The sequence below is a fragment of the Pistacia vera genome, unplaced genomic scaffold (assembly GCF_008641045.1).
Source record: "Pistacia vera cultivar Batoury unplaced genomic scaffold, PisVer_v2 Contig67, whole genome shotgun sequence".
NCBI lineage: Eukaryota > Viridiplantae > Streptophyta > Magnoliopsida > Sapindales > Anacardiaceae > Pistacia > Pistacia vera.
The window spans coordinates 11405-72352 of record NW_022196523.1 but is presented as its reverse complement, the minus strand read 5'-3'; the positions used below and the strand labels follow the sequence as shown (position 1 = coordinate 72352).

The following is a 60948-nucleotide window of genomic DNA, read 5'->3' as shown; positions in this document are numbered from 1 at the left end:
AACCGGTTAAGATTCGCAATCTTTAATGAAAAAAAATGGAGTAATAAACGTGTAACCAATCATGTTCATTTGATGAGATTACACTTTTCCTTGGAAGACGATTCGATTACTATAATATCACATAGACCTCTGAGTCTGCGCCCTGTCCACATGCATGCAGAGGTGTAATATCTAACATACTGTCTATTTTGTAAGCCATAGCAGAAGAGAAGAGTTGTGTTGTTTGTTTGTTTTGGTTTTTGTTTGAAAATGGAGGGAGAAAAAAAAAGCAGTAAGGTGAAGAGAAAGAAGGGGTCTGTACTGTCCATTTTCATGCAATCAGACGGTGTGGATATGTTGTTGATGGGTTTGGGATTCATCGGAGCCGTTGGCGAAGGATTCTCTCCACCTTTAGTGCTGTTTGTGACGGGTAAAGTGATGAACAGTTTTGGCACTGCACCAACGCATAACATAGAGTCGTTCACCCATGAGATTAAGAAGGTTTCATGCTTTCCTTCTCTTCTAGTTACATATATATGTTTGTTTATTATTTCTCTTGGACCTGCAAACATAGAAGGCTAACTGGAGTTTCATACTGTGGTGGCAGAATTCAGTGCTTATGTTGTACATAGCTTGTGGAAGATTGCTTGCTGGTTTCCTAGGTGGGTTCCAAAAAATTTATCATTTATTTCTTTAATATTTCAATACATTGTTTTTCTTTCATAGATTGATGGTAATGTCCATACATTAATTAACTTTTGGGAAATGGTAGAGGGATATTGTTGGACAAGAACAGGTGAAAGGCAAGCCACAAGAATGAGAGCTAAATATTTGAAAGCAGTGTTAAGGCAAGATGTTGAATACTTTGATTTGCGTGTCACCAGCACGGCAGAAGTCATCACAAGCGTCTCTAATGATAGTTTTGTCATTCAAGATGTTATCAGTGAAAAGGTTTTGCTTTCTGATATGAGATTACTTTTTTGAATAATTGACCAATTAAGATTTTAACTCTCTGAGTATTAATGTGACAGCTCCCAAACTTTTTGGTCAATGCTGCTACATTTATTGGAGGCTATGTGATAGGATTCTTGTTGCTATGGAGGCTAACCATTGTTATATTTCCCTCCGTTCTGCTTCTGGTAATTCCTGGAATGATTTGTGGAAGGGCTGTGATGAATTTAGCAAGGAAGATGGCAGATGAGTACAACAAGGCTGGAACAATTGCGGAACAGGCAATCTCTTCTATAAGAACTGTTTATTCATTTGTTGGTGAAACCAAAACCATCAACGAATTCTCTTCGGCCCTGGAAGGCTTAGTCAAATTGGGGGTAAAACAAGGCTTGGCTACAGGATGGGCTGTTGGAAGCAACAGCATCGTTTATGCTATTTGGTCTTTCGTAGCATATTATGGTACTAGAATGGTTATGTACCATGGTGCTCAAGGAGGAACCGTGTTTGTCGTCGCTACCACCATCACCACTGGTGGCCAGTAAGTATTATCTTTTGACTTGGAAGAAAATACGAAATTACACAAAAAATTATCATCCGTATACATAACAAAATTCTTCACATATATTTATGGGGAAGGTTTAGGGACACCACATTTTTAACCTAAAAACATGATACAATTTATGAGTTATTGGATCAAAACATTTTATATGATCGAGATTCAATACAACTTGCATAATTAATACTTAACGTATTTATTTAAAATTGATATATAATAAGTTTTTCTTGATCAGGGTGTTGGGAAATGGTTTATCTAACTTGAAGTCCATAGCAGAAGCAATGGCAACAGCAGAGCGTATGATGGAGGTGATGAAAAGAGTACCCAAGATTGATTCAGATAATATGGAAGGCCAAATCCTGGAGAATGTTTTAGGAGAAGTTGAGTTTAGGCATGTGGAATTTGCATACCCATCAAGGCCTGAAAGCATAATATTAAAAGATTTTAGCATAAAAATGCCAGCAGGAAAGACAATGGCCTTAGTGGGAGGTAGTGGCTCAGGGAAATCCACAGTAATTTCACTATTACAAAGGTTTTATGACCCACTTGGAGGTGATATTCTTCTTGATGGAGTTTCTACTGATAGATTACAACTAAAGTGGCTAAGGTCACTAATGGGTTTGGTGAGCCAAGAGCCTGTACTATTTGCAACAACAATTAAAGAGAACATACTTTTTGGCAAAGAAGATGCCGCAATGGAAGAGATTATTGAATCAGCCAAAGCTTCCAATGCTCATAATTTCATCTGCCAGTTGCCTCAGCAGTATGATACTCAGGTTGGTTTTTGCTTGTCCAATATCTTGTAGTCTCAGGGCAAATAGTGTATCAATATTCTTCAAATGTATAACCGCTAGATGTAATTTTTTTATTTGATATATTTTTTTTCTTATTAAATTTGAATCACAACCATGATTTAATGAAAAGTTGATGTACGAAAATAATAATATGAACAGGTGGGAGAGAGAGGAGTTCAATTGTCAGGTGGGCAAAAACAAAGAATCGCCATTGCACGAGCGATAATCAAAGCACCCAGAATCCTTCTCTTAGACGAGGCAACAAGCGCACTCGACTCGAAATCTGAGCGAGTTGTTCAAGAAGCCCTTGACAACGCCGCTATTGGACGCACTACTATCATCATTGCTCATCGTCTCTCCACCATCCGCTACGCCGACGTGATTGCCGTCATAGAAAATGGCCATGTCATGGAAACAGGTTCCCATGATGAGCTTATGCAAGACGAAAATGGTCTATATACTTCACTTGTTCGTCTTCAACAAACTGAAAAAGAACAAAAAACAACCCCAGACGAGATGATGTTGACAAATCTCACTTCCTCAACCATGAATGACTCATCTTTCAGATCAAGTTTTGAAGTAAAGTCTAGAAGACTTGATGATGATGATCAAAGAAAGAAAAACGTAGATGATTACAAGGTCAAGTTGCCTTCTCCATCTTTTACGAGATTGTTAGCTTTGAATCTACCTGAGTGGAAGCAAGCAAGCTTTGGGTGTTTAAGCGCAATCTTTTCCGGTGCTGTGCAACCTGTTTTTGCCTTTATCAGAGCGTCTACGGTTGATGTTTTCTTCTTGAAAGATCATGATAAGATGAAAGAGAAGACGAAGATTTATGCTTTGTGTATGATTGGGTTAGGAGTGTTCTCTTTGTTGGTTAATTTAAGCCAATCTTACAATTTTTCTTACATGGGGGAACACTTAACCAAGAAGATCAGAGAGAGAGTGTTTTCAAAGATACTCACTTTTGAAGTTGGATGGTTTGATCAGGAAGACAACTCTAGTGGTGCTACTTTCTCCCGACTAGCTAAAGATGCAAATGTGGTAAGTATTAATTTATAGCTTTTAATTAATATGTTATAAAATTAGGAAAATTTGATTTACAGTTTGGACCTTGTTGTAGGGGAGATCTTTGGTGGGTGATCGTATGTCTCTTATTGTACAAACTGTATCGGCTGTAGCCATAGCTTTCACTATGGGTTTGGTCATTGCATGGAGGTTTGCTTTGGTGATGATGGCAGTCCAGCCACTCATGATAGTATGCTTTTATTCTAGGAAAGTTCTACTTAAAAATATGTCAAAGAAGGCTAAAAAAGCACAAGATGAGAGCAGCAAGCTGGCTGCGGAAGCTGTCTCCAACTTGAGAACCATCACGGCCTTCTCATCCCAAGATAGAATTCTGAAGAGGCTTGAAAAGGCCCAAGAAGGGCCACGAAGAGAGAATGTTCGACAATCATGGTATGCAGGTATAGGCCTCGCCTTCTCCCAGAGCCTGTCATCTTGCACCTGGGCTTGGTATTTCTGGTACGGTGGCAAGCTCATGAGAGAGGGCTACATCACTTCCAGGGCCTTTTTGCAGACCACCTTAATCCTTGTGAGCACAGGAATTCTCATTGCTACTGCTGGTAGTACCACCACAGATCTTGCAAAAGGCTCAGATGCTATAAGATCAATCTTTGCTGTATTAGATCGGCATACAAGAATTAACCCTGAAGATTCTGAAGGCTACCAACCTGAAAAAATGACAGGCCATATAGAATTCCAAGATGTATGTTTTGCATACCCTGCTAGACCTGATGTGATGATTTTCAAAGGCTTTTCTATCAACATTGAAGCTGGAAAATCAATTGCATTAGTCGGACAAAGTGGATCAGGAAAATCAACGATTATCAGTTTAATCGAACGGTTTTATGATCCTCTTAGAGGTATAGTAAAAATTGATGGTCGAGATATTAGATCGTACGATCTTAAATCATTGAGAAGACACATTGCACTTGTTAGTCAAGAGCCTACATTACTTGCTGGTACTATTAGAGAAAACATTATCTATGGTGCAGCTGACAACATAGATGAATTTGAGATAATTGAGGCAGCTAGGGCCGCCAATGCTCATGATTTCATAGCTGGATTGAATGACGGATATGACACATGGTGTGGGGAAAGAGGAGTACAATTATCAGGAGGTCAAAAGCAGCGTATTGCATTAGCTCGAGCAATATTGAAAAATGCTACAGTATTGCTATTAGATGAAGCAACTAGCGCGCTTGACAGTCAATCTGAGAAACTGGTACAAGATGCACTTGAGCAGATGATGATTGGAAGAACTAGCGTTGTGGTAGCACATAGATTAAGTACCATACAAACTTGTGATCTCATCGTTGTATTAGATAAAGGGCATATCGTGGAGAAAGGGAACCACCATTCTTTGTTGGCCAAAGGACGCATGGGAGCTTACTACTCATTAGTTAGCCTGCAAAGGACACCAAATAGTAACACTCACTTAACAATCGATTAAATTTTATGAACAAGTGAAATTAGAATTCTCCTTTTTAGCCCCCTCTGGAGCAGCTGCTCATTTAAGAAGATTACACTTTCGATTTTACATGTAAGGAGAAGGATTTATCTTCATTATTTGTATAGTCCTTTGTTAAATTTGAAAAAGAAAAAAACTGCAAATGATTGCTATTGACCTGCGCAAAATTTCCATTTTGATCAGCTTATGAGAGGAAGCTTTCCTCAATTTCTTCAATGTTTCTTACTAATCCAGCAAACCTAGATATTCTTACTAATTATATGATCACTCAAAAAGATTTGTTACAGCCAAAGGGTGTCGATCAGTCGATGGATTTTGTTGGCAGAGTCCCTTTAATACTTAAATCAGATATTAAGATCGAAAAACCTGAAGCCCATATCACAACATGGTGGGGTTAAAGGATATGTTAATTGGACATAATATTATTAACTGTTAATCTTATTCATGATCCACTATAGATAATAGTATTGGTGGGTTGCTCTTTTTCAACTTTATAAGAGCTCCGATGCCAAAGTTTTAGTCAATATATGTTTAATTGGTATATATATAGGAAGAACTTTGTTTATTCTCGTATTTCTTTCTAGAATCCAAAATCATATCGAATTGACGGTATGTTGTTCAGTCAACCTTCAGAGCACGGATTTATGTCACACGCCGTTTTATTTAGAGTTAACTTTATTTATAAGTTTGTCATTATAACATATATAAGCTTACTTTTTACTCAAATTAGAGATCATTTTCATTAACACTTTTGTAAGTCACACTTGTACGTGAAAAGGAAAACAAACTTAGAAAGCAATACAAAAACAGTGGACATATGCAAACATTGGATGTAGCCAAGATTTATAGTGAGCGGACTCAAAACATTTAAGTTGATAAAATTACAATAAAATTTTATGGGGTCAATATGAATTTAAGTAGAGTCAAAATTATAAATGCCATAAAATACAATCTTTTTTTATTTTTATTTTTTAAGCTTGAGTGAATTTAATATGAATTTAAGTAAGATCAAAATTATAAAATCCTATAATATATAGAATCTTTTTTCATTTTTTCAAAGTTTGAGTAGGTTCAATTGAATCCATATGTTATAGTGTGACTACGCCTGTTGACATAGGGTTTGCATCAAACATCCGAACCATTTTAAAAATTTATTATCATTTATGCTTGCAATTTATTTATTGATTCAATATGGCATCATGGATTTTATACAATCCTTTGCATAGATTTCACCAATTTACGTAGATCTCGTCGGTTGGTGGGAATCTTAGCATTAACATTGTATAATCCCTTAACTACACAAATATTAATATAATTTTACTATGATCTTACACAGCGTACTGATCAAGGAAAAGCACATGAAGTTAATTACTTACTTTATTGTTATTTAATTACTTGTTAGTGGATGACTAATGAGAAATGAAGAAATTAAAGGAGGATTAGACAGAAAGAAACAAGCAATAATGGAGTTTCCTTGAAAGATGAACATAAACAATAGGTTTACTTCAACTCATTATCGTTAAATAACATGACCATCGTACATAATTAAAAAATCGATGAAGATACGCAATCTTTGATGGAGAAAAAATGGAGAAGTTATAAACCTGTAACCAATCAAATTCATTTGTGATTAAAGTATTTCCTTGGAAGATGTTCAAGTACTACAATATATGTATCACCTAGACCTCTGAGTCTGCGCCCTGTCCACGTGCATGCGGAAGTGTATTATAAAATCTAACATAGTGTTGATTTTGTAAGCTGAAGAAGAAGAGAAGAGTTTTGTCTTGTTTGTTTTGGTTTTTGTGTGAAAATGTGTGGAGAAAGAAAAGGCGGCGAGGTGAAGAGAAAGAAGGGGTCTGTTCTATCGATTTTCATGCAAGCAGACGGTGTGGATATGTTGTTGATGGTTCTGGGATTCATCGGAGCCGTTTGCGATGGCTTCACTACTCCTGTACTGGTGTTTGTAATGGGTAAATTGATGAACAGTTTTGGCTCTGTGTCAACTGATAATCTAAAGTCGTTCACCCATGACATTAACAAGGTTTCATACTTTCCTTCTTTTAAAATTACATATGTTTAAACGTACGTAAAAGCCTGACTTGAGTTTCATTCTGTGGTGGCAGAATGCAGTGATTATGTTGTACATATCTGGTGCCAGATGGCTTGTTTGTTTCCTAGGTGGGTTTTAAAAACTTGATAAATTAATGATTTCTTTATTGATTATTGTTGGTAGTTTCCTTATTTCATTATGTTTTGGGAAATGGTAGAGGCATATTGCTGGACAAGAACAGGAGAAAGGCAAGCCACAAGAATGAGAGCTAAATATTTGAAAGCAGTGTTAAGGCAGGATGTGGAATACTTTGATTTGCATGTCACCAGCACAGCAGAGGTTATCACAAGCGTCGCTAATGATAGTCTTGTGATTCAAGATGTTATCAGTGAAAAGGTTTTCATCATCAATCTCATACTTTGTTCTAGTAAAGAAAGAAACTGTTTTATTATTATTATTATTATTAAGTCTCTAAACACTCTGTGACAGTTTCCGAACTTTTTGGTGAATGTTGCCACATTTATCGGGAGCTATGTGGTAGGATTCTTGATACTATGGAGGCTAACCATTGTTATATTTCCCACTGTTCTGCTTCTGGTAATTCCTGGAATGATTTGTGGAAGGGCTGTGATGAATTTAGCAAGGAAAATGGCAGAAGAGTACAACAAGGCTGGAACAATTGCGGAACAGGCAATCTCTTCTATAAGAACTGTTTATTCATTTGTTGGTGAAACCAAAACCATCAACGAGTTCTCTTCGGCCCTTGAAGGTTTAGTCAATTTGGGGGTAAAGCAAGGCTTGGCTAAAGGATGGGCTATTGGAAGCAGCAACATTAATTATGCTATTTGGTCTTTCATAGCTTATTATGGTAGTAGAATGGTCATGTACCATGGTGCTCAAGGAGGAAACGTGTATGCCGTTGGCACTGCCATTGCTCTTGGAGGCCAGTAAGTATTACCTTCTCACTTAAAAGAAAATACGGAATTTTACAAAAATTATCATCTATATACATATGAAAAAATAAGTTGTTCTTGATCAGGGCGTTAGCAACTGGATTATCAAACCTGAAGTCCATATCAGAAGCACTATCAGCTGGAGAGCGTATAATGGAGGTTATAAAAAGAATTCCTAAGATTGATTCGTACAACATGGAAGGTCAAATTCTGGGTTCCGTTTCAGGGGAAGTTGAGTTTAGACACGTAGAATTTGCATACCCATCAAGGCCAGAAAGCATAATCTTCAAAGACTTGTGCCTAAAAATTCCCGCTGGAAAGACAGTGGCCTTAGTGGGTGGTAGTGGCTCGGGAAAATCCACAGTAATTTCACTTTTACAGAGGTTTTATGACCCACTTGGAGGTGATATTCTTCTTGATGGAGTTGCTACTGATAAATTACAACTGAAGTGGCTGAGGTCACAAATGGGTCTTGTGAGCCAAGAGCCTGCACTATTTGCCACCACAATTAAAGAAAACATACTTTTTGGCAAGGAAGATGCCACAATGGAAGAGATTGTTCAAGCAGCGAAAGCTTCTAATGTTCATCGTTTTATCTCGCAGTTACCTCAGCAGTATGATACCCAGGTTAGTTTGTCTTATCCCTACCTTCTATCTTTACAAAAAAATAAAAAAAATGGGGGTGTTTTACGTAGGATTATTGGAATTATGTCATCTTGTATTACTTGATTACTATATTTGATTGTCAAGTAATATAAGATTTCGTTAATTTTCAAATACTAATAGTAGTTATGTCATAAACCAGATCTGTCGATCTGACCATTTCCGATAGATCTCTAACCGAAAATAGCTATATGGTGCACGAAAGGTAGGAAATGCCTTTCGTACGCCGTTAGGTTGTCGACTGCTTGTTGGTTATTAAGGGTCAAATTAGAACAAAAATAGGATTACAGTGGTAATCTTAACACACCTCTCTCTTAATCGATAATAACGTAACCTCTTATATGATCTCTCTCATATTACTTATTCTGAAACAGACAAGGTAATAGCTGGATTAAAAAATAAATAATTGGAGTAATCTTCCAAGGCCTTATACAAAGGCAGCCTAAAATTTGATGAATCTTTACATGCAAAATAATTAAAAAAAAGTAAAAAAATGTTAGAACGGATATCTTTATAAAACTTATTTGTAAGTGTAATATTACTCATTAGGTATAGGTAATATTTGGTATTAGAAGGATGTTTAATTTTCTGATTTGACGAGAGGTTAGCTGAAGCTCTGTGATGTGAATTATAGATTGAGTTAACATATTCCAGTAAATCAGAACCATGATTTAATCAAATTTTACATGTGACAATATGAACAGGTGGGGGAGAGAGGAGTTCAAATGTCAGGCGGGCAAAAACAAAGAATTGCCATTGCACGAGCAGTAATCAAAGCACCCAGAATTCTTCTCTTGGATGAGGCAACAAGCGCCCTCGACTCTGAATCTGAGCGTGTGGTGCAGGAAGCCTTAGACAACGCCGCTGTTGGACGCACCACTATCATCATCGCTCACCGTCTCTCAACCATCCGCTACGCCGATGTGATTGCTGTCATCCAAAATGGCCATGTCATGGAAACAGGTTCCCATGACGAGCTTATCCAAGATGAAAATGGTCATTATACTTCACTTGTTCATCTTCAACAAACTGAAAAAGAACAATCAGCAACCCCAGACGAGACGATGTTGACAAACCTCACTTCTTCATCGATGAGTGACCCATCTTTCAGATTAAGCTTGGATGTAAACCCAAGAAGAGGTGATGATGATGATGAAGATGATGATCGAAGAAATAGTAATATAGAAGATTACAAGAAAAAGTTGCCTGCGCCATCGTTTAGAAGATTGTTAGCTTTGAATCTACCTGAGTGGAAGCAAGCAAGCTTAGGGTGTTTAAGTGCAATCTTGTACGGTGCTGTGCAACCTGTTTATTCCTTTATCATAGGGTCTATGGTAAATGTTTTTTTCTTGAAAGATCACAATGAGATTAAAGAGAAGACGAAGTTCTATGCTTTGTGTTTGATTGGGTTAGCATTGTTCTCTTTACTGGTTAATTTAAGCCAACATTACAAATTCGCGTACAAGGGAGAGTGCTTAACCAAGAGGATCAGAGAGAGGATGCTTTCAAAGATGCTCACTTTTGAAGTTGGATGGTTTGATCAAGATGAAAACTCAAGTGGTGCTATTTGCTCCCGACTAGCAAAAGATGCAAATGTGGTACGTATTAATCTAAAGTTTTTAACTAATATGTTATAAGACAAGTAAGAATCAACACTGAAAAATATAAATTTATTTGATTGGCTGCAGGGGAGATCTTTAGTGGGTGATCGTATGTCTCTCCTTGTACAAATTGTATCGGCTGTTTCCATAGCTTTCGCTTTGGGATTAGTCATTGCATGGAGGCTTGCTTTAGTAATGATAGCAGTCCAGCCGCTTTTGATAGTATGCTTTTATAGTAAGAAAGCTCTACTAAAAAATATGTCAAACAAGGCCATAAAAGCACAAGAAGAAAGTAGCAAGCTTGCTGCGGAAGCTGTTACCAACTTGAGAACCATCACAGCTTTCTCCTCCCAAGACAGAATCCTGAAAATGCTAGAAAAAGCTCAGGAAGGTCCACGAAGAGAGAGTGTCAGACAATCATGGTATGCAGGAATCGGCCTTGCCTTCTCCCAAAGCTTAACATCTTGCACTTTGGCTTTGGATTTTTGGTATGGTGGCAAGCTTTTGACAGAGGGCTTCATCACTTCCCAGGGCTTTTTGTTGACCTTTTTGATCCTAGTGAGCACAGGCTATCTCATAGCTACTGCTGGTAGCATGACAACAGATCTTGTTAGAGGTTCAGATGCTGTAAGGTTAGTCTTTTCTGTATTAGATCGGTATACAAGAATTAAGCCAGACGATTCTGAGAGCTATCAACCTGAAAATATAACAGGTTATATAGAACTTCAAGATGTACATTTTGCATATCCCACTAGACCTGATGTGATAATTTTCAAAGGCTTTTCTATCAACATTGAAGCTGGAAAATCAATCGCATTGGTCGGACAAAGTGGATCTGGAAAATCAACGATTATCAGTTTAATCGAACGATTTTACGATCCTCTAAAAGGTGTGGTCAAAATTGATGGTCAAGATATTAGATCATACAACCTTAAGTCATTGAGAAGGCATATTGCACTTGTTAGTCAAGAGCCTACTTTGTTTTCTGGTACTATCAGAGAAAACATTATATATGGTGTACATAACGACATTGATGAATCACAGATCATTGAGGCAGCTAAAGCAGCCAATGCTCATACTTTCATAGCAGGATTGAATCACGGATATGATACCTGGTGTGGAGAAAGGGGGTTACAATTATCAGGAGGCCAAAAACAACGTATTGCGCTAGCTCGAGCTATATTGAAAAATGCTACAGTATTGCTATTAGATGAGGCAACCAGCGCTCTTGACAGTCAATCTGAGAAACTAGTGCAAGAGGCCCTTGAACACATGATGATTGGAAGAACTAGTGTGGTGGTAGCACATAGATTAAGTACCATACAAAATTGTGATCTCATCACTGTGTTAGATAAGGGACAAGTGGTCGAGAAAGGAAACCACCAGTCCTTATTGGCCAAAGGTCCCACGGGAGCTTATTACACATTAGTTAGCCTCCAAAGGACACCGAATAGCTGTTCTGCAGCGTCGCAAGTGTAGCGGTTCTCCATCTCACTAACCAGCATCCGGCAGCCATAAATCCTTATGTTTTATTTCAATGTTTTCTCATTCAACCATTGAAATTTAGTTTGCACTGATAGGCCATAACGTACCTGTGAAATGAGACCAGTGTTCCAATTTCTACAAAAGTTACTATCCGATAAAATTTAACTTGAATGATACTAAAGTAGTATTACAATAAAAAGTAAATAAGATCCAAAGACCCCAATTACATACAGATTGGAAAATCCAAATTAAAAGTGAAGTTTGGATGAAGTGTTTTGTTTGAACAACATCCCAATATATATTTTTTTTTTATTCTGAAAAAATTTCTTTATGAACTTACAAATGAAGAAATTAATAGGAGAATTAGACGGAAAACAGAAAGCAATAATAGAGTTTCCTTGAAAGATGAGCATAAACAACAGGTTTAATTCAATACATTATCCTTACTTAACATGAGCATCGTGCTTAATTAATGAATGGATGAAGATTCTTTAATAAAGAAAAATGAAGGATAACATATACCTCTGAGTTTGCGCCATGTCCACATGCATGCAGAAGTGTAATATCTAACTCTTAATGTTGAAGATGATGATATCTTGCTGGAAATGATGAAGTCAACACACGGTGGAAGTTGCAAGTTTTTGGCGCCACGGTTTGAAATGGTGTTGTGCGTGAAGTTGCAGTTTTTTGGTCATTGTTTTAGAAAATATTTCAGTGATGTGTTTAGGTGGATTAGGTTGATAAAATGATGTATTTTGATATGTTTGTACGTGCATTAGTTGGAGTGTTTGGTATAAATTTTAAATTTGTAACTTTAGGTGGAGCAGTAGCAAGTTCTTGTATAAAAGCTACCCCTGTTTTTTGAATGAAAAACAGAGCAAAATTTCAGTTCAGATTTTCTCTCTTTACAGCTCTCTCTCACGTTTCTCTAGCTCTAAAAACCAACACTTAACATAGTATAGATTTTGTAAGCCATAGCAGAAGAGAAGAGAGCTGTCTTGTTTCTTTGTTTGTTTTGGTTTTTGTGTGAAAATGGGAGGAGAAAGAAAAGGTGGCGAGGGGAAGAGAAAGAAGAGGTCTGTACTGTCCATTTTCATGCAAGCAGACGGTGTGGATATGTTGTTGATGGCTCTGAGGTTCATCGGAGCCGTTTGTGACGGCTTCACTGCTCCTATAGTGGTGCTTGTGATGGGTAAGTTGATGAACAGTTTTGGCACTGCGTTAACTGATAAACCTAAAGTCGTTCAGCCATGACATTAGCAAAATGTTCATGCTTTCCTTCTCTTCTAATTACATATGTTTGAACATAAAAGGCTAACTGAAGTTTCATTCTGTTGTGGCAGAATTCAGTGATAATGTTTTACACATCTGGTGCCAGCTGGTTTGTTTGTTTCCATGGTGGCTTTTAAAAACTTGATAAATTAATGATTTCTTTATTGATTGTTGTTGGTAGTTTCCTTATTTCATTAACTTTTGGGAAATGTTTAGAGGGATATTGTACAACGAGGCTGGAACAACTGCGGAACAGGCAATCTCTTTTATAAGAACTGTTTATTCATTTGTTGGTGAAACCAAAACCATCAACGAGTTCTCTTCGGCCCTTGAAAGCATAGTCAATTTGGGGCCTGGAGCCTGGAGGTAAAGCAAAGCTGGGCTAAAGGATGGGCTATTGGAAGCAGCAACATTATTTATGCTATATGGTATTTTATTGCTTATTATGGTACTAGATTGGTCATGTACCATGGTGCTCAAGGAGGAACCGTGTATGCGGTCGGCGCCGCCATTGCCATTGGAGTTTGGAGGCCAGTAAGAATTACCTTTTGGCTTACAAGAAAATACGAAATTACACAAAAATTATCATCCATATTGATGAAGTCATGATGCCTTGCTGGAAATGCAATGTTCAAGGACTGAAGTTTGAAGTTAATTTTCGGCACCAATAAAGAGGAGTGCATTGTGCTATGCTGGAAGCAGTAGCTGAGGGGCAGCTGGATAACCTTTTTGTGTTATGATGTATTGAGGTGAATGCAGCTGAATGTGAGGCTTTATGTCTCTTAATTGTATTACATTTGTTCAAATTGTGTGGTTTAGCTTTAATCATGTAAAAAGTTCACTGCTATAGTAGCTGTAATAGTGAGCTGGTGAAGTATTATATTATGTATTTGGTTTGCTTAATGGAATGTATGCAGTTAGCACTCTTCTGGTTTTTTCTTTCTTTGCACAATTCCACACTCCAAACCAACAAAATGGTATCAGAGCCGTCTCACCAGACCTCCATATAAACTCAAAAAATTGACCTTGAATCATCATCAACCTCCAGCCTCCTTAAAGAACAACTCTGTCCCAAACCATAACATGTGTTCATGGCAACTCAGTCAACCTCCCTTTCACTGCCAGTGTTCAATGGTGAGCAATACCATATTTGGGCTGTTAGAATGAAAGCCTATCTAAAAGGGCAGGGCCTCTGGCAGTATGTTGAGGAAGAGAAACAACCTCCACAGTTGGGTCCAAACCCCACTCTGAATCAAACGAGGTTGTATGAAGAAGAAATGTCAAAGGCTCCAAGGGCTCTATCTCACATACATTCGGCAGTGACAAACCTTGTGTTTACAAGGATAATAACCTGTGAAACAGCAAAAAGAAGCATGGGATAAGCTGAGAGAGGAGTTCATGGAAAGTGATACAACAAGGAACATGCAAGTGATGAACTTGAGGAGAGAATTTGAGATGTTGAGAATGCAGGAAGTTGAGAAAGTGAAAGAATATGTGGATAGACTTATGAGTGTGGTTAATAAGATCACGTTACTTGGAGTAGAAATGAGTGATAAGATGATTGTTGAGAAGGTGCTAGTAAGCTTACCCGAGAGGTTTGAATCCAAGATTTCCTCTCTAGAAGACTCAAGAACCTGTCACAAATCAGCCTCACTAAGTTAGTCCATGCACTGCAGGCTCAAGAACAAAGAAGATTAATGAGACAGGAGGATATTAATGAAGGTGCTATGATATCAGCTCAAAAAGGAAGGAATGTGCAGGGGAATAATAGAAGGTATGCTGGAGACAAGAAAGGGAAAGAAAAAACCAGTGGACAGTGGGAAAAACCAAGTGAAACAAGGAGCTATCCACTATGTCCTCACTGCAAGAAGAAGGGTCACTAAGAGAACAGGTGCTGGTTTAGGCTTGTGATCTAATTTAGGGCCTGCAAAAAATTTGGCTACATTGAGAAGGTGTGCAAGAACAAAGGTACACAGCCACCACAGCAAGCTCAATCTACAGAGGATCAACAGCATGGCAGTGAGTCTGAACAATTGTTTGTAGCTTCATGTTACACAGTTCAGACCAACAGTGAAGTGTGGCTGATAGACAGTGGCTGCACCAACCACATGGTAGCCAATTTGTAGAATTTCATTAGGCTGGACAAGACTTACACCTTCAAAGTCAAAATTGGGAATGGAGAATATTTGGAGGCCAAAGGAATTGGAGATGTTGCTGTCCTAACACAATCAATACCAAAGTTATCTCAAGTGTTTTATATGAACCACAAATTACACAAAACTTATTGAGTGTAGAACAAATGCTAGAAAAGAATTATACCTTGCATTTTCAAAACCAATAATGCATCATACTAGATAGTGAGGGAAATAAGTTGATGAATGCGAGAATGCTGGGAAAGAGCTTCCCACTAGAGTGGAAAAAGTCTGAAAATTATGCACTGACCAGTAGGTTTGAAGAGTCTGAACTTTGGCACAAAAGACTTGGCCATTTCCAGTACTTAGGTCTTAAAAAACTTAGGAGTTGTCGAGTTGAGACATGGTCCTAGACTTACCTAAAATAAAAGAGAAGAAGAATCTTTGCATAGCCTTCCAGCTTGGCAAACTCAGCAGACCATCCTTTCCATCAGACCAGGCTTGGAGAGCCAGTGACAAATTGCAGTGGATCCACACAAATGTGTGCGGTCTTATGAAGACTGAATCTCTGAATGGAAGTAGGTACTTTATACTATTTATTGATGACTTCTCTAGGATGGCCTGGGTATATTTCCTGAAGTAGAAAAATGAAGTAGCTGTTGTATTTAGAAAATTCAAACTGCTGGTGGAGAATCAAGCTGGGACAATGATCAAAGCCGTAAGGAGTGATAATGGGACAGAATACACATCAAGTGAATTTTGTTCAATCTACCAAGAAGCTGGAATTCAGCACCAGTTTACTACTCCTTACACCCCACAGCAGAATGGGGTTAGTGAAAGTAGAAACATAACCATCATGGAGATGCAAGATGTATGATGGCAGAGAAGAAGCTCCCCAAGAAGTTCTGGGCTGAGGCTATCAATATAAAAGTGTATCTCCTGAACAGACAGCCAACCAAAGTACTCAAGAACCAACCTCTAGTTGAAGCCTGGGGTGGAATTAAACCCGCAATGGGCAACCTGAGGATATTTGGAAGTATATGCTATGCCATGTTCTAGTAAGCAGGAGAACTAAGCTGGATGACAAGGCTGAGGTAGATATTTTCATAGGATACAGCAGCCAATCCAAAGGTTACAGAGTTTACATCCCTGAGTCTAAGAAAATTGTGATTACAAGGGATGTAAAGTGGATGAAATTGCAGTTTGGAATTGGGAAGAGGAGAGAATAGATGAGGGAAGTAAGCAAAGGTAAGAAGAGACAAGATGGGAGCTAACCCGAGAGGCAGATTTTGATGAAGAGGAAGAACCTTCAGTGAGAGGGACCAGATCCTTAGCTGAAGTGTATGAAAGATGTAATATGGCTATGGTTGAACCCCGAAATTATAATGAAGCTACAAAGTCAAAAGTATAGAAGACTGCAATGTAGCAGGAGCTTTCTATGATAGAGAAGAACAACACCTAAAAATTGGTTGACAGACCAGAAAAAAGGAAGGTGATCCAAGTGAAATGGATGTACAAGCCGAAGGTTAACCCTGATGGATCAATCCATAAACATAAGGCAAGACTTGTGGTTAAAGGTTTTGCACAGCAAAAAGGGATTGATTTTTCTGACACTTTTGCTCCTGTTGCCAAGCATGACACCATCAGACTATTACTTGCACATGCAACTCAGTTTGATTGGAAAATTTTCCAGTTGGATGTTAAATCAACATTCTTGAATGGTTAGATTACAGAGGAGATATATGTGGAGCAGCTGGAAGGCTATAAGGTTAAAGGAAAGGAGAACCAAGTGTATCTGCTGAGAAAGGCTTTGTATGGCCTAAAGCAGGCTCCTAGAGCTTGGTACAGCCGGATAAATGACCACTTATGCAACCTAGGATACACTAGGAGTCCTAATGGACACATACTCTATGTTAAAAAGACTGAAAATGGATTGACTATGGTCTCTCTATATGTTGATGACTTGCTGATTACTGGAAGCAATTCTGAAGAACTGAATCAGTTCAAGACAGCCATGCAAAATGAGTTTGAAATGATTGACTTGGGGCTGATGACTTACTTTCTTGGCATGGAGATAAGTCAGTTTCCAAATAGAATTTTTGTGTGCCAGCAGAGGTTTGCAACTGAGATATTGATGAAATTTGGCATGGAAAGTTGTAAACCAGTAGATACCCCACTGGTTCCCAACCTGAAACTGAGTAAAGAAGACGGTGCAGAGAGAGTGGATGAGAGGAAATATAGAAGTTTGGCTGTTTGTTGTATCTCACAGCCACTAGGCCTGATCTCATGTTCACTGCAAGCTACCTTTCCAGGTTCATGAGTAACCCAAGTAAGCTGCATTTTAAAGTAGCCAAGAGAGTCTTGAGGTACGTGAGAGGAAACACCATGTCGGGCATCTGGTTTAAGAAATCAGAAAAATTGAAGCTGCTGGGGTATACTGACAGTGACTGGGGTGGTTCCTTGGATGACTCTAAGAGCACCTCTGGTTATGTGTTTTACATAAACACAAGCGCAGTTTGTTGGCTGTTAAAGAAGCAAGAGACTGTGGCTCAGTCTACTGCTGAAGCAGAGTACATCTCTGCAGCAGCAGCAGTGAACCAAGCTGTATGGCTAAGGAAAATTCTGAATGATTTGCAGCAAGTTCTGGGAAGTCCAACACTGATTTTGTGTGATAATCAGTCTAGTATAGCCATGGCCAAAAATCCTGTGCTCCACGGTAGAACCAAGTACATTAAGTTTAAGTATCATGCCGTGAGAGAAGCTGAACAATTTGGGGAAGTTAGTTTGGTGTACTACACAGGAGAAAATCAAGTTGCAGACATTATGAGTAAAGCCTTGTCCAACGCCCAGTTTGAAGACTTAAGGCTAAAACTTGGTGTTTCTAATAAAAGCATCAGGGAGGAGTGATGAAGTCATGATGTCTTGCTGGAAATGCAACGTTCAAGGACTGAAGTTTGAAATTAATTTTTGGCGCCAATAAAGAGAAGTGCATTGTGCTGTGCTGGAAGCAGTAGCTTAGGGGCAGTTGGATAACCTTTTGTGCTATGATGTATTCAGGTGAATGCAGCTGAATGTGAGGCTTTATGTCTCTTAATTGTATTACATTTGTTCAAATTGTGTGGTTTAGCTTTAATCATGTAAAAAGTTCACTGCTGTAGTAGTTGTAACAGTGAGCTGGTGATTACGTATTTGGTTTGCTTAATGGAATGTATGCAGTTAGCACTCTTCTGGTTTTTTCTTTCTTTGCACAATTCGGCACTCCAAACCAACACATATACTCAATAAGTTGTTCTTGATCAGGGCGTTAAGAACTGGAAAGCGTATAATGGAGGTAATAAAAGAATTCCCAAGATTGATTAAGAAAACTTGGAAGGCCAAATCCTGGAGAATGCTTCAGGTGAAGTTGAGTTTAGGCACGGAGAATTTGCATACCCATCAAGGCCTGAAAGCATAATCTTCAAAGGCTTGTGCCTAAAAATTCCAGCAGGAAAGACAATGAACTTAGTGGGTGGTAATGGCTCAGGGAAATCCACAGTAATTTCACTTTTACAAAGGTTTTATGACACACTTGGAGGTGAAATTCTTCTTGATGGAGTTGCCATTGATAAATTAAAAGTCAAGAGGTTTGGTGAGCCAAGAGCCTGTACTATTAGCCACCACAATTAAAAAGAACATAGTCTTGGCAAGGAAGATGCCACAATGGAAGAAGTTGTTAAAGCAGCCAAAGCTTCTATTTACATGTGCAAATAATATGAACAGGTAGGAGACAGAGGAGTTCAAATGTCAGGCGGGCAAAAACAAAGAATCGCCATTGAACGAGCAATAATCAAAGATCGCCAAATCTTTCTCTTGGATGAGGCAACAAGCGCACTCGACACTGAATCTGAGCGGGTTATTAAAGAAGCCCTTGACAATGCCACCGTTGGACGGACAACTATCATCATTGCTCACCGTCTCTCAACCCTCCGCAACGCCGATGTGATTGCCTTTATGCAAAATGGCCACGTCATGGAAACTGGTTCCCATGACGAGCTTATACGAGATGAAAATGGCCTCTACACTTCACTTGTTCGTCTTCAACAAACTGAAAAGATTAAACGACATATTCCCACCCAAGGTTTGACGAAATCCCAGGTGAGTACCACAGGTTCCATTTATTCTAGATTCCCACCCTTAAAGTAACAGTGTTATGAACTTTTAGGGTTTAGGACGTGTAATTACCATAATGCCCCTAACCCTAAATTAATAAATTATGTTTTAACCCCTAATTTATTAGAATTATAAAACTTACCATTTTATTTTCAAATTATATCAAAAACACCCCCGATCATTACACACCCTCATCGGAAACATCCCGATCTGGGTTGTTTCCGACGACGTCGAACGTCCTGGTCACTCCATCACCTTCCCCGTATTCCATCGTCCAAAACCCTTCTCATTCCCGACTCATTTGCCCCTCCAATCGCCGGCACCGTTAGACTTAGGGTTTTGATGTTCTTCACCGGATTCCGGTCGATTCCGGCGGTGAAAATCCAATTGGACACCACCAATGAAACCACCGTATCCAGATCTATAAAATCCCCATATCCCCAGTAGCCGTCTCGTCGTCATTCGCCGGCCGAGAGTTCGTGTTCTTCGGCCGTTTTTCGATGAAGCGGTGGACGGCAAACGGTGAGTTGCCGTGGCTGGAAACGTTAGGGGTTTTGTAGGCGAGGATTGGAGGAGTCAAATGGTGGTGACAATGATGATTTTGGGTGGAAAAATCGCCGAAAAAAAAGCGACAAAGTTTACCGGCGGTGGTCTGCTAACGTGTGCCGGAGGACTGTTACAGGCGGTGGTCTACTAACGTGCGCCGCCCATGTAAAATGACCAATTTACCCTTTTACTGTTATATCAAACGTTTTTCCGTCACTTTAAGGGTGGAAATCTGGAATAAATTGAACCTGTGGTACTCACCTGGGATTTCGTCAAACCTTGGGTGGGAATATGTCGTTTACTCAACTGAAAAAGAGCAAACAACCCCAGAAGAGTCCCTGTTGATAAACCTTACTTCATCCATGAATGGCTCATCCTTCAAATCAAGCTTGGATTTTAGTAGAAGATATTAGTTACTCGTGAAACTTAAAAACAAAGAATCGTATTAAAATCCAAAGCTCTTATACAATAAGCTCGGATCAAGAGAAAATCGTAACTCATCTCGTTAAAGAAAAATAATAATAATTATNTACCTCTTAGATCATAGTTGCTAGCCAGGCTAAGACTTAGGAGAGTTGGTAAATGGAAAATCCTTGTTGGGAATTGCCCTTGTAATGAACAACCTTCAAGACCAAGAAGTGTCAAAGAAGTCATGTTAGCCAAGATTTCAGGGAGAATGGAATTTATTTTGACATAATTGAGATCAAGTTCCTTGACATGGGTTAACTTCTCAACTAGACTTCAAGTTGGATAGTTGGGATATCTCTAATGGAATTTTGCCAGAAAAGAAACACCATGAGATATCAAGATATTTTAACTTTAGAAGGTACCTAAAACCTAATGAGATTTATGAATTATTAAAATCATTAAAAGAAAGATTAAGTTTTTGCAGTGTTAAAGGTGAAAAAGGGCTTGTTAGAATTGAAAGAACCATGAAGACAACTGCTACTGAGGTCGAGGACAATTACATGATCAGTTTCTTGATCACACTCAACACCATCCCATGAACAACAATCATCATTTCCTCCTTGGAGCTTCCATGACAAGCAGGTTCAAGTATAGAAGCAGACTTATTAATGATAAAGCTTTCCTTGAATTGCAACAATGCATAGCTTTCATCATGGTGGCACAGAGGCTACATTAAAGATGAAAAAGGGTGGGTGACATGTAGTTAAATAAGTGAGATAACAACAAGAAAACGTATGAAAAACAAGAGCAGATTGAAGAAAGATCTCATGATGATACTTCAAAATATTACTCTAAGAAAGGCAAATGAGAAACAGGATAGATGCTAAGGAGCATATCGTTATATAGAAGAGTATTGATAGGCATAATTAATCAAAAATTTTGTGGAAATGGGACCTTACCATTGATTTCCTGGCATAGTACAAAAATTGTAAACATTCCATTTCCACATTAACCTATGGAATAATATTTAGTTAAGTGCAATTTTTCAAATATGACAATTTAGACAATCTAGACAAGTCCAACGTTTATATATAGAATTGTATTTTTCAAATATGAATTTGGAAGTGAAATGCCAAAGTATTTTTTTTTTCTTTTTTGGGAAACTTGGAGCAATTGTTTCTACTAAGTCATGAATATAGCATCGAGTATAATGACACAATTATTTTAGATGATTATTTGTCTGATGTTTGATGTGAAAACAAAAAATTAATATATGCTTGAATAATCCGAAAGAAAAGCCTATAAGTACATGAAAATATTGAAACTAGACCTTGTTACAACCTAACACTAAAACAAAATTTGTGTGCAGAACCTTCCTGTACTCCCCTGTTCTTTATCCTCAGTATAAGCAACAATTTTCCAGATATTTTAGAAGTTTACAGCCAACAGGAAGAAGCTCCAGCATCATCCCGAGTATGTGAGCCTTTTATTAAACTTGCAGCTGATACATTGCAGTCCTCATGACTTCATCTGTATTGTTCTTCGGAACCTTAGGATGTTGTTATATATGGCTAACATGCTAATCTACAATTTCGATTTTTTGAACATGAAAATTATTAGATCATTGGTGAAGAAAGCAACCCATTCCCAAATAAATTTATTTGTTATTCTAGCTAGCTACTAAGTGAATTTGAACTTTATGTTAGGGCCAAAAAATGTCCTCGACCCAAATAGGCCCAAAGACGAAGACACCTTCAACCAAGCTGGAAGCTCAGACCCAATTCCAATAGGGCCCAAATCAGAGTTCTGCAGATGAGGCCCATTCATTGTGCTTTCCTAGCTCCTCACCATCTAGACCGAGGCCTCCTAACCTTGGAACACCTTATGGGCTTACAATCAACTCGAAACCCATAGTCGCCTACGAACTACACTCCTACTTGAACTCTGCTAAGGAAGTTAATTACTATCCCAACTCCTCCAAGGTTCGTATCTGAGGCACGTTCAAACTCCCTTTCCTGCTGAGATAAGGGATCCAAAGGCTACACCCTTTGGGAGGACTACCACTACAAGGACTCCTAGTCCTACCAGGATTCGAAGACCATACAGTTACTATTTAAACAAAGGCCAAACCTCTCACAAGGGAGATTCCATTACACCTTCAGACCCTAGAGTTCCCGCTAGAGAACTTCGTATTATAGCTGTAGTCACAGTCCCCGACTAGACTTTCGGTAACCTTTCTTCTCCTTAGCCCTCATTAAATTAGCCTTATTCCGCCTTGCTGACTTAAGCATCGGAGTGCCTATGGCAAACACCACCCTGGTGTTTTTTGTCGCTTCACGCTTGTTTCCTTACGTGTGTAGGTGCAGTATATCGCTAGTGGCCTCAACCTCACATGATCAGTCCCTTCTTTCGTATAGGTAGATTTTTACGTCTACAGTTTGGCGTCCACCATGGAGCCTCTGGTAATCGTTCGTTTCACAAACCCTGCTACGTAAAGAAACTTTCAATGGCTGAAAATTCTGATAACACTAACCCCGACCTCGAGGCCAAATTGGAGGCGCTACTGCGCTCATGCAATAGCACTCAAACAAGGTGGCCGTACTAGAAGTTGAGAACACTACCATTCGGACTGAAAACACCTCAACCAGGTTTGAAAACCAGTCTCTAAAAGAGAAGGTAAGTCAGTTTTATGATCTTGAGCTTCTGCCTTGTCAAGTACCTGCTCCAGAGTTCCGTTTATACAACCTCTCCAAACTCCAGAGCACAAACCCACGACCTCAGATAAAAGGTCACATAAACTATGTTCATCATTGGTCGACGATTCATCCCTGATTCATGGTGAACGGGGTCTGACAATGGAACCCCTCTCAGTTGATCTGCCTCAGGCGCAAGATCAAGGTGTCCAAGTGACAAAAAGCCTGCTACAACAAGAATCGCCCATCCTCGCCATCCCACCTCACCTTCAGTCAATCGCCCCTACACAAACTCCACTCGACTCAGCTCATCCTCGTGGGTCGAGCGGTCACCCACTTCAAACCATCCTGCTCGAGTCCATCCATCCCAACAGACTACCAAACAATACACGAAAGAATGATCCACCAGGCTACACCATGCGGATTGACCTAACAAAATGCACCGAGTGCAAATCCTTTGGCCAACCTAGTCAATCAGGATAACCTAGTGGTATCCGTCTCAGGCGCAAGATCAAGGTGTCCAAGTGACAAAAAGCCTGCTACAACAAGAATCGCCCATCCTCGCCATCCCACCTCACCTTCAGTCAATCGCCCCTACACAAACTCCACTCGACTCAGCTCATCCTCGCGGGTCGAGCGGTCACCCACTTCCAAACCCATCATGCTCGAGTCATCCATTCCCAAGACTACCAAACAATAAACGACAGAATGATCCACCAGGTACACATCGGATTTTTTCTCGACCTACAAAATGCACCGAGTGCAAATCCTTTGGCCAACCTGTCATAGGATAAATAGTGGTATCAGTCCTCCATGGAATAGATATTGGCCAGAGGCAGCTGAAGTAGAGGCAGTGATAAGTTAAGCCTGTAGATGCCAGGCGTGCCTTACCAAAAAAGAGCAAGCCTTACTACGTATGGCCGATGTCGCTCCTTCTGTGGATGTGATCGCAGCTCATGCCAAATGCCCATAATTCACTATCCCTGGTCATGAAACCTTAGATAGGTCAGCAACCAACGACCAGACTGACCAACCAGGCCATCGTACCAAGCAGCAGATGTTCACCATCTCGTACCACCGAACGCTGAAGAATCCTGCATTGTGCTGAGCTTGGTTCAAGCCTCTTTGGTACCGGCTCTTCAGTGGTACGACTGAACCTCCCAAAAAAGTTTCAATCAATCGATCGCCTAGCTCAGCCGACACTTTGGTTGAACCAATTCCCCAGTGCACAGAAATTAAGAAACTAATCGGCCGACCTTTATAGAGTTCACCATGAAGAGGTGGGAGCCTAGTGGAGAGAGTACGACAGCAGATTCAACAAAGAAAAACTTCTCCATCCCACTCTATAACCCAAGAAGTCTGTAGAATGCCTTCAGTAAGGGTTTCCTCCGAATGGGACATTACAAAGATCTATGAACCTCGATTGCACCACGGGAAGACGCCTTAGCCGAGGGTGATTCATAGATAGTGGGAGGAAAGATGTACGATGAATCGCATGAGCTCCTGCCAGGTATTGACCCAAGGCGAAACGTAAAAGGCAGAGCTTGACGATTGTGAACCGTTTACCAACCGCCTTCCACGAATTCAACAAAGTCAGAAACATCCTCCGCGCCACTTAGTACCTGGAAAACAGACTAATCAGAGCAACCTGTAACAAAATCCTGAAGTACAACTCTCAACGTCACACCAGCCCGGTCCGTGGCAATCCATTGAAAGTAATGGGGCTACTGTTAAGTGGCCGGCAAGTCTCATGCCAAAGCACAAAGGAACGACCCAAATGTGTGCGAGTTACACGACGACCAAGAATAACATCGCAACTGATGGCCCGAAGGTTAGAAGTCGCTCGCACTACTGAAGAGGGGATATCGTTGAGATCTATTGACAGATAAGGGAAGAATATAATCAGCCAGAAAAGCACGAAAGAAACATCTCACCTCCACGAAACCTACACCAAAAGGATTTGCTCATCATATCAAAGGGTAGGAGCGAGACAGCGGGGTTAGTATATTCAGCAGGCAAACTTTATGCCAGAGCCAACAACACCATGAAATCCAATCTATCCATCCGTCCTCTGATCACACACCCATTAGGTAATTCATGTTCGAGGATGATGACCAGTCACCCTGGCTTGCCCCCACGATGCTCTAGTCATCTCCCTCCAATCGCCAAATCCTGGTCAAGAGAGATTCATAGATGGGGGTCGTCGCAAACATCTCTTCCTTAAAGCTGGGAAGGCCATGGGTCTGGAAGAAATAAACATAACAGATGACCAACCATACTGGTTGGGTTTCAGTCTGAGCAGAATACACCATCGGGGAAATCGTTCTTCCTGTTTATGCCAGTGGAGTAAACAAGCAAAACCGTTTTTCTAGTGATCAACTATCCTTCACCATACAATGTCATCTTAGGCTGACCTGTGATTCACGACATGTTGTATGTGTTCCATCCACCCTTCACCAACCATTAGGTTTCCAACAAAATGGGAGTAAGGGAAATCAAGGGCGCATCCTAAGGCTTCTAGAGATTGTTACAAAACATCTTCAAAAGCAAAGGTCATGCTTCATAGCAACTACATCTCATCCACCCCTCCGACCAAGCCAATCAACCATCTATGAGAGTTGGATGAAGTGTAATACCCTCGGAAGACCCCGAAGAAAGACCCTATAGGTTCTCGCCTCAAGCCCAAGACAGAGAGAAATCATAGAATCCCTCAACAACTCAGGACTGCTTTGCTTGGTCCCACGAGACATGACAGGAGTCATCCTAGAAGAAATCGTCACCACCTCAAAGTGATCCTAATCACCCCCCAGATGAAGCAGAGGCATACGGAAATTTGCACCAGAGCGCAACCGGATCGTCAATGAGGATATTGATAAGTTATGACTAGGTCTGATCATAGGTCTACTACCCCACTGGCTAGCAAACGTTGTGGTCGTAAGAAAAAGAATGGAAAGTAGAGGGTCTACATTGACTTCACAGATTTTAAAAAAGCATGCCCTAAGGACTCCTTCCGCCTCCCACATATCGCTACCGATCGCGCGACCGCAGGCCATACTCTCCTAAGTTTCTAGATGCTTCTCAAGTACAAGCAGATTGTGTAGCTAGCCCGATGACTAGTGAGAAAACAGCCTTCATTCATAGAGAGGGGAACTTGTTGCTACAAGGTGATGTGTTTCCGGTTCTCAAGAACGCTAGGGCTCACCTATCAACGGCTAGTCAACAGAATGTTTGCCGAACGCCTCGGGGATACAATAGAGGTTTACATTGATGACATGCTCGTCAAGTCATCATGGCCAAGCAGCACCTCTGTTAGAGAGATGCCCTAGAGCCAATCAATTATTGTAGAATGATCTCTTTGTAATAATGTTCATTAATCAATAAAGGCATTTTATCTTATAGTGTGTAAATCATTATGATGCATATCTTGATGATGTCCTTAGAATGGTAGAACGTTGACGAGGGTACAAGTGTTTCAATCTTGCTAGGGAGAACCCTATGAGCGCATATGGTGGCCATTCTGAAACGTCCGTAGCCCCAAATTCTGAGAAGGGCAAGATCAATGGTAAGGCTATCACAGTGTTGAATGACCCTGTTCGAAAGGCACATGAGGATTTCATTTTTTAAGGTTGTTGGTGACAACTTGGTGCATACATGGGTCTTGCGGTAGGCAATCACCGCAGCAAGTTTTCCTACCTAACCACCAGAGGTTACTCCAGCATGGACGGTAAACCGGTCTGCGATAGTCCCATAACGACACATCAGACGATGTTATGTGATCCTTAACGAACGTGAGGTATGGCCTCTACTTTGTTGGTCGTGAACTAGAAGCCTTGTGCACGCATACTGGTGGTAGTGTTGACACTAGCACTAACACAGGTCTATGGATAAGATAGAGGTCTGAGTATCCTCAACAATCGGTGTGATTGCTGCAAGGGGTACAGTGTGGAGACAAGAATGAGCTCACGTGATTGCAGCACGCCGTGTTTTATGCCTACTACGGCCGGCGATGGTGTAGAAGTTATCTCCACGCACCATTCGTTATGGCAATGACATAAAACTTGGCGCAGTGGGATTGAGTTGTTGCTCTATCCGTTTATAATACAGTCATTGCTCCAGAAAACTGAATACATAATATCGAGAGTAACCAGAGGTTGACACTAATTTTATGCCTGGTCTGTTGAGATAACGTATGATGAAAAGATTGAATTGTACGGTAACTATATCGTTGCAGGTAGGTACTTTGCTGAATCTGAATCTATCGGGTGGGTCATGATGCCTTGCTAGGGGCCATCTTGGTCGTGTATAGTAGACGATTAATTGGTGTTAATCGCCGATACTAACATTGCCGGTATGATGAGGAGCTATGGGTCCACACATGAAGATAATTAAAGCCAGAAGAAAGAAGGGCCTGTTCGTTTTTGGCGAAAGGGTATTTAAGCAATTTCACAGTGCATTAAATTTGCTAAGGTGTAGCCTTTATTTATTTATTAGGAAAATTTAGTAGTGAATTACATTTAAATTGTGTTCGCATATATTTAATAAATTTTCATTATTGTTAAATGTTAATACATATATATATACTACATAATAATATATATATATGTATATAGATAATATATATCTTAATTGATTTTAAGTGAAGATAATGATGAATTAAAATAAAATCTAATTAGGGGGTGTTTGGAAACATGAGGTGTTGAGGTGGGCCCAGCCCATTCCATGTGGGAATAGGGCAAGTAAATAAAACTTTAAAGAAAAGTGTCAATTGAAAAATGTGAGAATTTTTATTCATTCATCTTCATTGAAAAGAAAATACACAGCCCCAAAACCTCTCACTCTCACGCCACATTTGTTTGCAAAGAATCAAAGTTCTTCTTGATTTCTTCTTGTTTCTTAAGGCTAGGAGGATCTAGCACAATCCTTCCTTAGTTCCTGCGATTGTCTTCCTGTGGACTACGTCGGTTCGATCCACACGTGGGCGGTAGCAAAATCGTTCAAGGACAAGTTGGTGGAGCTTCCAAACGTGGTAAGATTATTGATCTGAATCTGATTTCTACAGATTTAATTTTATATGTATAAACTTTGATATTATACCCGATCTTGGTTCTAAGGAACGATCCATGTCATTTATGTTTTTGGTTTCGCTGCAAAAGTGGGTCATTCACTAACAGTGGTATCAGGCCCGGGCCTATTTCTACAGTTTATTGTATGATTATAACATGTATTTGGTGATAACATGTTATTTTTGTAAAATCTGAAAAATCTGCAAAATCTAAAAATATCTGCAAAATCTGCTTTTGGATGAATGATTAAATGATAAATTGGTTTATAATGTGTTGATGAAGTGTTATTGGTTGGTGATATCTGGTTGAAGTGTGTGCGTTCGATTTGATTTGGATTTGTGATATTACACACAAACTGCAATAAACACGCAAACTGTTCATATGGGGATTTCAGGTTTTGCCGCGGTGAGTGCTCTCTGGAATTTTTCGCCCCGCGAAGTCTGTAGCTTTCCCAATTCAGTATTTTTTGCAAAGGGACCAATCTGTAGTTTTTAAATAACCTATAAAGCCAAATCCTTCTACACATAAAACAGGGTAATTAATTAATAAACCCACCCAATTCAAAAATTGATGTTTTTGAAATGTATGCTATGTACTTGTTTGTATATTGCATGGTGCGGTACATGAGCCTTAGAACCTATGGTGATGTTTTAAAATTTTTGGGTATGTACGGTTGTAAATTATTAAATAAGGTCTGCGTGTCCTGCCTATCTCATCTTCTCAATGTACATTCTCTTTCATCTCATTCCCCTCGAATGTAAATTGAGGTTTCTAAATTTGTTGATGAAAATAGTTTAGATTAATTTTATTGTAAATTAAATGATATTTTTGTAATGTACTTGAAGACGGATCAAGGAAGAGACGATCATACTTGAAGACTCAGATTTATTAGCGGACCCTAGGTGACCTACCAATTCCACTAGGCTCAAGGAATTGGTTTTAGTGGACCATTTATCGGCATGTTTAATTATTTTGTTTAGAATGCATGCAAGGGTGAATGTTGAATAACATGCCAAACAATGTCATTCTAACAAAGATAATATCTGATGAGACTTAATTAACAAACCCTCAATTAAAGTTATAAGTCACGTAAGCCTTCCTCACCATGGTTTTAATCAACCACTGTTCGTCGAAACCTTGTTTGCCAAGCGAAGGGTACACTTCTACCAATGGAAGATAAAATGCATTGGAGTTTTCCTTAATGTGATGGGTCGACTTAAAATGATGATTTTGCTTATTCGCCAAAGCGAAGGTTGATAAATGCGTCATAGGCATAGGAGAGTAGTACACATATTATGTGTACGTGGTGACATGTAGTGTCCACTCTACTGTACTGAGAATCACACTTGAGGACAAGGTTAGAGCCATTGGATTGTGTGATTGGCTTATTGGTTTTTTTTTTCACCTTTGAGGTTGATAGTAGGAGCTATCACAGGTGTGGATAAGTTGTTGGCCTACTTAATCAACTCATTTAGCTTGTTGCCGAAGCGAAGGTTTGAAATGGCAGGATGGGATCTCGGTCCACGAGGAAAGTCAACAGGCTTCCTGAGTTAATAGTAAGGGCTAGTGGCTTGAGTAAAATAGTGGGAACATTTGTTTAATAAAAGACCATGTTAAATAATAATGAACTTTATAATAACTTTATCTTTTCTGCAATTGTAGATTCACCGAAAATGAGTATTATGAACCTGCGACCGATAATCGAAAAAGAAAACAGGTTGGATGGATCCAATTTCTCAGACTGGTATCGTAATCTTCGGATTATACTTAAGTCAGAAAAGAAATTGTATATCCTTGAAAAGCCATACATGGCTGAGCCTGATCCTGATGCCACTCAGGAAGTTAAGGATACTTATCAAAAGTTCCTTGATGATGCTGATAGCGTTCAATGCTTGATGTTAGCATCGATGACACCTATGCTGTAAAAGCAGCATGACAATATGGATGCTTCTTCCATTATTCTACACCTTAAGGAGCTATTTGAAACAAATGCTCGACATGAGAGGTACAAGGTGTCGAAAGCATTGTTTGGGAGTCGTCTGACTGAAGGAGCCCAAGTTGGCCCTCATGTGCTTATGATGATCGAGCACATAGAGAGGCTTGAGACTTTGGGATGTGGCTTAGATGTAGAATTACAAATGGATTTAATTCCGCAATCCTTGCCTGACTCTTATGCTCCGTTCATAATGAATTTCAATATGAACATGATGGAGAAAACCCTATCAGAACTTCTGAACATGCTGAGGACTGCAGAGTAGGACTTGAAAAAGTCCAAGCCTATTTTACTGGTTGCTGCTAGTAAAGCAAAGGGTAACGGCAAGGGTAAGGCCAAGGCCAAACCCAAGCCCAAGCCCAAAGGACAGGTAGCTCTTGGGCCTGAGAGTGGCATAGGGAAGGGCAAGGTAGTCTACTTCTTTTGTGGCAAGCCTGGCCACTGAAGGAAACAATGCAAGGCTTTCCTCGCAAGCAAGAAGAAGTCAAAGGCTTCGACTTCAGGTATTTTTATGATTAAGATTAATTTCTCTCCATCAATATCTTGTGTCATTGACACAAGATGTGGTACTCACATTTATACTGATGTACAGGGCTACGGCAGAGTAGAGTGCTCGCCAAGGGAGAGGTAGACCTACGAGTTGGAAATGAAGCACATGTGGCTGCACTGGCTATAGGGACTTATTGTTTATCTTTGCCTACGGGCTTGTTATTGGAACTACATAACTGTTATCATGTACCTTCTATTTCTAGAAATATTATTTCAGTATCCGCTTTGGATAATATAGGTTATCATTTTGAGATATCTAATGGATTGTTGTCCTTTAGTTTGAATGGTATTCTACTTGGAATTGCAAGGTAATATAATGGATTATATGTTCTTGAATTAAACAATAAAGATATTCTCAATATTGAAACCAAGAAAGCTAAACATAGCAATTAAAAGCAGAAATATCTCTGGCACTGTAGATTGTGTCATGTTAATAAGACTCGCATTGCAAAACTTCAAAGGGATGGAGTTTTGGCCCCTTTTGACTTTCAGTCATTTGAGGTATGCAAGTCATGCCTTTTAGGCAAGATGACCAAGTCTCCTTTCACAGGACAAGGTGAAAGGGCTACTGAGCTGTTAGGCATCATCCATAGTGATGTATGTGGTCCACTAACAGTTGAAGCCAGAGGTGGATATTCATAATTCATCACATTTACTAATGATTTCAGTAGATATGGTTATGTCTACCTTATGAGACATAAATCTGAAGCCTTTGATAAATTCAAGGAATTCAGAAATGAAGTACATAATATGTTGGACAAAAGTATTAAAGCTCTTCGGTCGGATCGAGGAGGTGAATACTTAAGCTTAGGGTTTTCAGAATACCTGAAGGAATGTGAGATAGTATCACAACTCAGCCCTCCTTATACACCCCAACACAATGGAGTGTCTGAAAGGAGGAACAAGACCTTACTTGACATGGTTAGGTCCATGATGAGTTTTAGTGATTTACCTGCATTGTTCTGGGGTTATGCCATAGAGACTGCGACTCACGTTTTGAACCTTGTGCCATCAAAGTCTGTAGATAAGACTCCATATGAGCTATGGAGTAGGCGAAAGCCCAATTTGTCTTATCTAAGGATTTGGGGTTGCGAAGTTTATGTTAAGAAATTGACTTCGAACAAGCTGGGCCCAAAATCCTGTAAATGCATATTTGTGGGGTATCCAAAGGAGACCAAAGGATACTATTTCTACCACCCAGAAAAGTGTAAAATTTTTGTTGCTCAATCTAGTGTCTTCCTAGAAAAGGAATATTTTTTAAGAAGTACTAGTGGAAGAAAAGTAGAACTCAATGAAGTTCTAGAACCACAAGATATACTAGATGAAGGACGGGATGATGTGCCACAGGAAGTGGTTGAGCATCATGAGGAGGTTACTCCACAACTTGTGGATCAAAGTGAACCACCTCAGGTAGCACAAGAGCTACGTAGATCTGGGAGAGTACGCCATAAGCCTGAGAGATACGGTTATCTCGTGACTCAACATGGTGACATATTGGTTTACCAAGACGATGAACCCAGAACCTACAAAGACGCTATATCAGATCCAGATTCCTTTAAATGGCTTGAAGCCATGAAATCTGAGATGGACTTCATGTACCAGAACCAAGTGTGGTCTCTGGTGGAACCACCTGAAGGGGTAAAACCCATAGGGTGTAAATGGGTCTTCAAGAAGAAGACTGACATGNCTAATTAGGGGGTGTTTGGAAACATGAGGTGTTGAGGTTGGAGCCCAAGCCCATTCCATGTGGGAATAGGGCAAGTAAAATAACACTTTAAAGAAAAGTGTCAATTGAAAAATGTGAGAATTTTTATTCATTCATTCTTTCATTGAAAAGGAAAATACACAGCCCCAAAACACTCTCACTCTCACGCCACTTTTGTTTTGCAAAGAATCAAAGTTCTTCTTTGATTTTTCTTCTTGTTTCTTAAGGCTAAGGAGGATCTAGCAAATCCTTCCTTAGTTCCTTGCGATTGTCTTCCTGTGGACTACGTCGGTTCGATCCTACACTTGGGTCGGTAGCAAAATCGTTCAAGGACAAAGTTGGTGGAGCTTCCAAACGTGCGTAAGATTATTGATCCTTGAATCTGATTTTCTACAGATTTAATTTATATATTGTATAAACTGTGATATTATACCCGGATCTTGGTTCTAAGGAACGATCCATGTCATTTATGTTTTTGGTTTCCGCTGCATAAGTGGGTCATTCACTAACAGTGGTATCAGAGCCTCGGGCATTAATTTCTACAGTTTATTGTATGATTTATAACATGTATTTGGTTGATAACATGTTATTTTTGTAAAATCTGAAAAATCTGCAAAATCTAAAAATATCTGCAAAATCTGCTTTTGGATGAATGATTCAAATGATAAATTGGTTTATAATGTGTTGATGAATGTTATATTGGTTGGTTGATATCCTGGTTGAATGTGTGTGCGTTCGATTTGATTTGGATTTGTGATATTACACAAAACTGCAAAATAACGCAAACTGTTCATATTGGGGATTTCCAGGTTTTGCCGCGGTGAGTGCTCTCTGGAATTTTTCGCCCCGGCGAAGTCTGTAGCTTTCCCAATTCAGTATTTTTTGCAAAGGGACCAATCTGTAGTTTTTAAATAACCTATAAAGCCAATAATCATTCTACACATAAAACAGGGTAATTAATTAATAAACCCACCCAATTCAAAAATTGATTGTTTTTGAAATGTATGCTATGTACTTGTTTGTATATTGCATGGTGCCCGGTACATGAGCCTTAGACCTATGGTGAATGTTTTAAAATTTTTGGGTATGTACGGTTGTAAATTTATTAAATAAGGTCTGCGTGTCCTGCCTATCTCATCTTCTCAATGTACATTCTCTTCTCATCTCATTCCCCTCGAATGTAAATTGAGGTTTCTAAATTTGTTGATGTAAAATTAGTTTAAGATTAATTTTATTGTAAATTTAAATGATATTTTTGTAATGTACTTGAAGACGGATCAAGGAAGAGACGATCATACTTGAAGACTCAAGATTTTATTACAGGANCTACATCCTTGGAATAAAGATCTATCGTGATAGATCGCGTAGGTTGCTTGGCCTAAGTCAGAGTGCATATATTGACAAAGTACTTAAAAGATTCAGTATGGAAGAATCCAAGAAGGGATTTCTTCCAATGTCACATGGTGTTTATCTCTCTAAGGAATTGTGTCCTAAAACACAAGATGAGAGAGATAGGGTGAAGAGGATTCCATATGCATCAGCAATTGGATCCATTATGTATGCCATGCTATGTACTCGGATTGATGTCTCATGTGCTTTTAAATTATCTTCTATGTGTGTGGCCTGTAGGCTCCTCATCATATCGGCAGTGTGTAGTATCGCAATTAACACCAATTAATCATCTCACTACACACAGACCAAGATTGGCCCCTAGCAAGGCATCATGGCCACCCAATATATTCAGATTCAGCAAAGCCACTACTTGGTTCTAGTACATGGAGTCCATCTCAGATTTCATGGCTTCTAGCCATTTAACGGAATCTGGATTCGATATAACGTCTTCGTAGGTTTTGGGTTCATTGTCTTGGTAGACCACTACGTCACCATGTTGAGTCACAAGATAACCATATCTCTCGGGTTCATGACCTACTCTCCCAGATCTACGTAGCTCCTATGCTACCTGAGTGGTTCACTTTGGTCTACAAGTTGTGGAGTCACTTCCTCCTGATGTTCAACCACCTCCTATGGCACATCATCACATCCTTCGTCTAATATATCTTGTGGTTCTATAACTTCATCGAGTTCTACTTTTCTCCCACTAGAACTTCTTAGAAAAAATTCCTTTTCTAGGAAGACACCAGTACGAGCGACAAAAATTTTTGCACTCTTTTGGGTGATAGAAATAGTATCCTTTGGTCTCCGTCGGATACCCCACAAAAATACATTTATAGGATTTTGGGCCCAGCTTGTTCGAAGTGAATTTCTTGACATAAGCTTCACAACCCTAAATCCTTTGATAAGACAAGTTGGGCTTTCGCCCACTTCATAGTTCATATGGAGTCTTATCTACAAACTTTAATGGCACATGGTTCAAAATATGAGTCGTAGTCTCTAGGGCATAACCCCAGAATGATGCAGGTAGATCACTAAAACTCATCATGGACTAACCATATCAAGTAAGGTCCTATTCCTCTTTTTAGACACTCCATTGTGTTGGGGTGTATATGAAGGGGTGAATTGTGATACTATCCCACATTCCTTTAGGTATTCAGAAAACCCTAAGCTTAAGTATTCACCTCCTCGATCTGACCGAAGACCTTTAATACTTTTGCCCAACATATTCTATAATTCATGTCTCATAAGGTAGAAATAACCATATCTACTGAAATCATCAATAAATGTGATGAAGTAGGAATATCCACCTCTGTCTTCAACTATTAGTGGACCACATACATCATTATGGATGATGCCTAATAGTTCAGTAGCCCTTTCACCTTTTCCTGTGAAAGGAGACTTTGTCATCTTGCTTAAAAGGCATGATTCGCATACCTCAAATGACTAAAAGTCAAAAGGGTCCAAAACTCCATCCCTTTGAAGTTTTGCAATGCGAGTCTAATTAACATGACCTAATCTACAGTGCCAAAGATATGTCTGGTTTCGATCGCTATGTTTAGCTCTCTTGGTTTCAACATTGAGAATATCTTTATTGTTTAAATCAAGAACATATAACCCATTATATAACCTTGCAATTCCAAATAGAATACCATTCAAACTAAAGGACAACAATCCATTAGAAATCTCAAAATGATATCCTATATTGTCCAAAGCAGATACTGAAATAATATTTATGGAAATAGAAGGTACGTAATAACAGTTATGAAGTTCCAGCAACAAGCTCGAAGGCAAAGATAAACAATAAGTTCCTACAGCCAATGCAGCTACATGTGCTCCATTTCCAACTCGTAGGTCCACGTCTCCCTTGGCGAGCAATCTACTTTGCCTTAGTCCTTGCATATCAGTACAAATGTGAGTATCACATCCTGTGTTAATGACCCAAGATGTTGAAGGAGAGAAGTTAATCTCAATCATAAATATACCTGAAGTCGAAGCCTTTGACTTCTTCTTGTTTGCAAGGAAAGCCTTGTAGTCCTTTTTCCAGTGGCCAGACTTGCCATAATAGAAGCAAATTACTTTCCTGCCTTTCCCAATGCCACTCTCAGGATTAAGAACACCCTGTCCTTTGGGCTTGGACTTGGGTTTGGCCTTGGCCTTGGCCTTACCCTTGGCCTTACCCTTGGCCTTACCCTTTCCTTTACTGGCAGTAACTAGTAAAATAGGTTTGGACTTTTTCATGTCCTGCTCTACAATCCTCAGGATGTTTAAAAGCTCTGACAGAGGTTTCACCATCGTGTTCATGTTGAAATTCATAATGAATGGTGCAAAAGAATCAGGTAAGGATTGTAGAATTAAATCCATTTGTAATTCTGCATCCAACCCAAACCCCAAAGTCTCAAGCTGCTCTATGTACTCTATCATCTTGAGCACATGAGGGCCAACTTCGGCTCCCTCAGTCATGCGACTTTCGAATAGTGCTTTCGAGACCTTGTACCTCTCATGTCGAGCATTTCCTTCGAAAAGCTCCTTGAGGTGCTGAAATTAGCAGCAACATCCATATTCTCATGCTACTTTTGTAGCTCAGGTGTCATCAATGCTAACATCAGGCATTGAACGCCATCAGCATCATCAAGGAACTTTTGATAAGTATTCTTCACTTCCTGAGTGGTGTCAGGACCAGGCTCAACCATGTATGGCTTATCAAGGATATACAATCTCTTTTTGGACTTCAGTATAATCCGAAGATTGAAATACCAATCCAAGAAATTTGATCCATCCAGCCTGTACTCTTTCTCGATTATTGGTCGTAGGTTCATAATGCTCATTTTGGTGAATCTACAATTGCAGAAAAGTAAAAGTCATTATAATGTTCATTAACGTTTAATATGGTCTTTTATTAAACAACGCTCCCACTATTTTACTCAAGTCAATAGCCCTTACTATTAACTCGGGAAAGCTCGTTGGCTTTCCTAGTGGACTGAGATCCCATCTTGCCCATTTCAAGCCTTCGCTTTGGTGAACAAGTTAAAATGGGTTGATTAGGTAGGCCAACAAACTTAATCCACACCCGTTGATAGCTCCTACTATCAACCTCAAATGTGAAACAAGCCAACAAGCCAATCACACAATCTAACAGCCTAGCCATCGTCCTTAAGTGTGATTCCCAGTATCAGTAGAGTGGACACTACATGTCGCATGTACATAACATGTGTACTACTCCACTATGCCTATGACATGTTTTTCAACCTTCGCTTTGGCAAACAAGCAAAACTGTCATTTTAAGTTGGCCCATCACCATTAAGGAAAACTCCAATGAATTTTAACCTCCCACTGGTAGAAGTGTACCCTTCGCTTTGGTGAACAAGGTTCTGACGAATAGTGGTTTGATTAAAACCATGGTGATGGAAGGCATGTAACAACTGCTGAAAACTAGTGCCATGCATGCATAATAACAATAGAAAATTGGGCCCCAAAATTTTCTTTTCATAATAATTCATATGTCTTTTATACACAAAGAGTACTGTTTACAAAAATTCATTTTAAAAGACAAAACAGGGGAAACAGTGTAGCTATTCTCTTCGCTTGCCGACGCCCCTCCGACTGCATCATCACCTAGATCCTGCATCCACAAAGGAAAATAACGGGGTGAGCACAAAATAATGCTCAGCAAGTAAAACCCTCTATCTGTCTGTCCCCGTATGTACAACTCTTAATTCTTTCCTTATACTATTTCTGATTCTATTTCTGTTTCTAATAACATCATGGCCTCATCTTACCGGAGGTACGGCCGGATGGCGTTCACACAGCACCATCTCACTCTCCATGACTATCGGGTGGAATTCACACAGTACCAACCCGTTCTTAGTGACTACCGAGTGAGGATCACAAAGCACCAACTCGGTTCCTCCTAACTATCGGGTGGAGATCACCTAGCACCTACCCGTTCCTCATGAATTTTGGGTAATGATCACCAAGCATTTACCCGTCTCTAGTCACTATCGGGTGATGATCACAAAGCATCAACCCGCTTCTACTAGCCGTTGGATGATGATCACAAAGCATCAACCTACATATCTCTTAACTAATCGGGTAGTGGTCACAAAGCATCTACCCATTCCTATTACTCATTGGGTGACGATCACTAAGCATCGACCCATCTCTCCAAGGCTATTCGGATGATGATCACAAAGCATCAATCCGATTCCCATAACGGTCGGGTGATGATCACAAAGCATCATCCCAACTATACTACTCTTCTAACTCATTCTATTGTAGCATTTTTCAATGCTCTCTACCCTTAGAGTAATTTTACCCACTAAGCTCTCTACTCATAGGGTATTTCTATACACAAAGTTCCCTACTCTTTCTTAGGTCACTTGTCAATGCATATAACAATGCACATGGATGATTCATCTCTACTAATGCACTTGTGAAATGCCAACATGCAATGTTGCAAGAATTAAGGTTCATTACTCACACTCAATTCTCTATTAGGCATTTCATCAAACAACTCATGTGCACTATAAAACTCTATCATAGCCATGAATCTAAAACTTTTCCTAACCATCCAAAATGGGGAAAAACCCCTTCACAAAGCCATAATAACCTGTCAAATAACACACTTCCAAAAAGGGTTTCATAACACCCCTTCAAATCCATCTCAACTACCTTGCCAATCCAACAACCCATTTCTCATATTTGCAAGGTATTAACATTCACAAAGCATAGAAATCTCTATTTAATACTCCATACATGGCATATTACATGCACATCACATACATACATCATTTCTATCAAAACCCTAATCAAGAAATTTCATGAATCTCAACTTGGGTTGGGTTTTACTTACCTTGTTATGGAGAGACTTCACAAATTCTTCCTTTCACTTGTTTAGCTTGACTTTCCCTCTAATCTTAACCAAAAGAATGAAAACCCTCAAACTTCAATATGGGTTAAAACTCCCAAATCACACAACTTAAGTAGAGATTCTTACCTTAGGAAGCCTTAGGTTGCTTTTCTACCTCAAATCACTTCAAAAACCCCTTGGAATTCCTTGATCAAAAGAGAAGAGAAGTTGAGAGGAAGAAGAATGAAGTGTTGCGTTTGAGAAGAAGAAATGAGGGGTTTGTTAATTCTAATTCCTTTTAATGAAATATAAACACAATCATTCCCATTTTGCCCTTACTCTTCTTTGGGAATTCCATCTATATCCTTTGATTCATTACAAACTCACCCCCATATCAACATATTCTCCATGAAAAATCCTTACAATTAACTCCCCACTTTTCCTGCTAATTAGGGGTAGAATGGTCAAATTGCCCTTAGGGAAGAAAATATCTAAAACTCAACCAACATTTTAAACGGTCTGTCGCCGCGGCGAAGAAACTTCTGTCGCCGCGGCGAAACTGTCCAGAGAGTTTCCCCGTGGTTTCAACACATCTTCGCCGCGGCGAAGATTCTTCTTCGCCCCGGCGAAGCTTGGTACACTCAACTTCTTCTATTTTCAACCAATTTCAGGGCAAACATTCAACACAACACTCAACCAAACAATATTACCAAAACCAACTCAAATAAGAGCGAAAGAAGAAACAACAAATACGTACCTCAAGTGGGGCGTTACAAGGCATACATGACTTAATATACTTTATTTGAGGGTTTTTATTTTACTGTCTCACCAAATTATTATCTTTGTTAGAATGACATTGTTTGGCATGTTATTGAACATTCAACCTTAGCATACATTCTAAACAAAACTTTAAACGTGCCGGTACATGGCCCAACTAAAACCGATTTCCTTGAGGCTAGAGGAATCGGTGGGTCACCTAAGGGTCCTACAATAAATATCTTGAGTCTTCAAGTATCATTGCCTTGCCCTTTGCTCTGACTTCAAGTGCATTACGAAAACATCATACTAAATTTACAAATAAAATTAATCTCAAACTAATTTTACATCAATAAATTTAGAAACCTCGATTTACATTTGAGGGGAATGAGATGTTTTTCAACCTTCGCTTTGGCAAACAAGCAAAACTGTCATTTTAAGTTGACCTATCACCATTAAGGAAAACTCCAATGAATTTTAACCTCCCACTGGTAGAAGTGTACCCTTCGCTTTGGCGAACAAGGTTCTGATGAATAGTGGTTTGATTAAAACCATGGTGATGGAAGGCATACATGACTTAATATACTTTATTTGAGGGTTTTTATTTTAATGTCTCACCAAATTATTATCTTTGTTAGAATGACATTGTTTGGCATGTTATTGAACATTCAACCTTAGCATACATTCTAAACAAAACTTTAAACTTGCCGGTACATGGCCAACTAAAACTGATTTCCTCGCGGCTAGAGGAATCAGTGGGTCACCTAGGGGTCCTGCAATAAATATCTTGAGTCTTCAAGTATCATTGCCTCGCCCTTTGCTTCGACTTCAAGTGCATTACAAAAACATCATACTAAATTTACAAATAAAATTAATCTCAAACTAATTTTACATCAATAAATTTAGAAACCTCGATTTACATTCGAAGGGAATGAGATGAGAAATAATGTACATCGAGAAAGGGAAGAACAGTAGGACACACTAGCCCTATTTTAAAATTTACAACCATACATACCTAAAAATATTTTAAAACATTCACCATAGGTCTTAAGGCTCATGTATCGAGCACCATGCAATGTTCAAACAAGTACATTGCATACATTAAAAAATAATCAATTTTTGAATTGGGTGGGTGAATTATTAATTACCCTATGACAATTTGCAGATCTACATTTGGTCCAAAAGTTTTTAAACTTTTCACATTGGCCCCTACACACTCGAAAATACGCTCGTTGCAGCGATGGATTATATCGCCACGGCGTGTGCTGATTTTCATCACAATGTGTTATATCACCGCAATGAGCGCTGATATTAAATCAACTATCGCACTAAGGACGATCGCTGTGGCTATGGGTTATATCGCCGTGGCGAGCGCTGATTTTCAATCAACGAGTACACCAAACAACGATCGCCGCGGCAATGGGTTATATCGCCACGGCAAGCGTACACTGATCTATAACATCTTATTAGTTTAACTAGCAGCAAACAAAACGCCAATTGGATTTTGCAATCAATCTAAACTTCTGATCTCAACAAAAATCCGTATCCTAATATACCAATCTTGTAGATCATCAACAAATTGAAGTAATCAAGTAAATTGATTTCTTAAAACATGCTTTCAAGGTAGATTTTGTACAGATTCAACAAGGCAACATGTTATCAATCAAACACATGTAATCAACCATACACTAAACTGTATAATCTGGTACGCTAGGCTCTGATAACACTGTAAGGAAACGATCAAGTTTATGGCAATGGAAAACAAAAATTATATAGCACAGATTGTTCCCTTTGAACCAAGATCAGGGCACAATTTATACAGTTTATACGTTAAATCAAAATCTGCAGTAATATGAACAATCTGATTAGAGTTAAGAGTTCATACGCACGTTTGGAGGCTCCTTCAAACCTGTCTTTGACTGAGTTTGCTACCGATCCAAGTGTAGGATCGAACCAGCAGTAGTCTACATGAAGATAACACGAAGAGCTAAAGAGGGATTTGCTAGATCCTCTTTAGCTTCAAGAATCAAACTCAAGAATCAAGAGATTTTTTATTCAAAGAAAAAAAGGCTGGCATGAGGGAGTGAGGGCTATGTGTTTTAATTTTTCTTTCGAGTGAAATAATGAATGAATAATTCTCTCTCTTAATTCACAAAAACATGGCACTTATATAGTGCACACAAAACCCTATTCCATCATGGAATAGGCTTGGGCTTCAACCCAAACACTCCCTATATCCAAACACTCCCAATCGTGATATTTTAATTATAATTATTATTATTTTCAATTAAACTCAATTAATGTATTTAATTAATAATAATAATCCATTTAAATACATACGTGTACATATATTTAAATGTAATCTCACTTATTTAATTTTAATATCAAATTAAATATAGGCGACAACCTCAGCAAATTTAATTGCACTTTGAGATTACCAAAATACCTTTTCGCCCAAAAAGACGAAAATGCCCCTTACACAAACTAATTATTAAATTATCTTCTATGTGTGTGACTCGTAGGCTCCTCATCATACTGGTAGTGTGTAGTATTGCGATTAACACAAATTAATCGTCTCATTAAACACATACCAAGATTGGCCCCTGGCAAGGCATCATGGCCACCTGATAGATTCGGATTGAGCAAAGCAGCTACTTGTCAACGATATGGTTACCATACAATCAAATCCTTTCATCATCTATTATCTCATCGAGACTAAGGTACAAAAATAGTGCCAACCTCTGTTACTCTCGATATGTATGTATTTAGTTACTAGAACAATGACCGGAATAATAACTTAGATTGAGCAAGCACTCAATCCCACTGTGGCCACAGTTTTAGTGTCATTGCTATTTACTAAATTACACCGTGAGATAACTTCTCTCGTACCCAAGAGTGATGAATCCTCTATCGATCCACCATAGTCTTGATGCACTCCTTGATGTAGCCAATCACTACCGTATTGACAGCTCTGAATAGAACTATGTTAGGCTAGTGTCAAACTACACCAATCGGTGCACAAAGCGCTCCGGTGATGTCAAGTCTAAGGATCACATGCACCACCATTCGTTAGAGGATTTATTCCATAGACACTAGGGTTACCATCTATACAGAATCCTCTGGTGGGCCAGTCTAGTGAACTTGCCTACAGCAAGCACCCATATGTTGCACCAGGTTGTCAGCTAACAACCTTGACTAGTGAGATCAGTCACTGCCATATGTGCTCATAGGGTTCTCACTATCAAGATTTGAAATGCTTAATACCCTCGTCACGATTCTACCATTCTAAGGACATTTATCAATACATATACATATGATTTACATGATATATAATAAAAATGCATTTTATTGATCAATGAACATTATTACAAAGAGTCAATTCTACAATAATTGAGTGGCTCTAGGGCTCCAACTCCAACAGTAAACTCAAATTATCAAAATGATTTGCAGCTGTACCTATATTTGCACATTTGCAACAAGGAGTTCCCATGGGGTATGTTTTCACAGTTAAATAAATTTATTTGTCTAGAGCCCTAGAAGAAAAGGTGTCTATTTTGTTGTTACATTGATTCTGTGTTTGATGGAACTTTTTCTCTTGACATTCAAACTTTGGGTTGCCTTATTGATTGCTTGTTGAGTTCGGCATTATGTCTTTGCTTTAAGTTCTTTGGCTATCCTAAATAACTAGCAGAATTGATTTATCTTTTTTTTGCTTCTTGTGCCTTGTTGAGTTCTTTGGCATTATGTATTGAATAGATTTCTTTTGCTCCGTTGTTTCTTTCTCAGTATTTGTAATATACATTTCTCTGGTTGCAGAGAAGCCTAGCATTGCTCTCTCAATTCTAGCGTGCTCTCTCGTGGCAAAGTACTTGCCCTTTTCTCTCTTACGTTGCTTTTTAGATAATTAATTCAGTTTCTTTTAATAGTACAATGTTTATATCTCAAGAAAACAATTTTATATTCTATATTTGAGGTGTGTAGGTTGTGTTGAATACCTTTGATGCCCAGCCTTTAAGTGATGAAGAGGGACTTTTAATTATTGATGCCCTAATGCCATGGGTCTTTTATTCATGTATATATACGATTGTTCAATTTCGTTTAATAAAATGATTGAAAGATTGTTGAGTGTCTAAATTTATTGTTGAATTGTGATTATTGTTGTTTTGGTTGAGGAATATTATGAAGAATTTCATTGCATTATTCCATTATTTAATTGGTAATAATTAGGAAAATAATCTAATTACAAAATAAAAATATTTACAAAAAAAATCCTTGACAGATTTAAGACTATCAAGGATGGAAAATTGTTATTAATAAAATATTATTATTATTATCATTAAATTAATTTTTTTTTCTTGTTAAAATCTCTTGACAGTTTAAAGACTGTCAAGGATTGGTTAAATTTTGGACAAATCCTTGACGGGTTATAACTGTCAGGAGATCTATCAAGAAATTCTTGATAGTTCAAAAACGATCACCACCCTTTCTTGACACTGGCTTCAATGACAGGTGAAGAACTGTCAAGAAACCCCTTTCTTGATAGTTATTACCCATCAAGAAAAAGGGTTTTTCTAGTAGTGAGGAATTATATGAGACATGGAATAAAATTTTTTACTTGAGCTTGAGGCAAGCATTGCAAATTAGCAACAAGTACCAAATATAAAGTTCTAATTATGTAGCTTGGGTAGAACATTGCATCTTTAAAAAAAAGCAATTTCTAACATCAGAAATGAATAAGCAACTAGATATCAATTAATTTAGTAAGAAATTAAGATTTTAAGATCGCACCGACAAACAGTCTCAACAAATAATGATGCCACAGTATACCAGGAAATTTGATAAATCTGACTAGCTAACACAATGCAGCCTTTCAAGTGCCTATAGCCCCAACTTCCATGATCTTAGGAGTACTTGCCTTTTACATTATCAATTGGGCCAGCCAAGTCAGTGAGTAGAAAAAACCCAACTATACAGCTAAAAACTTAGATGATTCATGAAATCAATGGGATTACAGGGTTCTTAAATTTTTAAGCAATCTTCATTTCTTTAGAAAAAATTACAAAAAGGGCTAGCTAATACAACCAGATTTGAAAACATAACCAATCCTTGAGCTTCTTAATTTGCCCCTCAAGTCCTTTTTATTTCTTTGGAAGTAGGATGGCATAATTGAAGGCTCCCTAAACAACATCCATAACCTTTTTGTTTCATTTGTCCATGTAAACATGCTAACTTCATAAATTTAGGCTAATGAATATCATTTCACAATGTATAAAACACATTAGATATGAAACAATGCATCTAGAACTTGTAAAATGACACACTTTTACCTAAAAACAAGTACTTGGTGATTTTTCTCACTAGGAACTGAAAAGTGAACTTCTCCAAACACAAATAATTGAACTAATAGCATTAGTGTTAAAAAAAAAAAAAAAAGTCCAACCATTTAAAAAGTTAACTACGGTACACAATCAGCAAATTAAGAAAAAACAATAAACAAGAATCTAACAAATCAAATAGAAATAGCAGGTGACCACATATATCATATACCAGTGTAAATCATCTTTTCCATATATAAGAGTTTTATACAGTCTTATATGCATATATATAGATATCACTGCAGACATGGACAAAGTGTTAGTGTATGTCAGAAAGTAGTAGCTAGATAGCTCGTACCATGAATGAACTTCAAGGTCTGTGAGCTTCAATTCTCAACTAGAGAAAAGACTTCATGAAAGAAGTTTTTAAGAGAAACATAGATGTATCAATTCTCAACTAGTGAAAAAATTAAAAATATAGAAGAATTCCTTACATCATAATAAGATATTACAAAACTTGGCGGCGGTTCCGACGACAACAGCAACGGTCAGTGACGAAATTACTCCAAAACTTAGTGGAAGGTAGATCTGGTCACGGGGAGTCCATATATGTGGCTTGGGAGACGAAACAGCACCAAAAAAGTGAAGTCACACCGGAAAGGTGAATAGTCATGGCGGCAAGAATAGCGATTCTGGCGAGATCTAGCATCAATGGAGCTTGGGGAAGGTAAATTTGAGCCAAGAAGCATGGATCGGCCACTAAGGTGTCCAGATGTCATTGGAAAATGGCGAAATGTCATCGAGAAGTTGCATGGTCACAGTTGAGGGGAGATGAATGATTGCCAACAACAGGAAAGCTTAGGTCATGTTGGTCGGTGGTGGGAGATGCTGAAGAGACACCGGAATTGGAAGATGAAGGGTCGTCGAAAAATGGATGGACCTAGGGTGAATGGGTTTTGCTTTTGCACATGTAAAAATTTTTTGGGGAAAAATGGTGGAAATAAAAGTGAGTTTGTGGGAAACTTTCGCCTTAATGAAAAATGAGTGGGAAACTTTTGCCTTAGTGAAATACCAATAAGCAAATGATTTAGGGTTCTTTTGTTTTTGTTTTTCCAACTTAATTCTTGATATTTAAAACTGTAAAGGATTGAGACTACAACTATCAAGCAAAAAATTCGCACAATTTATTTTTGACCTAATCTTTGATAATTAATAACTGTCAAGAATCATCCGAAACGGTCAAGGATTATTTCTAATTCTTGACAGTTCATAAACTGTCAAGGATTATTTCTAATTCTTGACAGTTCATAAACTGTCAAGAATTGCAATGCTTGACAGTTTTTGAGAATGGTCAAGAAAATCTGCCTAATTATTCTATCAAGGAAATGGTTTTTGTAGTAGTGCGTGAAGATTGTTTCAACATATAAAGGTTTTTTGAGTTTACATATCTTTCCAAACTCTGCCTAAGCAACAAACCCTGAAGGTTGCTCCATGTAAACCTCCTCAAGAAGATCACCATGCAAAAATGCATTCTTAACATCAAGTTGGTGAAGAGGCCAACCATGAGAAACTGCAAGAGAAATCAATAATCGGATAGAAGTCATTTTAGCAACCGAAGAAAATGTCTCAGAGTAATCAATAGAGCATAATCCATAGCAACCAACCGAGCTTTCAACTGTACCACATATCCATCTGGATTAACCTTTACTACAAACACCCACTTATACCTAATGGCCTTTTTTTTAAGTTGGTAAGTCAACTAGGTCCCATGTATTATTATGCTTAAGAGCCAACATTTCTTTTTCCATAGCCCTCCACCCCCATCATGAGCAATCGCTTTAGACATAGAACTGGGAATAGAGATGAAATCTAAAGATGCAACAAAAGACTTGGAGGACAGAGACAAGGATGTATAAGAAACAAAAGATGAAATAGGATAAGTACAAGACAACTTACCTTTACAAAGAACAATGGGAAGATCAAGGTTAAAAGGATCTAGATCCTGGGATGAAGTTAACGGTAGAGGAAATGAATTAGATGCTAACACGGGTGACATATGTTGTTGCTGAGTATCCCAACGAACTTAAACTTGAGTAACAAGAGGACGACAAGGGGGTGAGGAATGATGCTGAGTAATGGTATAAATAAGAAGATCATCGAGGACAATAGTGGTTGATGAATCTAAATAGTCTACATAAGGAATATTTAAAAAAAAAAAAAAAAAAATATCAACTGAGACAATATACTTACCCAATGTAGGAGAAAAGCAACGGTAACCCTTCTAGTAACGAGTATAACCCAAGAATATGCATTAAGAGACCTAGGATCTAATTTGGAAAGGTGAGGTCGAACATCTTGAACAAAACAAATACACCCAAAGACTTTGGGAGGAAGAGAAAATAAAGACTGAGAAGGAAAAAGAATAAAATAAGGGATCTAACAACCCAAAACAGAGGAGGGCATTCGATTAATCAAATAACAAGCAGTAGAAACCGCATTTGTCTAGAATTCTTTGGAAACATTCATATGAAAAAGAAGTGTATGAGCAACCTCCAACAAATGATGATTTTTTCCTTCAACAACCCCATTTTGTTGAGGTGTATACACACAAGATGACTGATGAATAATACCCTTGGTGGATGAAAAAGAAGAAAAAAATGCAGAAAAATATTATTTGGCATTATCACTCTACAAAATTTTAATAAAGGAGGCAAGTTGATTCTGTATCTCAGCATAAAAGTCACAAAAAATGGAAAATAACTCAGAACGATTTTTTATAAAATATAGCCAAGTTACATGGGAAAAATCATCGACAAAAGTAACAAAGTATCTATACCTAGATTTTGACAAAACACGACAAGGACCCCAAATATCTGAATTTATAATATCAAAAGGCGTCGCAACTTGTTTATTTATTCTAGAATTGTATGAAACTCGATGGTGTTTACCAAATTGACATGACTCATACTCAAAATGTGACATTGACTCTAAACTAGGACACAATTTCTTCAAGATTGGGAAATGAGGATGTCCAAACCGACCATGGAAGATGGATAGGGATGAATCACTAGTACAAGCAACAGGTTATGGCATTGGAGTAGAAATGTCATCAAGCATGTAGAAGCCACCCAAAACACGAGCCCTACCAATAATTTGCTTCGTCTCGTGATCTTGAAAGACACAATGAGTAGGGAAAAAAATAAACACTATAGTTGAATGTATTAGTAATTTGACTCACGGATAATAAATTAAAAGGAAAGTGAGGAAGACACAAAAAAGAGGAGAGAGATATAGATTTGGTGGGATTAGCAGCACCACACCTTTTAACTAAAGTAACGAAAGACAAATTAAAAGATGATGTGAATGACGAAAGGATACCTGTATCACCTGGCGAGTAGCACCAGAATCAATGACCCAATTACGACTAGAAGTAGACACACGAGCTATAGGATTACCTAATTGTGTTAATGTAGCGTCATTCACTAGAATGGATGATAGAGGACTAGCAACCTGTGTGAGGCGAGCATACTCATATGTAGGAATAGTAACCATGGAAGGAGTAGGTAAGAGACCATCTTGAGTGGCAACATGGGCATATTTCTAAGACCCTTGCCCATTTTGAGGCTTCCCATAGAGTCTCCAACAATTCCTTTTTACATGTCCCTCCGCACCACAATGGAAACAAATGCAAGTGCCATGACCAAGACTACTCCCTATATCATGACTCACCCCTTTGTTTCCTTTACCACTGTTAGTCTTCATGCTAGCTAAAGCAACATGATCTGTAGCAGAATCCTGTATGGTGCCTCTATTTTCCCCTATACTAACCCTAAGAAGATGAGCATAAGCATCAGTAAGAGAAGGAAGTTTTTCATCGGTAAGGAGTTGTGTCCAAACTACATCATATTTTGGCCTCAACCCAGCTAGAAACATTGCACAATCACTTGCTCTTCTTGTTCATTCATCTCCACAACATCTGCAGTCATAGGAAATATAGCTTGCTTTTCTTGAAAAGCTTGCTTCACTTCTGTATAGTACTCAAGCAATGTCTTCTCCTAGATATTAGCCTGATAAATCCTCAACAACAAATCATGAACATGGAACAAGTCTTGTTTACTAGCATATAAAAAACGCAAGATACTCCTACAATTCTTTAACTATACCACAGTGATTAGTAATATCATCTACCGTGGGGTCCAAAGTGTTCTGAATCTGGTTGAACAATTTATCATCATCTAATATAGGATCCAGAGTGTTTTGAATCTGTGAAAAGCAAGGTGATGTCTGCAAAAATCTTTTCGGAATTGTGTAGCTGAATAAATGCAGAATCAACTGGTTACTAAGGAGATCTATATCATATGTCCAACAAAAAAATTTCAACAGAGTACTTCCTATCGTGAAGGTAAAAACTGATACATGGAAGCTACTATCTTTGTAATTATGGGGTATAATATAAGAGATTTGGCGAGGCACAATTGTAAGTTTGGGGTCATGTTTACCTGCATTTAAAAATAATAGGATGGTTTTAAGTTCATGATGGCCTCAACAATTCAGAATTATCTATTTCTCAATGTTAGATTACCCTCATATACAGTCCAAGCCCTTGGATACAAAGCATGATATGTTGAATTATTCCGCTTCAGATTCCAGTCCTAAGATCCAATCCCCAAAGTCGTTGTTGTATCCCTGTTTATGCACATGACATCAGTTTAATCTTTTCTTTCATTTTTTTTTCATATAGCATTTTTTTCCATCAAATTTTTGCATGGAGAAAAAGTTGTCTCCTAGAATGTTAAAAAAAAAAAAATCATTTTATTGAGAACAGAAATAACTAGGTAGTTGCTGGCTTACTTGAACATAAAGGTGGAAAAGAGGGCAAGTCGGCCTGACCTGTGTTAGGCGTGGGCAATTTGCAGATCAGGTCAGGCCGGGCCTACCAACAAGTGCGAGTCAGGTTTAGTCCACCCTTTTTTTTAAAGGGCCAGCCAAGACCAGCAGGTTTTTTCGAGTCCGAGCTGGGCTGGCCCACAAAAAAAATGTAATTTTTTAATTTTTTTGCCTTTTGTGTAATTTTTTTAGTTAACTTTTCACATATCAATTAAATTAAATTAATTTTTTTAGTTAATGTTTCGAATATTAATAAAATTAAATTGTAATATAAGAAAAATTAGATTTATTCATTAATCACAAAATAAAATAAGAAATAAGGAATTACAACAATTATTGCCTCGTTAAAAACTTGACCAAGAAAAACCCAATTGGAAAAAAAACTTGGTAAGGAAAAAAGAGTGCAATAGTTGATAGTTAATTTACAAATTACAAAGTTACAATTTACAAAACAACTAATTTAAGGGTTGACTAGGACCTCCCTCATCTGTATCATCTAAATTACAAAATTGAAATGATTCTATTAAAGTATCGTTAACAACCTCGTATTGATCTTGATGGCACGACCGTTCCTAATCTCGAATACATGTGAGGACTTTAATCATTTTTTGTGAAAGTTTAGTCCTCTTTTCTGATAAAATTCTTCCACTTGTACTAAATGTTTGTTCAGATAAGACAATAGGGACAAGAACGGAGAAAACATCCAAGGCAAATCTTGATAGTACCAGAAAAATATTTTTTCTGGTTTTCCAATAATTTAAGACATCAAAGTTGGCTATTCCTTATTGATCTTCTGGTAGCAAGTTAAGGGTTCCAAAATATTGGTGAAGCTAATTACTCTGCAGGGAGGAGATTATATTAATTGTTGATGCTTCTGTAGAGGAGAAGAAGACTGTGCTTGGGGATCAGGTCTTCTTCAGCCTATTAAGTGCACTCCATATGTTGAAGGTTGAACTTGTGTCTTCTGCTGGTTCTTCCTTGGGTATTGCACCTCTTCGCTGGTTCCCATACCTGCTTTGATATTGCAAATATACCTTTCCAAGACACTTTTTTGTCTGTCCAAGTTGATTGGCATAGTCTTCTTCTCGTTAAAGTTCACTTAAAATGTCTAAAACTTGTTCTAAACCTTCTAATTTAAGCCTAGGATAAGATATGGTTGCTAAACAATAAAGAAAAGGAATGGGTTTCCAATATTTTTTAAATTTAAATTCCATTGCTCCTTATGGTCCCGCTAAAATTTCATTGTTTCTGTTTCGAGCAAATAAATTTGAAATTTCTACAATTGTATGTAGTATCAATGGACTAGTAAGATAATAAACACCAGAAAGTTTTAAAGTGGCATCATAAAAAGTTTTAAGAAAAGAATGAAGTATTTGAGCTATATGTCAATCACTCTCTACCAAAATATGTCAGCTCTCGCTAAAGCGATAGGTGACATCGCTTAAGCAATCAAGGCTAATTTGTGTCAAAATCATCCTCCTCAAGTACACGATCGCTTTAAGCGATGTTAGATCTCACTTAAGTGATCCAGTATAGATAAGCCTTGATCGCTTAAGTGATAGGTGATATCGCTTAAGCAATCAAGGCTAATTTGTCTCAAAATCATCCTCATCAAGTGCACGATTGCTTAAGCGATGTCAGCTCTTGCTTAAGCAATTTTGTAAGCAATTTTGTATAGATAAGCCTTGATTGGTTAAGCGATAGGTGACATCGCTTAAGCGATCAAGGCTAATTTGTGTCAAAATCATCCTCATCAAGTACACAATTGTTGAAGCGATGTTAGCTCTCACTTTAGAAATCCTATTTAGATAAGTCTTGATTGCTTAAGCAATAGGGGACATCACTTAAGTAACAAGGCTAATTTGTGTCAAAATCATCCTCATAAAGTACACGATCGCTTAAGCGATGTTAGCTCTCGCTTAAGCGATCCAATATGGATAAGTCTTGATTACTTAAGCGATCAAGGCTAATTTGTGTTAAAATCATCCTCATCAAGTACATGATCACTTAATCAATGTCAGCTCTCGTTTAAGAAATCCAGTATAGACAAGCCTTGATTTCTTGAGCTATAGGTGACATTGCTTAAGTGATCAAGGCTAATTTGCTTTTTACTTAGTGTTAGAATCATCCTTATCAAATACACGCTCCCTTAAGCGATCCAGTATAGATAACCTTGATCACTTAAGCGATAACCGATGCTGCTTAAGTGATCCGGTATTTTTGTGTTGTACTTACTGCAATAAGTTTAATTTATAGATCTATTTGTAAATTACCATGGTTTTTGAAATTCAGCAATCTACAACTTGGCAAAAATAAAACGACTCTACAACACAAACATATAATCTAGAAAGCTATGAAAGATGTAAAATAAAAACGCCCATTGTTTTATGATAAAAGTTACACAATCACAAGTATTTCCGTACAGATTACAAGCACTCTAATAGCGTTACAATAAATAAACCCACAAATTGCATTAACGTGATGGAATTTAAATGGGCATGAAGAGTTGATCGCTTAATGTAGTAACTCTTTCTAGCTAGTATACTTGGGAAATATAATATGATAAAACACATATGCATATAAGTGAAAAATAATGGGCCCGAAAATTTTCTTTACTTTAGATATTAAATTCTTTACATAATAAAAGTATCATATACATTAGCTTAAAAGACAGTGGACAGTAGTGCCATTTCTCTTCGCTTCTCGATGTCCATCCGACCACTTCTCACCTATTCCCTGCAAAAACATTTAGAAAAAACGGGGTGAGCACTAGTTGCTCAGTAAGTAAATCTGCTACACCATTCTTCTATCTCCATTGCTCATAATCCGAGTCTTCTTCTCAGTTCTTTCTTTGTTCTTCCTCTATTATTTCACTATTTCTAGTCCTCACTGTTCTTTCTTTCTAGTTCTCTTTGTTCTTTCTTTATTCTAACTTCTCACTACCGATGATAGTAATCATGGTATCATGCATCGGTTTGATGCAAATGCACAAATGCATAAGAATGCATTTTCTTTCTACTTTTCTATTTCTTATTCTGTTTTCTATGTTTCTCTCTTTCTATTTCTCTTCTTTCTTTCTGTACTATTCTTTCTTTCCTCTTTTCTGTTCTCTTCTTTTTCTTATCTTCTTCTTTTTTTTTTTCTTTTCTATTCTTTCTCATTCTTTGTCGATCGGACTCGGTTGATGCATGGATTCGGAACCCTGGCCGTGTGAATGAGTACAGTCCTCATCTACATGCACTATTACGGACTGTACGAATTCTCTTTCTTCTTAGGCCACTCATTAAAGGTGGCGTGCATGTAGGTATATTCTTCTAGGTACAACTCTCATCCACATGCACTCTTACAAGTCGTACAAATTCTTCTTCTTATTCTTAGGCCGCTCACTGAAGGCTGCGTACATGTGGGAATATTCTTCTTCTTGTCACCCACGGGTTCCCCATCGCAACAACCTTTCTTTTCTTTTCTTTAGCACTTTTCTTTCTTTCTCTTTATTCTTTAGTGTGCTTGTATGCATGTCATGTAGATGGATTCTTTGTATTATTCTTATTCTTTCTCAATTCTTAATTAAATGTAAAAATACAATATGACATGTAAACATGTCATTCTTTACTTTCTCTACCATCTACAAACTCATTTCAAATTATTATACTATCATAACCATACATGCACTTCACTTTGGAATTTCATCAAACAAGTGGTATGCACAAATAAGCACTAAATTAACAACTCTTCTATCTTTTTTTTTTTTTTTTTTTTTTTTTTTTTTTTTTTTTTTTTTTTTTTTTTTTTTTTTTTTTTTTCCAGCTACCAAAATGCAACACAATTCTCTACATTAATCTCAAAAATGGCCAAGAAATTCACACTTCAAAATTCTATTTCAACTTCTTCATAACTTCTTTAAACTTCACAATTCTCTCATACTAAACACTACGTCTGATGGTGAGTTCAAACCAACTCAAAATCAATTTCATCATCAATTCCAATACTCAAGCTTATAAGTACTTATAAGGAAATTCTCTACTCAAAGATTACTCAAATCAAAGGCTAGGGTGTGATTTTACCTTGAACATGAGTATTCACTAGAATCTCTTTCTCTTTGGTAGACTTCCTCTTTCTCTAAATCCTAAGAAATATAAACTATAAGAACTCAACACTTTAAAAATTAATCTCACATCTACTTATAAGAATTCTTACCTTGAGTTGCTTAGGAATGAATATTTACCCAAAATCCAACCAAAAGTCCTCTACAATACCTTGAAAATTGGTGAAGCAAATTGAGAGAATTGAAGATGAGAGTGGCGTGTGAGGTGTAAAGAGTGATAGGGTTTGTATGCTTGAATCCTTAATATCTCATATTAATATGCATACTTTCACATTTTGCCCCTACACTTTCTTAGAAATTTCATCTTTATCCTTTAGTCAATTACAAGAATGCCCTCACCTTCATTGCATTCTCCATGAAATTTCCTTACTTTTCACTCCCCACATTTACAACTAATTAGGGATAGAATAGTCATTTTTCCTTAAAGGAAATTTTCTCTAGAATCTTCTCAAGATTTCCAACCAGTTCTTTGCCCAAGCGAAAATTCTTCTTCGCCTCAGCAAAGCATTCCAGAGCATACGTTGCCGCGGTGAAATTTTTTGTTCGCCGTGGCAAAGCCTGCAAATTCTAGAACACGGTTTGGGTAGAGAGTTTGTTGCCGCAGCGAAGTCTGCAGTTTCCCAATTTTCAATCTTTCACCTTAACACAAGCAAAACTCAAGGAATTAAAGGCATAAAAGCATAAATAACTTACCTCAATGTGGGCGTTACAATTCACCCTCCCTTAAAAGAATTTCGTCCCCAAAATTCAAATGAACAACTCCAGGTAACGATTCTGCATATCTTGCTCTACCTCCCATGTAGCTTCTTCGACTTCATGATTCCTCCATAGGACTTTCACTAAAGGGATACTTTTATTTCGGAGCTCTTTAACCTTTCTGTCCAATTTCTGTACTGGACGCTCCTCATAAATGAGATTCTCTTCTAAGTCCACTTCCTCTACTTCTAGTATATGGGAGGGATTGCTGACATACTTTCGAAGCATCGAGACATGGAACACATTATGAACCCTATCCATACTCGGTGGTAGCGCCAACTTATAAGCTACCTTTCCCACTCGTTGTAACACTTCAAATGGACCATTGTATCTCAGTGCTAACTTTCCTTTGCCACCAAAACTCATTGCCTGCTTATAGGGGGAAACTTTCATAAACACTTTAGCGCCCACTTCAAACTCAACATCTTTTCGCTTCAAATATGCATAACTTTTCTGTCTATCTTGGGTTTGCTTCATTCTATTTCTGATTAACTTGACATCTTCTATCATTTTCTACGTTATTTCTAGCCCAAGAGCTGTATTAAGAACATCTTTCTCTCCTATTTCATCCCAATGTAATGGAGATCCACACCGTCTACCATACAAGGCTTCGTAGGGAGCCATCTTAATTATAGACTGATAACTATTGTTATAGGCAAACTCCACCAAGGGTAACATCTCATGCCAGGACATTCTATAATTCATGCAACATGCCCTCAACATGTCCTCAAGTACTTGATTCGTTCTCTCAATCTGGCCATCTGTCTGAGGATGATAGGCTGTACTAAATGCCAATCTGGTAACCAAGTTTCTCTATAAATTAGTCCAAAAAGTTGAAACAAATCTAGAATCTCTATCTGATACTATTGTCTTGGGCACCCCATGAAGTCTAATTATCTCTTTCATGTAAATCTGGGCTAATTGATCTGAGGTAGTACTCTCCTTTACTGGAAGAAAATGGGTTGATTTAGTTAATCTGTCTACTATCACCCATATCGCATTAAACCCTTTCTGAACTCTGGGAAGGCCTGTAATAAAATCCATTGATATACTCTCCCATTTCCATTTAGGAATGCTGAGTGGTTGAAGCAATCCTGACAGCCTTTGATGTTCTGCTTTCACCTGTTGACCAACCAGGCACTTAGCCACAAAATCACCAATATCTTTCTTCATACATGGCCACCAATAACCCTTCTTTAAGTCTTGATACATCTTAGTTGCTCCGGGATGAGTAGTGTATGGTGTGTCATTAGCCTTCGTAAGAATTCTCTTTTTCAACTCAGCATCTTGGGGAATGCATAAGCGATTCCTGAAATGGAGGACACCATCTAGTAGGTGGAATTCTGGTATCTTGCCCTTAAGCACTTGCTGACTAATTTTCTGACACCACTCATCGGCAACTTGCTTTTCTTTAATTTCTTCCAGTAAAGTGGATTGAATTTCTAATCTGGCAATCCTTCTCGATGTCACCTCAATCTATTCTCTGCACAATTCTTCTAATAATTATTTCTGCCTTGTGAGTTGGGACAAATAGGCTTTTCTACTCAAAACATCAGCTACTACATTAGCTTTCCTAGGCTGATACTTAATCTCACAATCATAATCTTTCACTAGCTCTAACCATCTTCTTTGTCTCATGTCTAGCTCCCTTTGAGAGAAGAAATACTTTAAACTCTTGTGATCAGTGTAGATATTACTCTTTGCACCATATAGGTAACGCCTCCATATCTTTAATGCAAAGTGTTAGAGTAGATGCCCTAGAGCCAATCAATTATTGTATAATTGACTCTTTGTAATAATGTTCATTGATCAATAAAAAGGCATTTTATTCTATATTGCGTAAATCATCATTGCATGTATTGATATATGTCCTTAGAATGGTAGAACCGTGACGAGGGTATCAAGTGTTTCAAATCTTGATAGTGAGAGCTCTATGAGCACATATGGTGGCCATTCTAGAAACGTCCATGGCCCTAGTATTATTCTGAAGTAAGGGCACAGATAATACAGTAAAGCTATCACAGTGTTGAACGACCCTGTCGAAAGATAGTGACTGATTTCACTTGTCAAGGTTGTTTGGTGACAGCCCGGTGCAACACATGGGTGCTTGCTATAGGCAAGTTCACTGGACTGACCCACCAGAGAATTCCATATGGATGGTAACCCCAGTGTCTATGGAACAAATCCTCTAACGAATGGTGGTGCATGTGATCCTTAGACTTGAGATCACCAGAGCGCCTTGTGCACCGATTGGTGTAGTTTGACACTAGCCTAATACAGTTCTATTCAAAGCTGTCAATACGTAGTGATTGGCTGTATCAAGGAGTGTATCAAGACTATGGTGGATCGACAGAGGATTCATCACTCCCAGGTACGGGGGAAAGTTATCTCACAGCGCAATTCAGTAAATGGTAATGACACTAAAACTATGGCACAGTGGGATTGAGTTGTTGCTCTATCTAGTTTATAATACAGGTCATTGGTCTAGTAATTGAATACATAATATCGAGAGTAACCGAGGTTGACACTATTTCTATGCCTCGGTCTCGTCGAGAAAATGCATGATGAAAGGATTAGATTGTACGGTAACCATATGTTAGGAAACGACTCGATTGCGCAGCGGAAAACAAAAAATTACAACCATGGATCGTTCCTTGGAACCCAAAAATCAGGGCATAGAAAATTACAGTTTATATTTTATAAGAATTTGCAGAAAAATAAATCCAAAGGTTTAGATTCATAACCAAATTTGGAGACTCCACCAATGTTGTCTCTGAACGTGTTTGCTACCGATCCAAGTATAGGATCGAACCAAGAAGTCCACACGAAGACAACCACCAAGAACCAAGGAGGGATTTGCTAGATCCTCCTTGGCCTTAAGAAATCAAGAAGAACAAAAGAAAAGTTTGATTTTCAATCAAACAGTGAAAGTGGCGTGGGAGAGTGTATAAGGGGCTGCTGTGTTTTCTTTTTCTTTTTCAAAAGGCAAAATCAATTTCTTAATAAAACACACAAACACTATTCTTTTTATAGGCAAACCAAGTTGCCCTATTCCCACATGGAATGGGCTTGGGCTCCAACCCAAACACCCCATGTTGCCAAACACTCCCAAATTGGATATTTTATTTATTTCATCATTATTTCAATTAAAAATCAATTAATATATATTTAATATATATATTAACATTTAACAATAATGATAATTTATTTGAATATGTGCGAACACACATTCAACCGTAATTTCACTTATTTAATTTTTTAACAAATTAAATAAAAGGCTACGACCTCAGCAAATTTAATTGCACTGTGAAATTACCAAAATACCCTTTCGCCTAAAAAGACGAAAACGCCCTTCTTTCTTCTTGGCTCTTAAATTATCTTCTATGTGTGTGACCCATAGGCTCCTCATCATACCGGTAGTGTATAGTATCGCGATTAACACCAATTAATCGTCTCACTAATACACAGACCAAGATTGGCCCCTAGCAAGGCATCATGGCCACCCGATAGATTCGGATTCAGCAAAGTAGCTACCTGTCAACGATATGGTTACCGTACAATACGATCCTTTCATCATACGTTATCTCGACGAGACGAAGGCATAGAAATAGTGTCAACCTTCGGTTACTCTCGATATTATATATTCAGTTTCTGGACCAATGACCCGTATTATAATCTGGATAGAGCAACAACTCAATCCCACTGTGGCCACAGTTTTAGTGTCATTGCCATATACTGAATTGCGCCGTGAGATAACTTCTCCCGTACCCGGGAGTGATGAATCCTTTGTCAATCCACCATAGTCTTGATACACTCCTTGATATAGCCAATCACCACCGTACTGACAGCTCTGAATAGAACTGCGTTAGGCTAGTGTCAAACTGTACCAATCGGTGCACAAGGCGCTCCGGTGATCTCAAGTCTAAGGATCACATGCACCACCATTCGTTAGAGGATTTGTTCCATAGACACTGGGGTTACCATCCATATGGAATCCTCTGGTGGGTCAGTCCAGTGAACTTGCTGCGGTATATCCGCCTACAACAAGCACCCATGTGTTGCACCAGGTTGTCACCAAACAACCTTGACAAGTGAGATCAGTCACTGCCTTTCGACAGGGTCGTTCAACACTATGATAGCCTTACCGTATTATCTGTGCCCTTACTTTAGAATAATACTGGGGCTACGGACGTTTCTAGAATGGCCACCATATGTGCTCATAGGGTTCTCACTATCAAGATTTGAAACACTTGATACCCTTGTCACGGTTCTACCATTCTAAGGACATATATCAATACATATTGCAATAATAATGATTTACGCGATATAGAATAAAATGCCTTTTATTATTGATTAATGAACATTATTACAAAGAGTCAATTCTACAATAATTGATTAGCTCTAGGGCATCTACTCTAACACCATATCGTTGACAGGTAGCTGCTTTGCGGAATCCGAATCTATCGAGTGGCTATGATGCCTTGCTAGGGGCCAATCTTGGTCTATGTGTAGTGAGACGATTAATTAGTGTTAATCGCGATACTACACACTACCGGTATGATAAGGAGCCTACAGGTCACACACATAGAAGATAATTTAAGAACCAGTTTACAAGAAGGGTGTTTTTGTCTTTTTTAGGCAAAAGGGTATTTTGGTAATTTCACAGTGCAATTAAATTTGCTGAGGTCGTAGCCTTTATTTAATTTGATATTAAAATTAAATAAGTGAGATTACGTTTAAATATGTGTTCGCATATATTTAAACAAATTATCATTATTGTTAAATGTTAATATTATATATATATATATATTAATTGAATTTAATTGAGATAATAATAATTAAAATAAAATATCTTAAAGAGGCTGTTTGGATACAAGGAGTTGTTTGGGTTGGTGCCCAAGCCCATTCCATGATGGAATAGGGTATAGTGTTGCATTATATAAGTGCAACACTTTGTGAAATAAAGGAAGGGACTTATTTTTCATTCAAAAAAAACTCCAGCCCCCTTTTCATTCTCTCCCATGCCAGATTCCTTTTGTTTGGGAAATTTTTTTGATTAATTTCTTCTTGGTTCTTAAAGGCTAAAGATGATCTAGCAAATCCCTCTTTAGTTCCTTGGGGTTGTCTTTGTGTGGACTACATTGGTTTGATCCTTCACTTGGGTTGGTAGCGAAATCCGTTGAGAGACAAACTTGGAGGAGCCTCCAAACTTGGGTATGATTTCTAAACTTTAAACTGATTTTTCTGAAAATTCTATTATAATGTATAAACTGTAATTTTTATGCCCTGATCTGGGTTCTAAGGAACGATTTATCATGTAAATTATTTTTATTTTCTGCTAAAGTGATCGTTTCCTAACAGTGGTATGAGAGCCTAGGGTACTAGATTTTACAGTTTTTATGAATAGTTGATTACATGTATTTGATTGATAACATGTTGCCTTGATGAATCTGCACAAAATCTGCCATGAAAGCATGTTTTAAGAAATCAATTAATTGATTAGTTTAATTTGTTGATGATCTGCAATTTTGGAATATACTCGATTATGGATTTTTATTGAAATCAGTAGTTTAGACTGATTGCAAAATCCGTTTGGTGTATTTTGGTTGCTGGTTGAACTGTTCTGTTGCTACAGATCAGTGTATGCTTGCCACAGCAATATAAACCATCGTTGTGGCGTGCGCTGTTGGCATACACGCTGATTGCAAAATTAGCACTCACCGCAGCGATATAACCCATCACCGCGGCGATCGTCCTTAGGATGAATGTTGTTTGCAATCAGCGCTTGCCGCGACGAACGCATGTGGAGCGTGAACGTGACGTTAATCAGCATACGATGCGGCGATCTAACCCATCGCTGCAGCGAGCGCACTTTCGAGTATGCAGGGGCCAGATTAAAAAGTTTCAAAACTTTTGAACCAAATTATAGATCTGCAAATTATCAGGGGGTAATTAATAATTCACCCACCCAATTCAAAAATTGATTGTTTTTGAAATGTATGCCATGTACTTTTTTGTATATTGCATGGTGCCCGGTACTTGAGCCTTAGACCTATGGTGAACGTTTTTAAATTTTTGGGTTTGTATAGTTGTAATTTATAAAATAGAGCCTGTGTGTCCTGCCTTTCTCCTCTTCTCGATGTACATTCTCTTCTCATCTCATTCCCCTCGAATGTAAATCAAGGTTTCTAAATTTTTTAATGTACAATTAGTTTGAGACTAATTTTATTGTAAATTTAGTATGATGTTTTTTGTAATGGACTTGAGACGGAGCAAAGGACGAGGCAATCATACTAGAAGACTCAAGATATTTATTACAGGACCCCTAGGTGACCCATCGATTCCTCTAGGCTTGAGAAAATCAGTTTTAGTTGGGCCATGTATCGGCACATTTTAATATTTTGTTTAGAATGCATGCTAAGGTTGAATGTTCAATAACATGCCAAACAATGTCATTCTAACAAAGATAATAATCTGGTGAGACATTAAATAACAAACCCTCAATTAAAGGATATTAAGTCACATGAGCCTTGCATCACCATGGTTTTAATCAAACCACTGTTTGTCGAAACCTTGTTTGCCAAAGCGAAAGGTACACTTCTACCAGTGGGAGGTTAAAATGCATTGGAGTTTTCCTTAATGGTGATAAGTCGACTTAAAATGACGGTTTTGCTTGTTCGCTAAAGCGAAGGTTGATAAACATGTCATAGGCATAATAGAGCAGTACACATATTGTGTGTATGTGGTGACATGTATTGTCCACTCTACTGATACTGAGAATCACACTTAAGGACAATGGTTGGAAACATTGGATTG

At 38.3% G+C, this 60948-nt stretch overlaps 2 protein-coding genes and 1 pseudogene across 2 annotated transcripts; all 3 read left to right on the top strand.

Annotated features, from left to right (window-relative positions):
• Positions 1–246: 246 nt before the first annotated feature.
• Positions 247–4792, top strand: LOC116112787 (ABC transporter B family member 15-like; the record flags this gene model as incomplete). The annotated part of the gene is made up of 7 exons (XM_031398917.1): positions 247–480; positions 587–641; positions 752–930; positions 1011–1468; positions 1722–2262; positions 2440–3321; positions 3401–4792. Coding segments are annotated over 7 exons (3741 nt in total), but the record flags the coding sequence as incomplete, so codon positions are not given.
• Positions 4793–6620: 1828 nt separating this feature from the next.
• On the top strand, positions 6621–11556 carry LOC116112786 (ABC transporter B family member 15-like). Its single transcript, XM_031398916.1, has 7 exons — positions 6621–6851; positions 6934–6988; positions 7078–7256; positions 7350–7807; positions 7900–8440; positions 9181–10074; positions 10165–11556. Exons 1-7 carry the CDS (start codon positions 6621–6623, stop codon positions 11554–11556), a joined length of 3750 nt encoding a protein of 1249 aa, XP_031254776.1.
• Positions 11557–17351: 5795 nt separating this feature from the next.
• On the top strand, positions 17352–45811 carry LOC116112784 (annotated as a pseudogene).
• The last annotated feature ends 15137 nt before the right edge of the window (positions 45812–60948 follow it).

Excerpts from the sequence above, each read along its gene's own strand:
- LOC116112786 (XM_031398916.1), top strand. The coding sequence starts at position 6,621 with ATGTGTGGAGAAAGAAAAGGCGGCGAGGTGAAGAGAAAGAAGGGGTCT. Across the intron at positions 6,989-7,077 it reads ATGGCTTGTTTGTTTCCTAG|AGGCATATTGCTGGACAAGA; the intron begins GTGGGTTTTAAA and ends GGGAAATGGTAG. Across the intron at positions 10,075-10,164 it reads TAGCAAAAGATGCAAATGTG|GGGAGATCTTTAGTGGGTGA; the intron begins GTACGTATTAAT and ends GATTGGCTGCAG.